Source organism: Phoxinus phoxinus (genome assembly GCF_949152265.1).
Source record: "Phoxinus phoxinus genome assembly, chromosome: 11".
Taxonomy (NCBI): domain Eukaryota; kingdom Metazoa; phylum Chordata; class Actinopteri; order Cypriniformes; family Leuciscidae; genus Phoxinus; species Phoxinus phoxinus.
The window spans coordinates 4,357,683-4,418,630 of NC_136886.1; the positions used below are offsets into that span (position 1 = coordinate 4,357,683).

Here is a 60,948-nt window from a genome sequence, read left to right on the forward strand (position 1 = left end):
GTAAACGAAGCAGGGCTCTTGCTAAAGATTGCGTAATTAACTCAAGACTTTGCATTTTTCGAGAGATAAACAACTTGTCAAGACGGCAGCTGATTTGAATTTCTGTTAAATCGCAATGCACTCAGCATTTGGAAAAGGAAAATAAACAACAGATTAAAAGAAAGAAACAAGGCTGGTTAATTACGTAACCTACTAAACGATTAAAAGTACATTTAAGAAATATTAGTGTTCGTACTTAAGGTTAAGGGTTCATTCAAATCCCGAACGTTGGCACATAACTCATCCTGCACCATTTGTGCAATACAGCCATGAATGACAGTTGTGCTATTTCATTTCCAAGCAATCAGATTTATTTGTGCCTTGTAGGAAATAAAAGATGTGAAAAATTACCCAGAACACCCTAGAAACCACGAGCAACACCATAGCAATGCCCCGTACAACCCTAGCATTGGGGACATGTCTTGCATTGATGAGCACTCATTGTTTTGTTCTGAATATTTTAAGAGAAATACAGAAATGATTCAGAAAATGGTTGCATTTTCTGCTCCAAATGAGACATTCATAGGTTGTTTACCCTAAAAATCAGTATAACGATAGTAAATTAGTTCAATCAAAGAGTTTAGAGTGTTTGATTGAATTTTTGTAATTCTGAATCTTTTTTTTTTTGTAATTCTGAATCTTTTTGTAATTCTTTTTTGGTGAAAAGTTACCCACTTCCCCTTTAACTTGATGAGATGTGATGGCTTCTCTATGAAGTGAATGATTGACATTTGATGCCTTTGTTTGTTTATGCGTATGACAAGTAATCAGATATCTCTTGTGAAAGCAAAAGCACATGAAAAACTGCATTGCACTTACACAACTCAACACGAACAAATCACTCCACAATCGGCCTTCACACCCAAGCCTTCATGCAGCCTCCGTCCGAACTCGATGCTTCTCGCCAAAAGCGAAAACGAAACACTATAAAACACCATTTAGCCCTGTCATGATGTCATCGTCCCTCTACTCATTTTAACTTATCAGCTCTACATTTAATGACTCAGCAGAGGCTGAGAGTGCTTACCTTGGGCCAATAAATTCAAGCAGAGGAGTTTCGAGTTATTTTGATGACCTTGCTCCTTCCTTTTCGCTTTGCTGGGCACCATGCTGCAAACACCAAGCGTTTCAGGCTCCAGGGAGGGCCATGCACCTCTGAACGCTTCTGACCGGAAACTTTATAACAGTGGTGACCTTGGAATCAACCTAATCGTGAAGAAGGACAAGAAAAAATTTAAAAAATAAAATACTAGAGACTGGTTCCCTCACATGGCGTAGTCTATTGGTGATGAACAGGCCGTAGTGAGACCTAGCAGAGAGACAACACTGCCGGAATTTTCCGTCATTTATGAGACAGCGCTTTCCCACAATTTTTTGTCATTTATGAGACAACACTTCCCCACCATTGCTGAAAATTTCCGTAATTTATGAGACAACACTTCAACACCATTGCCGGAATTTTCTGTCATTTATGAAGCAATGCTTCCCGCCATTGCTGTAATTTTCCGTCATTTGTGAGATGTTCCATCCACATATTTTATGCAAATTTTGAGATAAATGCGGCATGAAAACACCAAAATTTCCCAAATGTTCATAAAAAATAAATGCTCACCATAGGTGGATACATGTTTTTTCATCTTACGTAACAATCTTTTATTCAGTAAGAAACTACCAACTACATACACTTAGAATGCACATAAAAAAGTAATGTGACTTTGCAAGTCATGTGACCGAATAATTAACTCGGAAGAAAGTATCACTGGATCAAAATTATGTCACAGGGTCTCAAATTTTACTCTATAGCAATGTTAATAATATGTTAATAATACCTCCTCAGAACACAAACTGCACAGCAATGCCCTGGCAATCATTGGGGTGATGAGGTAAAACATCACTTGCATTTACTTCAGCAAATCTAGTTAGTCGAGGTTGGTTGGTTTGGGCTGCGCCCAATAGTTGGCAAAGATTCTCCCTGGTAAGCAAACATCTTCAGAAAGACTCTTTTTAGTTTTCTGGAGACGGTTCCCCATCATAATTTTTGAACAAACGGAGCAAAGAAAACAAAACGTCAAAAACCACAATTTATTGCCGCTGCCCTTGAAAAGGCTCTCTCTGTTCTGGCCAGCAGCGGCTCAGCGTTTACACTTCTACTTCTTGATGGCCGGATAGTAAGATATCTCTCTGCCATTCTCTACTGAGGAGCCAATTCAGTTCATTTACAAGCTCCTCGCCCCCCGAACCCTGTCTGACATCACTCGCTAGTTGAACTTTACTATACCAATGCGTCGTTTACTCAAGTGTGGCGTTTTATTATCAGAAGTGCTATTAGAGGAGAAAGAAGTCTCCTTGCGGTTTATAGGGCTTGGGTAAGCATTTCAGAAGTTGGTAGAACAAAAATATGGGCATTTGTTATGCAACCACGTGAGAAAAGAAGGAACAGCAAGTTGCCTGAAGGTTTAACTGAGCTATTAAATAACTCTCCATATTGTTAGCAGCCTATTTAGAGGGGCTGCACTCTTGTTTGGGAGTTTAAATTACCATTCAGGGTATGAAATGGGGATCTGGTACTTAAAGGGGGGTATCGAGTAGCTCAAGCCCTCCCGTTATAGCCCCTAAACTGGCCTGCTTGATGTCTTCTCCTCTGGAACGGCATTGTCCCACGTTGGCGTACCGTTAGTGTTGCATTTGGGAGCTGTTTGCTGCCACTGTAAAGAGTCAGATGGGACACTCAATGAAAAACAGGCAGCAGTAATAAAACAGCAACTAAACAAGGAGCCACTGAGTAGCGTCGGCCTCCTACAGCGCTACAGGGAGCAGAGTGCAACTCAGATGCCCACAGCCAAACCAGAGCATGTCTACAAACTGTAAACAGATGCGTGCACATGCATACTGCCTTTAAAAAGGCTGAGAGTGGGCATTGGGATTCTTTAATTGTTTATTCATAACCTGCACTGTAATTTTTTACTCAAAGTTATTGGAGAACATGTTACAAGAGAATATGGTAACACTTTATTTCCACTTTAGACACTTTTACTAACTTTAAGTAACTTTGCAACTACATGTCAACTAACTCTTATTAAAATATTAGTAGACTGTCTGCTTAATATCTGCCAACACTCTGGTAAGTAGATATTAAAGTCAGTAGATATTCTACTGACTTTAAGTAACTTTACAACTTTTCTACTACTATTCTACTAACCCTAACACCCAACCCTAACCTAACAGTCTACTAATACTCTAATGAGAGTTAGTTGACATAGTTGCACAGATATAGTTAGTGTCTAAAGTGGACCATCGAAATCAAGTGACCGAAAATACTATTTCAGTCCATCTACTTTAAAATTTCACATTTACTTGCCATTTCTTTTATCTTTTATTTATTTTATTTATTTTACTGTATTTGTTATTGTACTTGCGATTTGCGGAGTAAAAATGGTTTCAAAGTAAATCCTACACCAGTTTTTTTTCCAAGGTCCCAGTAATGCACTGTAAAAAAAAAAGAAAAGGGGAATACGTACAGTAAAAAAAAAAAAGGCAGCTTGTGGCCAGAAATTCACCATAAAAAATATTGACAATGTTTCCAGAATTACAGGATGCTTGTACATTTTACAACGTAAAACTGTATATTTAATTAAGTGATACAATAAGCCACATATTGAGTTCATCAGACAATGGTCTGTTCATAAAAATGTCCTTTTCTCACATCTAGATGATGCATATGGTCATAAACACAGACAAAACACCATCAACACACATGACACTAATAAAATAATGCAATACACTTTAACTAAATAGAAAATGTAAATTACTGATAATCTAGGAGAAACCAAATTATTTATACAAAATATAATTATGTGTGATGATGTCACAGGGACTAGGGACTGGGAATGTGCTTTTACTGTTGTTCACCATAACTTATATGGTAATTAATGGTTTTAACTTCCATATACCAACAATTTGACAGTAAAATTAAATATAATGCAATGCTAAACCATTTATAATTGTTCACTGTATATGGTAAGGTATCTTACAGTAAACTAAAGGTTTTACTGTAGCATTTTTATAGTATTTGTCTATAAAAAATAAACTACACACATTTTGTACAGTGTAGGAATGATCATATGAAATTTAAAAAATCATAAAAGCCTTTTTCACCTGGCACTACAGTGAAATATCCCTAGCTACAATAACAAACTGTTTTTGCTAAAATACCATAGTAACGGCAATTACTTTTACTACCGTAAAACCTAAATAAATTAACATGGGATATTCTTTAAACAGAGTAAGACACTTTCAGATTCTTTCTGTCATTGTTTAATTTATTTTTTTAGTGACTAATACTGAGTTACCACAGTTTTATTGTAGTAACTATAACTGCAACTGTGGTATTTTGGCAGAAACTATAGTTGCCAAAGTCAATTTTTCTCAGGGAAGGAGTTAAAAAAAAAACCTCTCCCAACCACAGTTTATATAAAAAATGCCACCATACAGTTATTGTTAATACTGTAAAACCACAGTAGATTAATATGGGATGTTCTTGAAACAGTGTGAGTGTCATTGTGTTTAGTTGTTCATGTAAGAGGTTTTTTTTGTAAGTTTTAGCATGGTTTATATAGTAAATATAGACGCGGCTTATCTAATAAATCATATGCTCATTCGATAAGACAATCAAATCGAGACGTTATTAGGCTAAGCCATATTGCGGTAGTAAGTTGAATGATTTATAGAGGCTGATAAATTGTTGAGCGTTTCATTAGCCACACGCCTCTCAACAGCACTTAACTTACACCTCGTGCATTACATGCGCTTTCACAAATAGGCCTGTTATGCTTCGCAATTAGCGCTGAGTGAGTGTTGCACAGCTTCGGGCAACGCGTCAGATCTGGCGGTCTCTCTGAGCCCCTTAAACCCTGTGCAGCGTTTGCCGAGTTGTTATTGTGTTACCAAATACATGAAAGATATGAGGTCAGCGCTGCGTGTTGTGTACAGGGCCCGCAGCCGCTGCCAAGCAAAACACGCGTAGCCGTGCCACCGTTTAGTCCAAGCTAAGCGACGCATGCAAACACGATCCCGCCAGTGCTGTCGAGTCACATTGCTGAGGTTTTCAGCATCTCGGCTTTCAGCACCAAAGTCTGTTAATTGATTCTCTGTAGAGTAATTGTGTGATATACAATTTCGCAGCGAGATGTCGAAGTAATTGGTGGTGTTGGAGCCGCTGTTGGCAGACCATCCTGCTTTCAGGGAAAATTTGTGTGTTCAGAGCGTAAGAGTGAGAGAAAAGCATTTTATGCGTTGAAATACCCTATCATTGTGTCGAAAATTAGCTCACGGCCGCAAAACGAGAGGATGGTGCAATTGGAAGACATTAAAATCACTGTTTACTATTCAAAATGTATTCTTGATTGAACACCCTGGTTTTAAGGGGTGTGCGAGCAGCAATGGCAGGTTAGTGTCTCTCAGATGTGTTGTGTGCTGGTTTTTATTAGGAAGGGCGTTTATGACTTGTCTTTTCACCTAAGCATGACAGGCCGCGAGCCAGGAAACTCTGAACAAATACATCCACCTCTTTGTTTCTATTTAGTGCACAACTGAATAGCAACATGTGTGAGGCTTTAGCGTCTTCACACATACTCTGTATGAGATGGTAAGTTTGGTAAGAGATGGTAAGACAAGATACACCCTAGCAACTAACAGTATAGTAGCCTACAGTAAATGTCAAGTGTGGTTTACTATATTAAGAGTGGGCATTCTAGATGAAAATTTGTTTATTCAGACACAGTCCCAGTCAATATCACTCAATCTGTATTTTTACTTTGTATACACACTACTGTCTAAAAGTTTGGGGTCTGGAAGATTTTTTCTCTCTCTAAGGCTGCATTTCTTTTATAAAAAATACAGTAAAAACAGGAATATTGTGAATAGCATTTAAAATAACTGTTTTCTATTTGAATACATGTTCAAATGTAATGTATTCCTGTGATGCAAATCTGAATTTTCAGCATCATTGGTCATGATCCTTCAGAAATCATTCTAATATGCAGATTTGCTGCTCAAGAAAAATTTCTAATTATTATCATTGCTGCTTCATATCTTTGTGGAAACCTTGATAAAAAAAATTCAGGATTCGGAACAGCAGAACAGCATTTATTTGACATCGAAATCTTTACGTATCGGATAATATGAATCTGACTAAGGTGTCAAAGATCAGAATTGAAAATCAGGAACAATGTTAGAAAATCTAACAATCAGATCGGTGTCAACTTTGAGGGTAAAAATCAAATTTTAACCACATTTATCTGTAATATATCCTGATCTAGTGTGGGTGGATAAGAGGCCAAATGTCACATTCATACCACCTCTAAAAATAATAATACAGCCTGAGTGCCACATAGCTGAGCGATACCCTTATATACTCACTTGGGAAACTGGGTGGACCTAAATGACCTTTGCAGTCAACTGAAACCCATTGCAATCCAAGATTCAACAAGGCATGTTGTGAGTAGCTGTAGTGTCAATACTGCCCCTGCCAAACATCCTCACCATAACTTTGGCCAACCTTACACAGCATGCCGAGTTCCGAGATTTGACTTGTGAGAGAGCGTTGGAATTGTTTGCCAGTGTTTTGCTGTTTATGATGCCCTGGGGCGATTGTTTTGAGAGCTATAAACTAATGCAAATTTAATTTGAAGTCAACCAATTAAAGAAGTATTAGGGTCCGTGCTAACCTTTCTTCACCTCGCGCCAACGGTTCGAGAGGGAATGTAGATTCTTGGCGTTTCTCGACCTCTCCAAGTTTCCTTTTTAGTGCGAAACATTCAAGATAGCCATGATGTTGCTCGCCTCAATCCTACATGACTAAGAACAAAGCTATGCTATTGCTCATGGCTAATTCTCCTCTTGCTCAACTGGTAGAGATACCAATAGCAATACAAATCACTTGCTGGTAAAATGTACATGTTGAATGCTGTATGAAACCAAATGTACAAAATCAATATGAAACCAATTTTTTTGTCCATAATGTCTACCATTAAAAAGTTTGGGGTCAGTTCGATTTTCTTTTTAAAGAAACCAATGCTTTTATTAAGCAAGTGACGGAAAATACACTTATAATTAGGGCTGCATAACGATTAATCGCAACTAATCGATTGCAGAATAAAAGTTTTTGTTTACATCATATAGGCCTATGTGTGTGTACTGTGTAAAATAATTATGTATTTATAAATACACACACATGCATGTATATATAAAAAAAATATTTACATGTTTATATACATTTTTATATTTAAATATAATTTATATTATATATACTTATAAATACTTAATATATAAATAGATTTTTTTCTTAAAATTATACATGCATGTTTGTGTATTTATATATACATAATTATTATACACCGTGCACACACATATACGATGTAAACAAAAACTTTTATTCGGCAAACGATTAGTTGCGATTAATCGTTATGCAGCCCTACTTAAATGTTGCAAATAAATGCTGTTCTTTTTAACTTTCTATTCATCAAAGAATCCTGAAAAATATATTTTCACAGTTTTCACAAAAAAATATTAAGCAACTGCTAAAAATGTTTTCTTGAGCAGTAATATTGTAGTAATAATTCACAATATTACTGTTTTACTGTATTTTTACTGTATTTGATCAAATAAATGCAGCCTTTGTTGTAAGAAAGTGATTAAAAAAATATTACCGACCCCAAACTCATAAATGGTACTGTATTTTCAAATGGAACAGGACATTCAACAGGAATATTCAATAATAATCTGATTTTATCAATTGGGAATGGATTAGATTGTGTAAACTGGTTCTTACTATCAAAAAGAATCCAGGTGCTTATCTCAGGGTTTGAGAAGGCATTCATAAAGTAATTTCAGATGCGAAACAAACTACTGCATTTAGATTTCATTCAAAAAAAAAAAACTTTTATAAAGAAATATGTGCACCAGCAATGAATTTTGCAGAATTAGAAACCAGGAATGTGCATTACAATTAAAAATGTAGGCTAAATCAGGTTTATTTTGTAGACAGTAAAGCATGCCGCTGACCATGCCAAGGTCATGGGTTCAGTTCCCAGGGAATGCATGAATTGTATATTGAACGTATTGTAAGCAACAACATCATTAAGCTGCTCCGACATATGCAATCAATTTTATAATTCGCGAATATCACATATACAACATTACATTTAAAACAGCTTCAGAACAAGTTTATCCAGCTGTAGTTTGTTATGCTAATTTGTTAACACAGCTGTCAAGAACAAGATGTTCAGCGCTAACACTTGTTTGATTGTTTACATCAGCGGTGACAAAAAGAGTCCATTTGAAAGCACTTCTAGAATGAAATCGCCAACCTTTGAACTCAGGAAATCTTTGCTTGTGGGCACACCTCCACCCTACCTCTCTGCGCTGTACCCCACAACTCTTTATGGTGGGGGTTTATTTTTCTAAGTCTAAACTTTGCACACAGGCCAGCTAATTAGGCCCGGGTTTGTTGTTTCACCTCCATCTGTGTCACATGAGTGAAATATAATGATATGTGCTGACCCTTCAACTTCGCATGTGCTGAGTTCTGTAATTTTATGATATGTGCAACTAGACTTAATGGAAAAGGTCACGGTTTTATCTTCAAATTTCATTATCTCAGATGACAAAACATGATTGGTTTGGTATCTTTGTAGTTGATTTTGGCTTCAGTGTGTCTAGATAAAAGCCACATATTTAGACAAGTACTTCAGTCAAGTTAAAAAAAATTGAAGTACACTTAGGACAAGTCAACATTTGTGAAAACGTGATGTTCCCTTAAAGCGGACCAAGCTGTAGCAACAGCCTTTTCATGCTTTTATGGCTTGTAACCGACTGTGGACACCATACAGTATATTTACATATTTCTTAGTTCCTGTGTGGCCTGCAAACCTTATAGCCCAAATGATGCGTCTCTGGGTGATTCAGGAGTTAAATACTGGAGAAAGAAATATATACTTGTATAGGTAATAACATAATATAGAATATATAAGGTTATTAACATGTTTCACCTCACTGAACTCTTTGCATTATTGTGAACGTTTGAGTAATGGACTAATTCTGCAAAGAAAGTGCACACTTGAAGCTTTTGTATTGACATTTGCTGTGCATGATTGGTCAATATTTTCCTTGCCTTGTTTCCAAAACTTGTCGCCAGTCTGTGCTTCATGCCAAATTGACATACTGACAACGCACACACACTTGACACACTTCGACTCTCGCTCACACACACCCCGCACCCACGACGTGCCTAAGCGGGATGGTCGTTGCACATGAACCGGCACTCCTTATTTATAGCTCTCTTTCCCATGGTTTTTCTCACAGGAACGGGAGCAGAGCAGGAATCAAACGTTTCCTCTCCTGTCTTCATCAATCACTCCTTATTAATCCAAACATGCTGGAGAAGGCAGCCCTCGCTTCACTTGAGGAAAAAGGCCCGCTTTGTTTTCTGTTCTCATTGAGTCAAGCCGGGTTTGAAATGAACCCTCTCAAGGAATCAATGGGTTAAGACCATAGACTGTAAAAAAAGATAAGCTAAAACTGTATCTGTGAGAGAAATGTGCATCCAGGTGAGCGATTCACAGAGAAAATTGTACACAAATGATCAGACTTCCCATTTAAAATAAAAATTGCAATAATACGAGTTATGATTGCCTTTAGATGTTATTTCATTTAAAGTTGAGAAGTGTATGAATTGTGTTTTGAGATGTATCATGGAAGCCAATCCTGAGTGAATCATAAAATAGGTCACAATCATGAGAAATAAAGCTGCAAATGTGAAATGTCACAATTTTGAGATATACAAATTCATATTTTGCGATATTAAAGTCACAATGTCAATAAGTAAAGATGCAGATGTGAGAAATAGGCGCAAATGAAAGATTAAATCGCTATTGTGTGAGATACAAAGTCTCTTTGAAGAAATAGTCACATTGCGAGATATGAAGTCACATCTTTGAGAAATCAAGTAATAGGTGCAAGAAATAAAGCCATGAAATAGGAACAAAGATGCAAATGTAAGAAATGAAGTTGCAAATGAAAGATGCAATTATGAGAAATAGTCACAAATGTAAGATTATGTTGCAGAGATATAAAGTCACATTGCGAGATTTAAAGTCGCAAATGCGAGAAATACTCATTAATCAAACAAATACAGTCACAATTATGAGAAATAAAGTCACAAATGCAATGAAAAAGTAAAAAAATATGAGAAATAACAATCATGACAAATAAAGACGTAAAGATCAAGTTGCAATTGTGAGATACAAAGTCGTAATTATAAGGAATAGTTTCAAATGTAAGAAATTAAGTTGCAAATGTGAGAAAAACGCAATTATGAGAAATAAACTCACAAACGTAAGATTAAGTTGCAGTTGTGAGATACAAAGTCACATTTTGAGAAGAAAGTCACATTGTGAGATAGTATCAAGTCGCAATTACGAGAAATAAAGGTTAAAATGTAAGAAATTAAGCCGCAAACGTGTGATTGTCACAACTTGACATTTTGAGATCATCTCAAACAGTATCAAAATCATCACAATTACTTTTATATGTACTGTATATATATATATATATATATATATATATTTATTCTGAAACATAAACCTGCTTCCATTGTTTGCTGACATGACCTTGAGTGAGTGAGTGAATGAAGCACTAATTCTTTCATGATAAACTGTATGTGGTCATAAGTCATAAAAATTACTTTTAGTCTGTGCATAACAGACAAAGAACCAAATATGTTGTACTTACACATGTCACGTCCCGTATGAATTCACCCAACTGCTTGCTTGTTTTTCAGGGATGGGTGACATAGGGATGAACAACATTTAGGCAGTTCCTCAAGAGGCCAGCTATAATACTACCATGTTGTACAGTCCACCTCACCTCCTCCACTGTTTCCTGAAGGCATAAAGGTGAAAGCAGTGAAAGCTAGACAAATATTTCACTGGTAATAACGGTGACATTCTCCTTCCTGAGCTTGGAGTGTAGAAACAGAGGGACTTGTGACATTTAAGTTAAAGCTCCACAGCTATGAGGAAGAACTTCTCGTCTAGCATAAACAGTCATTCGGAAAGCTACGCAAAGACAACTCAAACATTACCTCACCGACTCCCTGCTGTGAAAACATCCCTAGTTCAAAGCGCCGGAGTGTTTTTGGTACTTTTACGTGTGTGCCATACAGAGGGAGGGGGGGCTCTGTGTATTATTTTTCTAAATCGTTCATGCAGAAGGGGCATTACATATTTTTGTGATTTTTGGATGGAGCCAGGCAGGAAGTTGCTTCGATGCCCGGATTACTTTGAACAATTTGTGGACGCAGCAATGCGTAGTCTTGCTTATTTTGTGGCTCGGGAGCTGTGAAGCCAGGTACTTATTCAACATTAATCTTTAGTACAGACTACAGCCAGTCATTAGTCATGTCGACTGATGCGATTTCTCTGTTTAGCAGCCAGTCAGGCGCATGCCACTGTCTGACATCATCAAGCTGTTCACCTGTCGCTGCCAAAGCACTAAACATCTCTCTGCAATGCAGTTCAGAATTAGAGAGGGCCCACAGCTTATGTGAAAAAAACTTACCACAAAAAATACCATGGTATGATTCCCTTTTACTAACTTTTGCTATCATCACTATGAAACCATTTTTTTTTACTTGCTAATAATATATAGAGTATTTATACAATAAACACAAAAAGTACCAAAACTACTATGGAACTACAATTTTGGACAAGTACCATTGTAATATTTTAGTATTACTTTAACCCCCGGTTTCACAGACGAGGCTTAAGCTAGTTTAACTGAAAGCAACTTATATACCTTAAAATATGTCAGTGCCATTGTTTTGTCATAATGCTGCACACCAGTAATGTTTATAAGCCACGTTTATAAAAGCTACTTAAATGTCCTAACTGAACTAATCCTGGCTTAATCCAAGCCCTGTCTGTGAAACTGGGCCTTAGTAACTTTTTAAAATTTGTCTTAGAAAAAAAGAACATTACTGGTGTGCATCTTGAGATAAAACAATGGCACTAACATATTGTAAGATATGTCAATGCAAGTTGCTTTCAGTTAAAACAGCTGAACAATGCATTTTAGTCTGGGGCTAGTTTAAGCCTTATCTGTGAAGGTACCATGTAAATACCATGAAATGTACCATGGTTTTACCATCTGAAATTATTGTATTGTATTGTAAGTGTAGTTAGCTGGCCTGGTCTACTCTAAAACATGATTAAAATATTTGTTACCTGCTTTGACTTTTTTCCACGGTGCGGCTGGTCAAGCAACAAAAGTGGGGTAAGGGGAAAACATAAAATGATTTATTGGATTCTTAGGGGGGAAATTACATAAATTAATTGTTTTTCCAAAGAGGACAATAATGATGTTGGAAAAAAAATGTTGGAAAAGCTTACTTTATGAGGCGTTACTGCCAACAAATGTACAATTACAAAGCCTCACATGGTTCCTCACCCAGCGGAACTATATTCCACAGCGCTGAAATCCACAGCTCTGATTTCCACACGGACCACTTTAAGAGCGGGACAGATTCTTTGACATTGCTGTAAAAGGGGAGGGACAAAAACAAACAGTTACAAAACGTGTTAGAAAGTATCAATCACTGATTCCTGCTTTATAGGTACATTAATACTCTATTATTGTGATTTTAGCAGAACCATGTATCGGCGACCGCTGCAGTCCGCCGTTAGACAGTTATTAAACGCTTCAGCATCGAGAGCTGTCCTCGGAAAGGTAATTTATAGAAACTTATACATACAAGAAGACAGTAACGTCACCTAAGAGGTTTATATTGCGGTCTTTTAAAACGTTGTCTTCATGTACGTTCTAAGACTGACATTATAATGTTGTTTGGAGTTACATCATTATTTTATAACAATGATGAACATCAGTAAGTCTGACCTAACCTGTACTACTGCACCAGACGTAACATTATGCAAATATATATTAACATGCGTAAAATTATAAAAGCACATCTTGTAATGTGCTTTTTTTTTGGACATCTTGTAAATTATTATTGTTATTATCATCAATGCATTGTGCCATAATTCTTTCGAACCTGATTCATATTGCCTACTAGTATGTAATGTTCCAATTTAGAACATTCGCATACATGTACTCCTCTTGATCTGTTGGTTTATCAGTCACATTAAGATAATTAAAGGGATAAGCAGTAGTCTGGTTAATCTTAAACTAGATTGAAAATGGAAAGCACTTGTCAAGATATGTTTGCTTCCTAATCCTAGGTCATTGTACAAGCTGCGTGTCAGTCCAGGGCTGTGGTGGCTTGCCGGATAACAGCGGATGCTTGGGTCCCCAAACTCGCACAATGTCGATTTCTTCACATCACTAGAGAGGTGTGTGTGCCGCCTTTTCCAATCTCACTTGTCCAGTTCTTTCTCAAGCTCAGGAATCCAGTTTCAAATCAGCTAAAGGGATTCATTCTGATCTCTGGAAACATTTTATAAGTAATAGAATCCCAATTCATATCTAGGTGGGATAATAAAACTAAGTACATAATTTTATTACAGTAACAAAAATATAACGAGAGTCACTATTGCGAAAAATGATTTGCACTACAAAAATAAAATGTCCAGAGTTTTATATTTATGGTATGAGATATTTGGTTGTAAAAAATAAAATAATGCAAAACTATGCATTAACTTTTTTTCATTTTATATGGATTCATCAACCAGTCTTAAATCAGCTAAAGTAAACTTGTCTGATTGCAAAAGATTGTCAATTAATATCTAGGTAAGAAAAGACAGCTTACATTAGCTTCTATTCAGATGCATTGTTATAGTGTAAAGTGTTTTTTGACCGACACATTTTACCTGTTCTTGAATCAGTGGTGTCGTGTCATAAACATGAAATACAGTACCAGTCAAACTTTGCACACATATACTGTTTCTTTATTAGTACTATTTATTATCCATATATTGTAATGATAGTTATCAAATCTACAAAATCACACAAATGGAAGTAATATGGGAATGTTGCTAAAAATGTAGACAAATCAAAACTCTGATCATTTTAGCTTTAAAATGTTTATATATAGGCACAGTTTTTCTTTTTCTACACGTTTGACTGCTATATGTTGGCCGTAATCATTTCCTCCCGATATGAGCCCAAAGGGCAGGTGCTGATTAAGTCTACTAAACTTCTACTAGTTTAGCAGTATTCCCAATCATAGCAGTAAAACATAAAGTTGCAGTGAGAAATCCTTTGGGGGAGGTTTTATTGCATCCATAGTGGTGGCTTGAGGGAATTAGCTGAATATTTTCACTGCAATGGCTCCATAAAGTATACCTGGGTTGAGTTGAGATTTACAGGGACATTGTGAAATGCTGATCTTAAACAGGAACAGTTGATGGATTTGTCACTATAATGGCTATTTGTCAATATTAAAAACTAAAAACCTCAAAGATCCTTCAAAATGCAACTTCAGTTGGTCTGTTTTTCCCCAAATACATTTGGTTTTGTATTATTTTGATTTGTCTTCATGCTCTGACTTTGCCAGTTGCCCATGTGTCAATCTCAATGTTTTATATAGCTCTAATGTAAGATGTGTTTCTTCTGTTTCAAGCTGTGTACTGTTAAAGAGACCGCACAGACTACAGAAGAAGAGGTGGGGGCCTTCACTAAACTGATCGAGGCCATGGGCTTCACTGGACCCCTCAAATACAACAAATGGGTAAATAAATCTCATCTAATGTTACTAAACAGTCCTTTTTTTAAATAGTCCCTTTTTGATATTTGATAATTTGTTCACAATCTTTCATCAAAATTGATGTGTGAATTTCACAGAACTTACTAGAGATGCACCGATATTTATCGGACGATTTTTGATCAATTTAAAACCATCAACATATCGGCTATTGCATGAAAATGGCTGATGAAACAAACTGATAGTTATTAACTAACTGTGTGAAGGCACTGAGTTATATACTTCTATTTATTAATGAGATATGTAATAGTCAAATATGAGTTAATAATGTTAATAAAAATCATATTTGATTTCAAAAATAACCTCTGAAAGTTATCATGTTGTCTTTCTTGTATTTTGTTCTTGTTTTTTATCTGACTTTGTGCCTCTTTAATCATGTTGGTCTGTTGAATGATGAATAGATCCAATCCATGTTCTATGAAAATGATTTGATGCAGCAATAAACAAGCTTGTGTACGTTAATCCATGTGTTTTTGAATTTTGCTAATTTAAAACATGATCAAAACAGTAATCTATATTAATGACAAAAGTTTCAATAAGTGAGAACTTATGATAAGTGAGAACTTATCATCCCTAGAACTTACACATGTCCAGGTTATATTTCACGCCAAAATCAACAGAAATATATACACTTTTATTATGCTTAAAGATAAATATTATTAATATTTTTTTGCATTTTTCCCGTATTCTTTTTTTTTTTTTCGCAATCCCAAAAAATTGTGCTTCTATTAGTGGAATGTGGGAAAAATTCCTGATATATTTTTTAGATTGTGAAGTATTTAAATGCTGATGTAATAAAACAAAATTCATTATTTTATTCCAGTTATGAGATAAGATATACAAAATTTATGGATTCACCAAAATGAACATTCTGGCAGATATCGATAATTCTTTATATTCGAAAACCGATAAATTGCCCAATAAATCTAAATCCAAATTTTTGTATAATTTTTAAGAGCCTGATTAAAAAAGTCTCACCATTAAAAACCATGTCGCAAGCACACAATTATAATGTCCTCATTATAATTTAATGTAGTCTGTATGACAGCAGCACATGTTGCACATATTATCATTTTTTGAAGTGATTCAAAATCATCATGGGAACTGTGCGCATCTGAAGTGTCTCAGCTGGAGGAAATAATCCATTATTTATCGACTTAAATATATCGGCCTAATTTTCTTATTGGATCAATAAAGATTAAAAATGAACATATATAGGCCATAGATACTGATATGGTGGCCGATATATCTTGCTTCCCTAGCAAAAATAGGCATATTTTAATGATATATATATATATTTATATATATATACACGAAGCAATCATCAACCAGATTATTTTGCATGTTCAGTTGGATTTAGTAGTTTGCTGGCATCGTCTTTGGTTGCATTTCCCGTTAACCCCTCAAACGACTCGACAGTGAGTGAAGTGGACACTATCAAGTTTTGGTTCTGGAATGATGACTTCATCTCGTACCGCTACCTGTTTTGTGTTTTCAAAAGCAGGGGCCACACTTTGTGAAATTCGAGATGATCTTCCATGTTAGAGTCATCAGCATCACGGCTGTCTAAAACTTCAGCAGTTTCATCATGTTTCATCAGTTTCTGCTTTTGATCACACCGGATTGAGTGGCTTTTTGATCATGTGTGTCACAAATGTCTCTCTTCTTTTGCAGAAAATTAAGATAGCTGCCTTGCGCATGTACACATGCTGTGTAGAAAGAATCAACTATGACGAATTTTTTGAAAGTAAGTATTTTTGGGGCTGAATCTTTTCATTTTTTTTTTACTCAGACTGTATTATGGCCTATGAGTCTTATGTCATGCTCATTTAATTTTTTTAAAGAACTCCTAAACACCCCTCACTTTATCCGAAATGATGAAATGAGCGTAAAGGGTCCTTTTCAACAGCACCTGAAAGATTTATGTGGCACTTTACAGCTGTGTTACGTTGTTTTCTTTAGCTGAGGAAAAAACAGGTGTAAACCCAATAGCGGTTTTGGAATCGGAGCCCAAGTTTGCATTGGTTTGGCTACATGTTGTGTTTTCTTGTTCCCCCTTATAATGCCCTCTTCTCCCTCTCTTTCTCCCAGAGTGCTCTCTCCCCGACACGCTTAACTCCTGGTTCTTGGTGGCACAGCTCCACGTTTGGTGAGTTTTTGGACACAGTTTTTGGTCAGAACTGCGACATTGTGTCATGCAAATTCCAAATCCTTGATTGGTTATTCAAGTCATGAGTTGATTAATATTCATCTATTAGGTGGATTGCAAATGCCGTTTCACAAGACATATTCATTCTGAAGAGCGCAACCATACTTGCAAGCAAAACAAGTTTTTTTTATTGCATTTTATTTTATTTTTGTGTGTGTGTTTGTGCTTTTATGCACTGGTTTTAGTCTTAAAATATTATAATATTTTTTATCCTTTTTTTCCTCTGCAGTTGTTCCTACTTTTTAAGTTAAGTTTCCTATATCCAGTTTTTTTTGTAACTTTCTCTGTTGCCTTGGCTTATTTGATTGTACACTGATTATTTGAGAACGAGACTTATGATTAATGGTGGCGGTTTGGCGCCAACACTTCCAGTTAAAAGCACTTAGTGTTTGCGTGTGCAACCGTGCATTCGCATTGATGACTAACTATGTTTGTGCAGAGAAACATGGACTGAGAAAACACGGTCTGAAATTAGTCAAACTAGCCAGTAGTTAATTCATGCATACACATGCACTCACGCCGCCTTATCATCTACAGTATAAAGCAATTATTTTCAAATATAAAAATGTGTGAAAACAATGCTAAACCAAGTGACAGTATCCATGCCACAGAAAATATTTTTGATTCTTGCCTCAGTTTGTAAAAAAAGAGTTTCTGTGGTAATCAACATCAGGCCACAGATGCTGTCTATTTAACCCAGACGTTTCCTTTCTGCGAGTGTGTTGTCTGGCTCTGAAGTTTCCTGGTTACGCAGATCCTGACACAGGCTCTCAGCTTGTCAGGCTGTCTTGAGTCAGCGTTCTGCTCTGCTCTGACAGGATGTGTCTGGTCCGGATGCGGCAGGAAGGCAGAGCTGGGAAGTACATGTGCCGTTACATCGTCCACTCCATGTGGGAGGATGTGGAGCAGAGGAGCAAGATTATGGGAGTAAGTATATGTGCATTTGATTCAGTTTCAGCCTCTTTTGAAACACTTTGCCATTGGTATTTTGAGTTTGGCCGTCCACAGTAGTGACAGACCGACATCTGTCAGATTGAGTACCAGTTTGAGATTATCGGTGACTGATAATTTGAGTGTATTTTGAAGTGGATATTTAAATTATTCCCTTATATAGATTCACTACCATTCAACATACCGTCATGTGACAATGAAGACAGCTGAAAATTCAGCTTTGCATCACAGGAATAAATTGCATTATTCATATTACAATAGATAAGTTATTTTAAATTGTGATAATATTTCACAATATTACGGTTTATGCTCAACTTTTGATCAACTAATGCAGCCATGGTGTGGCTTCTTTAAAAAAAAAAAAAATAATATTACAGACCCCATTTTGAATGGCAGTGAATGCATTAGATACAAGATAAACTGTAGATGTGCATAAACAACATGTTCATAGTTAATGTGATGAACTGTGGTTCACTTGTGTGAACTTGACAGTACATTCACTAAAAATGACCAAAACACCCGTTGTTGAGAAAAACAAGACTAACTGCCTTGCTAATGTTAGTGAAGAGAAGAGATCCTACATCATTTGTGTTTCCAAATGCCAGTTTGTTTGATATATTTAATGCAATGGCATTCAGACCTTTTTACTTGCCAAATACTGTTTGAAATTTGAGCCTATCAGCACTAGGTCTCATGAATCAAATACTAAGTGCTTTCTGCTTTTTAAACAAAATATATTTTCTTTCACAACTGTTTTAGCATGTGAAATAGCTGATCAGGTCTGTTGTTTGGATATGTTGAAAAATCGTGAAATAATGAGGATATACAGTGAAATACTGCCTGACTCTCTCTCTCACACACACACACACACCCTCAGGCTTTAGGATGTAATTACTATGCTCTACAGACTGTGGAGGCATTTTGAGCCGAGCGCTGTCCAGCGGAGTAGCAAAAGGTGTTTAAATCTCTGCAAGGTCAGTAAAGATGACATGCTTCTGCTGCGCTGAGTGTGTGCATATATGTGTGTGTTTGAGAGGAAGCCAACGCAAGGCGCCTTAGGGGAACTGCTGTCAGAAAGGGTGGGAACAAGACTTCAGCCCAGCTGTGAAAACAAAAATCTCTCTCTCTTTCCCCGCACTTCTCTTTGTTGACCCCCCCCTTCTACCTTCCGTCTTAATCTTAATAGTAGGACTGAGTGTGTGCTATATAGTAGATATATATACTGCATATATAGCACCTAACATATAGCAATGGCCTGGCCTAGATCATGTATTGCATAACCCTGTAAACTAGTTAACATGAACTGATCAAACCAGCTGCGGCTAATCAGTCATCACAACCTTATGGATATGCCAGCGCATGCAAGGGCTGGATGCGAGCCAGCCGTCGACAGAATTTGTTTGACTGTCAGTTAGAGTATTAGCAGTTTTGAGTCGTCGGGCAGTTTATTTATCCGAGGGAACAGCTCTTAGGTTTTATGGCTTAGACTTGAGGATAGAGAAAGCTTTGTTCTTAGTGAAAGGTCTAAACAAAAACTTTACATTTGAATTGTCTACAATAACAACGTTTGCTCCAAGCAAACAAGTTATAATCTGTTGGACTGTTTGCTACATAAATCCCTTGTAAAAGTTATATATATATATATATATATATATATATATATATAAATATATTTATGCACTGTGTATGTAGCCATACCTGTTCAGACACATCTCTGTTGCATTTTGTCTTGCATTTTTATTTAGTGCCCTGCCATTTGTTATTTTTTAAGGGGTTTGTTTGCAATTAATCCTAGGTAGTCAGTAACAATTATATATATATATAAATATATATAAACTGCCATTAGTTTTGTGTTTTACTGTGTACAATTAAATAAAAATGTTCAATTACAATTCTGAAATCATATTGGACAAATAGAAACTCTGATAAGTCGACTAAATATTCAGCAAACTAATTATCAAGTTGATTAACTACTAATATGCAGCTGGTGCAATACGATGAACACAATGTAAATGCAACTTTATTTATAACTGCTTGTCCATCTGTGAAAATGTTGGAATGTAAAGCTTGTTTGTCTTAAAGCAGTGTTTCCCAACTCTTTCGTCCTGGTGTGCCAGAAGTACACTGCACATTTTGTACGTCTTCCTAATCAAACACACCTGATTCAACTCTTCAGCTTCTTAGTAGCGACTCCAAGACCTGAAATGGATGTGTCAGATTAGGGAGACATCCAAAATGTGTGCCGTTGGGGGTTTTGGAAGCACTGTTTTAAAGCAATAGTTCACCCATATATGAAAAATCTCATCATTCCAAACCTGCATGACTTCAATTCTTCTGTGGAGCACAAAAGTAGAGATTTATTTTTATGTGCTGGTTGGCTTTACCCTACAAAAGAATTGGGACTGTGGACTTTTTAAGTATGCAAAAGTTAAAAATGAGCATGAGTAAATGATGACACATGACAGAATTATCATTTTTGAGTGAACCATATCTTTTTTTCATGATTACCATGAGCTGGATTTGAAAATTGACAATAACCTGTTAAGTATACAAGTGTGACAAGACTTTTTAATGTGATTGACCTCTCATCCCATGAAACTGGGCAAGAAGCCTTTATGAGACTTGTGTGAGAGAAAGACGGTGAGCATCGGAGTAAAATAAGTGCACCTAAAAACACTTTAAGTTGTGTGTGTGTGTATTTAATGAACTCAGCACCTCTCTTACGCCATGCTGTGAAATGACTTTTTCCATAATGTCACTTTTCCCCCTCTCCCAGAGCCCATAAATCAAAAATCTCCATTTTCTCACGAGGACTCTTAATATAATCCTCTCGTTTTTCAGGTGTTCTGTTCAGCCAGTAAGATTTTACAAGCTTATTATCAATTTAACATCGGAATTGCAGTGAATATATTAATAATAAGCCTAAAATTTAGGGCCAGATGAAATTTGTGCTCCTAAAATTGCTCCCTAGCTAGGATTGTCAAACTCATTTTATGTCATGAACCAAAATGGCTGGGTTATTTTTTTTTTTTTTGTTAAAACTTGCTATACCCATGTAGAGTCCATAAACTTGTTGTTCTAGTTAATAACATGACATGAGTTATGAGTATAATGAAATGGAGCATGTGGAATGTATTAATTGCATTCATCAGCATCCTTTAGATTTCATATACACACAAAATCGGTAAATAGAGAAAATGAATAACAAAAGAAAATCGGATAAACAAATTTTCCTTTGGTGGATAATTTTTAATGGCTTAAATAAAACCTCTTAAAATGAAAATGAACAATGTAAATAAAAAAAAATATTAAATTGAATATTTTATAAAATATTTTCAATATTGAATTACTTTGAAGCTAAAGCAGCATGTGAGATTTTTGTATTTTTAATGAAATTATTTAGTTTTTCTAGATCAAATGAATTGACATTTTCTGACACACATGACATCCTTTCCTCCAAATATTGCATATAAATATGCGTATATTCCTATAGTTGCAATTGGCTCATAAATGAGCAATTAAATAAACATGCGCATTGCTCGATCATGTCAAACTCTGCTGATCAGAACTCATTCACATATTCTATGAAAGTAAATGTGTATGAAATGGAAAAGGCGTTTGACTTTTGACTTGTCACTTTGCCCAGCAGCTCATTTCCATCATGTGTATGAAGCAGAGGCGGCCTTTGCAATTCAGAGGTCGTTTCAAAGAACTGCGACTGCAATTACTTTATTATCTCTGTTATATTTAACAATGTTATCTCATATTTCACTCTTAATAGTCTATTTATAAACGCATTATAGATCTACCGCTATTTACACATTATATATCTTTAACCAGAACTATTGTTACACAATCACGACCAAAAACAGTATCCACACTCTCAAGAACTTCAGCTAAAATTAAATGATACTTAAAAAAATTGAAGCTAAAACCGCAAGTAGGTGGCAGCAAATCTTTGTCTTAAAGAGTGAGTCATTGAATTATTCAGTCAAGCGATTCGTTCAAAATGGCTATTTCGTTCAGTACTGAAAAATCACTGTGTTCTTCGGAGACGTGCAGTGACTCCTGTGGATTTATTTGGAACAATTTTCGTTGGCAAAATAGAGCAAAAACGGACAATATTCTTTAATCTAAAAATGTAAGTCACCTAATATTATATTCTTGTTTATTGAACTGTAAAATATCACATTTGCAAACATGCTGATATTTGTCTAACATCATTCTTGCTTGTATGGTTTTGCCTTACTATATCGTGTTATATAAAAACAAGAATTCATACAGGGAACATTTTCTGGCCCATATCTTGAATTTTGGGGGCATTTTTAATTCAATTTAGTGTCATTTTTCCCCAAACCCCTGGTGTGTGTGCGTTATGATATCGGGGTGGGGCTATTTTAGCAAAGGCCGCTATTGGTATGACGTTGCCTCCAGTTTTTTGGAGCATGTGTGATTTTGAATGAGATGTGAGGTGGATTGTGGTGCGCATTTTGGCTACAGGTACGTTCGGGTCTGAAGACATTTGACCCCTCAGGCCTGGCAGCGGCCATCGAGTGGCACTGTAGAAAAGTGACCTCATTTTCCATCACAGTCTTTCTCTTACTTGAGTTCTTGTAGGTTCTCCTGCAGAGTAAATTGGCTAACATTACTCATACATTAGCCACAAGGCAACATATACCCTAATTATCGGCTTGTTTATTTTTTTGCTTGTGTTTTTAGTTATACGGTGACCACAGTGACATTCATACTTTTTTTAACTGTAGTTTAAAGTATTAGTTGAGAATGAAAATTCTGTCATCATTTACTCGCCCTTCCAAACCTTGTAAGACTTTCGTTCACAACACAAATGAAGATTATTTGTGAGATTTCTGTCCCTCCGTTGACAGTCTACACAACTACCACTTTTACTTGAGTTTGTAAAGAGATTGTAAAACTAATCCATATGAATTGAGGTGTTCAGTCCAAATTTTCGGAAGAATCACGATTGCTTTATATGACAAAAAAATTTACTTAAGGCTTTTTAAACGCATATGAACATTCATCAACTCACACATCAGATCTGGTCAATGGAAGCTCAAGCTTGTTTTACCATTGAGAACCAGTGAGGTTCATTCTTGATACTTTCCGTGACTAATTTGGCAAAACAGCCTTTATTTATTGGACTGGAAAAAAAGTTTTCTTCTAATGTTGTTTCAAATCTGTATAACTTTCTTTCTTCTGTGGAAAAAAAAAAAAATCATTGTATTATTCATGCAATGAAAGCAATGTTGTTTTGGACCCCAATGTTCTTCAAAATATCTTTAATGCTCCACAGAAGAAAGAAAGTTATTTTGGGGTAAAATATTCCTTTTAAGTTGCTACATAATGAAGTGATAATGGAATAACCCTAACAGCTTGTATTTGCTGTGAACACTGGCTCTGTGAAGACAGGTACATGTGCGTACACTCTGACCTGATGTGGAAGTCGAACCCGAACACGTTATTTTTTAAGCTGTGAAAAATCGTGTGTAATCAGCGCGTCTGGCAGGTCCGTAACAGGTCCATTCTGTTGGATCGGGATACAGTTACAGCGCTGGAAATGGAAGGACCCCCACTCACTCAATCCTCACTACGGTTAGGTTACTTCGCCTAATTGTGCTAAAATACTTGTCATTTGTGCCATGTTAGACCAACCCCCCTTGAACTTTACCTCTACACACACTCTCGAGTGTGCCGGGGCGTGTGTGTGATTCTGGGAGTTTTTCTAAGCCGTAGTAATAACAGTGAAGTGAGATATGACACTAATTTGGCGGTATAGGAGCGAGATTCTGCCTCTCGAGCAGTTTTTGGTCCCTTAGCCTGATTAGTGTGAGGGATTAAATATCCCAGCCTGGTTTTACCGACCTGCGTCACAACATGGGAAAGAAGGATTGAGGGACGAAGATGGATGAACAGGAGAGGAGATCAGGGTGGACACTGGGAGGGAAAAATTAAAGACGGGAAGCAAGTAAGAGGAGAAAATAAACGTACTCAAGTATGCAAAGTAGTGTGTTGCAAGCATGCAGTTCCCATTGTATGTAGGCTACTTGACTAATGTCTTGCTTTAGTAGCTGTGTTTCCATTACTCTACAAATTGCGCAAATTGAAATTGCGAATTGAAAATACGCCCAATGGAAACACGTCAATTTCGCAAAAACTCCCATTTATCGCAAAAAAGTTTTTACGCTCGCATGAGGTGGTTATTCAGGCAATTCGAAAAATAAATATTTCGCAAAACTGCAATGGAAACAGTTTGTGTGCATTTACAGGTCACTTGACGTAGATGACGCGGTGTTTTTGGACCGAATACGATAATTAATTTCATAAAAGACAAAAGAATTACAGGAATACTGGATTCTAAACCTCAAAGAAATGCCACAATCAAGACCTCGAAGCAGATATGAGGGAGAAACACTCACAAGTAAAAGGTTCTTTCCTTGCCATTAATGCTTGGATAACACACACGTCTCCTTTGATTAATAATAATGGCTAGTGCAGTGGCTGAGATGTATATAAACCTACCAACGTCCGTTGCCATGATTTTTGGAATGACTTATCGCACAAGGAAAAAATTACATTTTAGTTGCATAACATCGGTTAATGGAAACGCCGGCATTTCGCACGTTTTTTTGTCGACATTTGGAAAAAAAATTGCAAAAGTTTTGCGCAAATCTGTATTGGAAACACACCTACTGCGGTGGTGAATCCTTACTCAAGCATTGATCCTTTATGACAGTGGTTAACCTAAAGAGAATCGATTCTCTGATTCCGAGGAATCTAGTCTGAAGTTTTGATTCATTCGGGTGATTTGAATCTTTTTTTTTTACTCAGTTTTGATGTGGCTTTGTCAATCAGGGCTTAAAAATAACTATTATTCAGAAATATTATTGATTTAAGTGTACTGACACTAGTGTATCAGAATTGACTAATGACACTGTTGACTTCTGTAGAGCTGCTTTATAGCTGAATTGAATTTGTTTCATAATTGATTCATTTTGCAAAATCATCACTGTTATTACTGTGAAGCGATATGTAGTGTATAAAGCACTTAATAAATAAATGAAACTTGACTTCATTAATTAATCTGGTGACCCTATAGGTTACTTTATTACTCCGTAGTATCGAATATCTGAATCATTCGCTCAGATTCGTTCAAAAAGAGTCTTTTGAATGAATTGTTTTGCCGAGTTCTCTGAAAGTGAAAGAGAACTGCTTAAATTAACGTTCACATGCTTGCGTGGAATGTTTGGGGCTGTAGGCATGAACACAAAGGAGAGCGAGCGTGCAGAGAGGACGGGGAGGGTAGAAGAGTTAAAGCACAGCCAGATGAGATTGATTATTTGCAGGTCTGCGTAATTATGCACAGGTGCTTTTCTGCCCCGTGTGTACACGAACACACACACACACACACACACAGTGACCCGACGCACTCCAAGCATGAAGAAAACCTGACATACAAGACTTAAGAATAAACACACTTGTTTTGAAAATCTCCCCACCCAAAACCTCCCAAGGGTTGGTGAGGTGTCTGTGGCCGTTGTGCGTATGTGTGTTTAGATTCATTTGGAGCGAAGCACCTGGGCCGGCCCCTCGCTTCAGATCCAGTCCTGCTTTTGTTTTCAGGGCGTAAGATTGTTGCATTATCCTCCATATGTTGGATATTTACTGCCAAGGACAATTCCAGCTCTGACACTAAACGTGTAACTTTGATCCCAGAATTAGGCAGAAACACAAATTGCTTCATCACCTGTTAGCGACTAAATGATGCTTCACAAATTATACAAAAATCACTGTGAAGAATCTCCACTCACAATCTTTTGTGTGTGATTGTACTTTTCAGTCGCTGGTTGTTGGATCCGAAATGATCTGGTAAATAGGCTAAATATTTTATTTTATTCGAGTCACTAGTTACCTTTAAGCACCTTAAGTTACCCTTTACTTTGCTTCACAATTTAAACAAAAGTCACAGTAAAGGTTTTATTTTTTTTTATTTTTAATGTGCGCAAGATAAGATGTTATTGTAGTTTTCAGTTACTGGTTTCAGGGTCCAACATCATTTTATTTATTTATTCTATTTTAGTTTTTTTAGTTTTTTTTATTCCCTTTGACTATTATCTAACTTTCTTCAACAGGATTACTTGCCAGTACCCATAATATCAAAATGGGCATATTGTGAATTATGATTAATTGTCCTGGCTAGGTTTTCAGATGGTTACTGGGTACGTCAAATTGGTCTTGAATAACGTGTTTTGCTTCATTGTTTCACTTTGCATTTAAGTGTCTAAATGATGCATTAATATTTTATTTTAGTCTGTCATTGGTTATGGTACATTGATCTGAATATTGTGATTTGCTTCATTGTCTCACTTTATTTTTTATCACAGATTGATGCTATTCATAGAAAAGAGAGCATGAAGGTGTTGACGGAGACGTTCTACGCTGCACTTTTTGGTTATGATGAGGTAAGCTGTTGAACATTATATCAGTACTCATAAGTTTTGCATATTGTAACTTATTCTGACCTAGATCCACCCACTTAGACAGAAAGGTGATATAACTGTCGAGAGTTAACAGTAAAGTTCAGTGCTCATGTGTCTCTACTGTGTGTTTTAGGGAATTCTTTCAGACGATTGCGTTCTTGCGGCGGCGCTGTGGAGGAACATGTTTAACAGACAGTGTGAAGACCCCAGACAGCTCGAGATGATGGTTGAATATGTTCGCAAACAGGTCAGTGTGTGTATCTTTGCGCACGTCTGTGTGTGTGTGAAAGGTCAGAGGCCAGTTCTCTACTCCTGTGCTAACAGAGACATGTTGTATTTACAACACCAGCTTCCCCACACACATAAACACATTCGAGTGCTGCACGTCACCCACTCCGCCACTCAAATCAACTGGCACCGTGTTTTAACAAGTAAACGCCCCCATCTTCTCCACCCCATAATGTGACATTCATTGAGTTGGAGGTCAGCATTTACAGTGTGCTGCTGGTGGAGAGCTTTCCTTTCCTTTTCCCCCCTTCATGAGCCCCTCTTCAGGCTCGACAACATGAATGCTAGAGCCGCACAATGAATCAAAAACATAATCGAGAGTTGATTTTGACAGCTGTGATTGACTAATCATGACGCTCATATTGAGAAACACGCATCTTAAACAATTACTTGTGCCAAATCCTTTGTAATTCAAGGATTTGCCAAGTTTATACAGTCTTCTGCTTGAACCACGTTACATTCATAGACAAGCTGATTCATTGGCGTGGATCTTCGAAAGATTCCTCCAGCACACACCTTACCCTCTGGCGAGAGTGGCGTGACAACACGGATGTAAACACAAACAGGAACTGTTGTCCTACCAGTGTTGTCACGCCAACGTGTGTCAGTAGTTTCCGCTACGCTAACAACAGGCTTTCACATCTGTGAGTCTTGAGTTCTTGACCTGAAATAAAGCAGATTGAACTGTTTTGTTCAAAACAAAACAAAAAAACAGGTAACATTGGTGCATCCCTAATGAATTCACCAGGTTTACGTCCTCCTTTGGACTTTTTCCCAGCATGTTTATCCATCAATACATGATTCTCTGGAATAATGTCCGTGTGAAGACCCCATCGTCCGGTCTCCATCATTCAACAAAACACACAATGAGTGTTCTCCATCACTGCTGAGGCCATGAGCTCATTACAGGTGCGGGCAGGAATTTATTACAAACGAGTGTGTTTGCGCGAGGTGTGTTATACGCGACCGAGCAGGTGCCTGCAGGCATTCTGCGAAAAAGAAAGAAAAACAACAAATAAGCGTCATCCGAGTGTCAGGGGCCTGCTTAGCTCTGGATGGAGGGAGAAGCAGAAGGTGAAACGAAAAGAAAACAGTCACAGGTGCAGCGACTGATGACACAGCGCAGAGAGGGACACCGTCGTCACGGCGACAGCGGCCTCTCCTGATGAAGTCACACGCTGATGCATATGTGCGCCGGTGCTTGACTGCATCGTTATTCAACGCTAATTGCTCTCGACAAACACCCGCTAGCTCTGACATCATTGTGTGTGTATTCGAGTTTTTAAACTCCAGTAGCATTGAGAATGGTCCACTGGCTCATTTAAAGTGTGCCGACTTTTTTCCAAGCTGAGATGTGGATGCGTTTGAGAGTGGAAATGGATTTCGACCCCCCAAAAAATCGGACATTATTTATTTAACCTCATGTCATTCCAAACCTTTATCACTCCTTTTATTTGGTGAAACACAACATTAGATGTTTTGAAATTTTGTTGCATTTTAGGTTACATTTGATCAAAAATACAGTAAAAACTGTAATATTGTGAAATATTTAGCAATTTAAAACGACTGTTTTCTATTTTATTATATTTGAAAATGTAATTTATTCCTGTGTAAATGTAAATCATTCTAATATGATGATTTTCTGCTCAAGAAACATTTCTGATTATTATCAATGTTGAAAATAGGTGTGCTGCTTAATATTTATGAGGAAATTGTCATACATTTATTACCAGGATTCTTGAATAGAATATTCAATAGAATATTAGGAGTAGAATGTTCAAAGTTCATTTGAAATCAGAATCTTTTGTAACATTATAAATGTCTTTACTGTCACTTTTGATCAATTTAATCCATCCTTGCTGAATAAAAGTATTAAAAATGTAATTAAAACGGTAAAATGGTTTAAAAAATGTTTTTAAAGGGATAATTCACCTACAAATTTAAATCCTGTCATCATATACTCGCCCTCATGTTCCAAACCGGTATGAATTTCTTTGTTCTGCTGAACACAAAGGAAGATATTTTGTAATGAGTTCCCATGACGCTGCTCTGGTCCTGCATTCATTAGCACAGCTGTCTTCACTGTAGTCGAGCTTTAATTAGTTTTCCTGCTTTAAACACTAGGAGGTGAATTCATAGGTCTGTCTTTTTACTGCGCTGTTGCAGAAATGATGTAAATTGAGCCTGGATTTGATCAGGCTCGCTGTGAGGTTCTGCCCCTGAGTTTGGATCACGCTTGTATTTCATGAATTCATTGTTGTGGGGCTAGTAGCCACACTTTTCACTATAGTGAAGTACTAACTAGTGTCGATTTAGTTTTTTGTTGATTTATTTAGTTATTTTTGGAAGTCAGTGACACATTTGCTTCGTGTCCGAAGGCAAGCAAAAAAGCCATTGAATATTTTCAATATTGCCTATGAAAATTGATGCAGTTCACACTCCACACAGGCTTTTTACAGTATATTAAATGTATGTGACAACTTGCCCCAGCCAGTCGTTTCTGAAAAAAGAGCCTTTGCCTTCAAACTTGTTGATCAAAACATGCTTCCATTGTATAGTAGCCCAAGTGTCACCTGCAGATAATCCAGATGTTGTTTTCTCCAACACAGATGCAGTTCATCGATGCTCTGGATGGGGAGGACCTGCTTTTAACAGGAGAAGTCAAATGGCGCCCCCTGGTGGAGGAGAATGCCCAGAGCATCCTGAAGGTTCCCAGCCCCACCTACAATGATGCTGGTCTCTAAGAGCTGCCAATCAGGACACGATCTGCCAATCAGGAAGAAGCACTCACCTGATTAGCCACACCCTCTTCCTGTCTGTGTCTTTCTCTCCCTCTTCTTCCCTGACTTTCCTGGCTCACCTTCCCCACTGATTAGTCAGCTTCTCATGTCAACACAGTGTTGGGAACACGACAAACAAACGCGCAAACACACACACACATTTGTTCTCACGTGTATTGAGAGTAATAAGGACTCATCAGAATGGTTTTGCACTCTCCTTTTCTAAATCTAGAGTATTCTTGTATTTATATGTGTCTTTACATTTGTTGCAATATTTATAGGAATATTTCCTGGCTCTTTCACTGTATCTCTCCTCAGCGTTTACAGTGCCGTTTTTTTTTTTTTTTTACTCTCAATTTGTTGGAGGAAAATGTTTTTAGTGTGTGTGAATGTGAGTGTATTTTTTATTATTTTTTGTCAGGGTCGTCCACCAATAAAAGCGCTTCTCGAGTAATGACCTCACAGGAATTTCACTCTGTGTCTATTTCTGTTTCATTCCAATCATTTCTTGCTTTTTTTGAACACCTTTGGAATTTATCTGTTTGTCTTGCTGGTTGTGTTCAGACGTGAGTGAGTGAGTGAGTGAGTGAGTGAGTGAGTGAGTGAGTGAGTGAGTGAGTGAGTGAGTGAGTGAGTGAGTGAGTGAGTGAGTGAGAGAGAGTGAGAGAGTGAGAGAGTGAGTGTGTGAGTGAGTAAGAGAGTGAGTGAGTGAGTGAGTGAGTGAGTGAGTGAGTGAGTGAGTGAGTGAGTGAGTGTGTCAGTCAGTGAGTGTGTGAGAGAGTGAGTGAGTGTGTCAGTCAGTGAGTGTGTGAGTGAGTGAGAGAGTGAGTGAGTGTGTCAGTCAGTGAGTGAGTGAGTGAGTGAGTGAGTGAGTGAGTGTGTCAGTCAGTGAGTGAGTGAGTGAGTGAGAGAGAGAGTGAGTGAGTGTGTCAGTCAGTCAGTGAGTGTGTGAGTGAGTGAGTGAGTGTGTCAGTCAGTGAGTGAGTGAGTGAGTGTGTCAGTCAGTGAGTGAGTGAGTGAGTGAGTGAGAGAGAGAGTGAGTGAGTGTGTCAGTCAGTCAGTGAGTGTGTGAGTGAGTGAGAGAGTGAGTGAGTGTGTGAGTGAGTGAGTGAGTGAGTGAGTGAGTGAGTGAGTGAGTGAGTGAGTGAGTGAGTGAGTGAGTGAGTGAGTGAGTGAGCTCACACCAGTAATGCCGATAATAGTTCTCATCACTACAAGGATCTTTAAAGCTCAAACAGCATTCATGTTTGTACAGTGTGACAGAACAAATATAAGTGCTTCCAAACAAAATATATGAAATGCATTTCCTGCCTTTAAATTCTCAGGAACGTTTTTCCTCAAAGACTTCCAATTGACATTGTCATTGATATTGTTAAAACCTGTTTTTGAATCCAGGATATTCCTTTAAACAGAAAATCCTTTATTCACTGGAGATGCTTTCCCCCAATGAGACAACAGAGGGCGCTAAAATTAGCCCAAAAGTCTGCTGTGCTGTAGTGCTGTCTTCACCAGTTCAGTGAAGTTTAGAGGGATTATATAAACCTTCATGCTAATGTGGAAAATCCTCATCTTCCCATATTTCTCCAGAACTCATAAGCTACTGTTCTGATCAGTGTTTGCAGATCTTCAGTCGGTCAAGAGTGTTGACAGATGAGTGTGTCATCATCATGTATCGTGCTTGACAAATCCATCAAACTTATATTGTACAAGCTTGTGTTTGTAACATCTATCTATCTGTCTGTCTGTCTATGTCTATCTATCGAATCTGTCTGTCTGTCTTCCTGTCTGTCTGTCTATCTATCTGTCTGTCTAATCTACCTATCTGTCTGTCTGTCTTCCTGTCTGTCTGTCTATCTATCTGTCTGTCTAATCTACCTATCTGTCTGTCTGTCTTCCTGTCTGTCTGTCTCTATCTGTCTGTCTGTCTCTTGTCTAATCTACCTATCTGTCTGTCTGTCTCTGTCTAATCTACCTATCTGTCTGTCTGTCTTCCTGTCTGTCTGTCTCTATCTATCTGTCTGTCTTCCTGTCTGTCTGTCTTCCTGTGTGTCTGTCTCTATCTATCTGTCTGTCTGTCTCTTGTCTAATCTACCTATCTGTCTGTCTGTCTTCCTGTATGTCTATCTATCTGTCTGTCTGTCTGTCTCTGTCTAATCTACCTATCTGTCTGTCTTCCTGTCTGTCTGTCTGTCTGTCTGTCTCTGTCTAATCTACCTATATATCTGTCTGTCTTCCTGTCTGTCTATCTACCTATCTGTCTGTCTGTCTCTGTCTAATCTACCTATCTGTCTGTCTTCCTGTCTGTCTGTCTGTCTACCTATCCGTCTGTCTGTCTCTGTCTAATCTACCTATCTGTCTTCCTGTCTGTCTGCCTGTCTCTGTCTCTATCTATCTGTCTGTCTGTCTCTTGTCTAATCTACCTATCTGTCTGTCTGTCTCTGTCTAATCTACCTATCTATCTGTCTGTCTTCCTGTATGTCTATCTATCTGTCTGTCTGTCTCTGTCTAATCTACCTATCTGTCTGTCTTCCTGTCTGTCTGTCTGTCTACCTGTCTGTCTACCTATCTGTCTGTCTGTCTCTGTCTAATCTGTCTGTCTGTCTCTGTTTAATCTACCTATCTGTCTGTCTGTCTTCCTTCCTGTTTGTCTGTCTGTCTACCTATCTATCTTTCTGTCTGTCTTCCTGTCTGTCTATCTATCTGTCTGTCTGTCTCTGTCTAATCTACCTATCTGTCTGTCTATCTATCTGTCTGTCTGTCTTCCTGTCTGTCTATCTATCTACCTGTCTGTCTAATCTACCTATCTGTCTGTCTGTCTTCCTGTCTGTCTATCTACCTGTCTGTCTAATCTACCTATCTATCTGTCTGTCGATCTACCTGTCTGTCTAATCTACCTATCTATCTGTCTGTCTATCTGTGTCAAATCGATTAATCGCAATTAATCACAAGTTTGTGTGTGTGTGTATACAGATATATATACAGATATACATATAAAAGATAGATATACACAGTCATATATATATATATATATTATATGACTGTGTGTATATCTATCTGTTCTATTGTATCATGTGCTTGACAAATCCATCATACTTGTATTGTACAAGCTTGTGTTTGTAACTTCTATCTCTCTCTATGTCTATCTAATCTTTCTGTCTGTCTTTCTGTCTATGTCTATCTATCTGTCTGTCTTTCTGTGTCAAATCGATTAATCGCAATTAATCACATCTATCATAAGTTTGTTTACATAATATTTGTCTATGTAAACATGAATCCAGTTTTCAAAGTTCCAGGTGTCCAGTGTGTCTGGATATACTAGGCTTAGTGTTTCAAAGGTAGATCATGTTGAAGTTTCTGCTGGTAAAAGCGATGAGTCAGTGGAGGGTGATAAACACAAGGATGTTGTTCATCGTCTCTGACCCTGTCGTCCTGCTCACATGATGCTCTGTCACTCTTCTGTTGCCTGAGGTTTGCTCAGTCTTTTGTGTGCTGAGCTCAGCTTTAGTGTTTGCTAACAAACGCCATTAAGTCTATTTAGATGGAATCCATACTGATTTCCTTATTGCTTCTGTTTTCTCACAACTGTATAAACACATGTGGCTGCTGTTGTGTGATCTGAGGAGCATGACAGGCCAAAGACAGGTGAGTTACATGCAGTTTAACAAGATTATTCTCGGTGCTGTCATTCCCTGACAAGCCTTCTCTTAATCACCAAACATCCAGTTGTACATCCAGTTTGTACTAAGTTGTTGTTTTGACGCACAACGCTTTCACGTAAGGAAGTGGTTTAGAATTATTTGGTATTTCTCTTTCTTCTAAATGCACAACAGAAATGCCCTACTTGTTGCGTGGTAGGCCTGCAATGGGGTTTTCTTAGTGTCATTAGTGGGTTTGTTAAGGTGCTATTAATATCACCATCAGGCCAAGGTTTTATTCAGAAAGGGTTTAATGGATGTCTTAACAAAATAAAATAGAGAATTTCTGTCAAATATCAAACTAAAAGCTTGTATATAGCTACCGTAGTTTTATTTTTACTACATAATTTTGTTCTAAATTTGAATAATTGTATTCGTTTTATTATTACATCTTAGTTTTTTTTTGTCATTTTATTTAATACTACTATTCAAAGCAAGGTTTTTTTTAAAGAAAGTTATTATATTCAGCAAGGTGGCATTACATTGGTCAAAAGTGACAGTAAAACGTTTGTTAAAAAAGGTTTATATTTCAAATAAATACTGTTCTTTTGAACTTTAAAGGCACACCGTGGTCACTTTTGGCCACTAGGGGCGCTAGACCTGTAACTTTCACGTCGAGCGCCCCTAGAGGCCACAAGCGCCGCAGCACTTTCGCAAAAGTCAAGAAGACATTCACGATCCCTCTCGCATTTTCTCTTTTTTTGCCTCCCCAGAAGCAGTTTTAAACTTTTTCCTTGCCTCAGCCATGGCCAGGAGTCGAGCAGGCGGAAAAATAGTAGCAAAAGCGTTAGATCCTTGAGCATATCAGAGCTTGTGGTCACGTGACGGTCGTAAAGTGATTCGTTCTCCAGGCATTCTCCAGGTCACATGACCTGGCCAAAGACGGTGCGTCTTCTCCAAACTTACACAGGCGGTATTTCCAAGGGGGTAATCCATCCGCCGGAAACTGAAGCCTCCGCGGGAGCCGCCATTGTAGCAGAACTTCACCTGCTGTTAGCATTCCATTGACTCCCATTCATTTTTGCGTCACTTTGACAGCGAATAACTTTACATCTGAACAGTGTTGTTTTTGGCAGCCCTTTTAGTTTTAGTCTTAGTCTTAGTCTTTTTGACGAAAATGCTTTTTAGTTTTAGTCACATTTTAGTCACTTATAAACTTGATAGTTTTAGTCAAGTTTTAGTCGACGAAAACGCAAAAAGGTTTTAGTCAAGTTTTAGTCGACGAAAACACAAGGTTTTAGTCAATTTTAGTAAAAAAAAAAGAAAGAAAAAAAAGTAGTCTTTAATAAATTAATTTAGGTTAAAAAGTATTGGAAATGGGCTTAGGTTTGACAGGTTGCAGCAAGTTGCAATTCATAAAACAACAGTTAACCTTAAAACCTTTGCATAATAAACTAGACTTTCTGAATAATTCGATTGGTTGGGTCCTTACATGCGCTTCGTGAGGCACACTAGCACACACACGCAAGGTCTCTCGCTCCCTTTCTCTGGCTGTGCGCGCGCTACACATGCGCGCTCTTGCTCGCTCTATCTAGATTCCGAGAGATTCAGATTTGCGGGCAATTCTGAAATTATTGTACATTATGGGATTTTTTTCATTATTGATCGTACATCGTACAACAACGATTAGAATGCGGCATTGCTGATACTTTTTTTTTTAGCTCAAAACAGACCGATTTCACGCAAAATAGGCAGAAATTACATTGTGAACGTCAGACTTATAATCATTTTCGTTCCATCTCGTCTCGTCAACGAAAACTCGAAAACGTCTCGTCATGTTTTAGTCACCTTAGAGCCATTTTTAGCTAGTCATCGTAACGTTATCGTCATAAAAAAAAGGTGCGTCAACGAAATAATTGCGTTATCGTCATCGTTGACGAAAACAACATTGCATCTGAAGCGTCCAAAGACTCCATTTGTCCATTATTTATTTCTAAAGAAACTCGACAATGTATAAAAGGCTCCATTACTTTGTATCTTACGTTATGACTTCGTAGAAGCTGTTTTTGTTAAAAAAATAGGCTAACGATTGCGTCATACCCACGCGACTCTCTGTCGCACTGTAGAGAAATTACCGTATAGACTGGTGGAGAAGCTCGCAAGCAATCGGGGGGACGTGGAGGCATAAAGTCAAGGGAGAAGCCCATAGAGATTCATAAAGTTGCTCCTGCTGCTAGCTCATTGACAACTAATAATCACGCTCTCCGTCTCTGAGAGATTCGGAAGGGAATGATTCAGATTTCTCTCGGCACAGCGACTAGAAGACTCGCGTCACATCTACGTCGTCAAGCTCAGTTTGAGTCTGCGCAGTTCGCCTGGCGATCAGGAAGTGAGTGCTTCAAATGGGCTTCACTTTTCTCCGTTGAAATCTATGGGGTCGCTGTGTCCATCTTGTCTATGGGTATTTCAAGAGGGAACGAAAATATTACCAGCACATCCATTTTCAACATTTTACATTTTTTTACGGTTTTATCCAAAGCGACTTACATTGCATTTCAAGGTACACATTCTTATTAGTTCTTGCTTTCCTAGGAATCGAACCCATGACCTTGGCGTTGCAAGAGCCAATGCTCTACTGTTTGAGCTACAGGAAAGCTGTTAATTAAGAATGTTTAGTTCTACTCAGTAGTTCAGTGCACAATTTTAAACAAGAAATAAACTATTGTGCTTCCTATATGAAATTTTTAGCATCTGTTGATGAGCCAGAACAGAATGTCACAAATTGTTTTCAGTCGTGTTTGAACAATGTGGTCATTCAACTTCCCTGGTAATCCTCTCGGCAGCCATGAAGCATGTTAGCAGCTTTACTTGTGTGTTTCACAGAGCTGAGAAAGTGCACAGAAGAGCATCAGCAAGACTCTGCATGCAAGCGCTCCTGTTTTTACATGAATGATTTGCTGTAGGTGTATTCTCCAAATGCCATCTCGCTGTGGGAAGAGAGGTTTGAGCTCTGAAGCTTCCCAAGCAAAAGTGACCGGTTACACCCATCTAACACGCTGCCAGTCTCTGGATGTGATGTGCAATCTGATTGGCTGCTGCTGATTTGAATCAAAACAAAATGTGCTGTTGTTGCACAACCTGTTTTTGGATTAACGCTTTACACTGAAAAAAAATATCACTTTTTTTTTAAATTGCTAGTAATTATCACACAAAAAATGCAAAGAAATGGCAAGCATGTTAATATCGAAGTAGACTTTTGCAGAGCACATTGAGTCATTGAGTTAGAGCAAAATCTGGCATTCGAGTCATTAATATTAAGGTGTTCGTAAAATTTGCACATTGTTTTGTTGCTGAAGTGTGATTGCATTAAAGTTGTATTGCATAACAGGGATTTAATGAATGAGAAAAGTCTGTGGTGCTGTTAAACTCAGATACTGTGTGTCCTTAAAGAATTTGAATACTTGAGCATCATTTGAAAATGCCTGATTGTCTTTGTGTTCGATAACATCAGCTATTTTCATAACTGCAGCTTTTCCTGTTACAAGGCTCTTTTCTGACTGGTGGAGTAGGTTTACGAAACACTTCATGTCGGCATTGCTGTCACCTTTTATTGTGCCTGTAGTTTGATATCTGCGTGTGCTGAAGCAATAATATTAATAGATGATTTGTTGATTGAAGGAACAGTTCAGAGGGTTATTATTATTGCTTCATCACAGATTCATCAAGCCCCAAATTTGCGAAATTTCCAAGTTAAAATATGTTTTTATATCGGTAACTATTTAAAGCTTTTATGTAATGCATTATAAAGTTGTATATTCATAAACAAAGTGGGTATAATGCATTATATATTTTCATAAATAATTGTAACCTCTTAAAATGCTTTATATAGGCCTACTTTCTAAATGTGTAACAATGAATGGATAAGTATTATGTTTTCATGAGATCATATGATGCATTACAAGGCATAATTAATGCATTAAAACACTTTTAGAATGCATTGTACATAGTGTTCCCATATAATCTTATAATTTGTATATTTCATTTTATTTTGATCAGTATTTTTTTTTTTTTATATATATATATATATATATACAGTATCAACCCAATTTTGGGTCAAATATGGACAAACCCAAACGTTGGGTTAAAAATGGAATTTAAAAATGTAACCCAACGGCTGGGTTTGTCCATATTTGACCCAAAACTGGGTTGAAACAACCCAGCGTTTTTTATAACCCCCAAAATATTTTTGTGAAATGCTTTGTTTGAATGTGTTCTTATATAATATAAATGCCATTTGAAAGTAATGTGATATTTTGTATCAAATACAATGACATTTCAACTTTTTAAGTGTGTCTTACTTTTGGGCTCACACTGTGTGTTGCATGTGAAATGGTTTTTAAAGGGTTGATAAAGCTAGTGTAGTATCTTCGAACGCGGTGTCCTTATTTCAACGGTCTGCCTGTATTTATGTTTGTGTTTGTTGACCTGATAATGAAGGTTGTGTGTGTGGTTGAGCAAGACTGGTGTGTTTGAATGTTGGTGAGATAAAGCGCTTCCTGAGATGACCTTTCCTCGGCTGCACTCGAAGGACCTTTGAATCTGATTTATGGTGGATCACTCACGCTTACTTCTCTGAAGCCAATGTGTTACGGGGCAAAAAACTGCTTGGCTCGTGGTGTTTTATGGTAAGTGCTCCACATGATCGGCTCTTCTTACTAATAGCAAACAGTTGAGTTTTTCAATTTAGTAGCATGTTTCACTTAGACGTGAAAAGCAGAATTATAAATGGTCACTTTATTTCATTAGCCCACTTTAGACACTATACGTAACTTAGCTACATGCCAACTAACTCTCATTAGAGTATTAATAGATTAAATGCTTAATATCTGCTAACACTTTATTTTGATGCTCCCAACAGACATTCAACTGACTGTAAGTAACTTTGTTAGTACATGTCAACTTATTCTTCTAACCCGAACACTAGCCTAACAGTTTACCAATACTCTAAATGAGAGTTAGTTGACATGTTGCAAAGTTATAGTTAGAATGTCTATAGTGGACGATGTCTAAACTATCAAAATATCTAAAATATGGACTAAATAAGATTTAAACTTAAATAGTAAGATTGAAAATAAAACTGTGGCCATGTTGTATGCCTATTAATTTTTTTCCTTGTTTTGGTTTTACTAAAACAATGGAATGATTTATGTTGTGCAAACAAATTAATAGGCTATTGTGCACACGATTTACTTCAAAAATGAGTTGTTCATTTTTATCCACGATATACTGTGCATATTTTCAGCTTTGCGAAAATTCAGCTTTGCGTCACAGGAATAAATTACATTTTACAATATATTCAAATAGAAAAGTTATTTTAAATTGTAATAATATTTCACAACATTACTGCTTTTTTCTGTAATTTTAATCAAATAAATCTAGCCATGGTGAGCAGAAGAGACTTCTTCTTAAAAAACTCTTACTAGCCCAAACGTTTGAACAGTAAAGTGTACATGCAAATAAAGTTGAGCTTGGTTGTCAGAGGGAACATAATGAGCAGGTGCGTCTCCTCAGACCTGTTTTATACAGGATCCCGCTGAAACTAGTGAGACGTGTACTTGCTCTTGCTGAAGGCTGTTTTCTGCCATTAGGTTTCAACATCAAAATGAGAAGTGTGATCGTCCGTCATGATTGATTAAGTCAAATTCCTTGAACACAAAGACATATAACAAAAAAAATATCTGCAGCAGATTGAATGTAAATGTGTTATTTAACCAATGTTAAAGTAAATATATATAGGTGGTGAACCAAGACGAGAATTATTAGTTCATATTTTAGTATCAGATTTTGTTTTAATGCTAAAATGAACATTGTTCAAAAAAGTGGTGTTTGCCTGTGAAAAACTCACAATGTTCTGGTTGTTGTCCAGACGTTGCTATGTGTTTGCAATGGTGTTCTGGGTGGTTAGTAGTGTTAAGTAGAGCAATAATACTAATGCTTGATCAAATTCAAATATGTTTAAGCAGACATAGTTCACTGCAGGATCCTGTGGAGTGGAATGAAAACTCTCTGGAGATGCACAGTGTCAATTTTCCTGTTGACACAGTTGAAGCTTTTATCGTGTGAAGTAGGCATGAGCATCTGGACAAACCGGCTTTGACTGTTCTCAAGAGATGATGTGGTTATTGTGGCATCTGAACATATAATGCACTCATGTCTCGTGATAGTGTGAGTGATAAGAGATTTCATTCATTATTGTTAACCTTGGTTTATAGATTTACGGCATTGTTCAATAAATTGACACTGATAAGCGCTGTTAGGTATGACAAAAATAATATGCTTATATAATGTGATTTGCTGCCATGTGTTGGTTCTGTTGAATTTCGGAGTAACATACCTTGTTGTCATTTTGGGATTCTAGACATGTTCCACGGAAAGAGCAAACCGGTCAGGATCTGGTTTCATGGACACGCTGGCCAAATCAAGAAGATCTTTTTGCAATTGCAATCGTTGGATTTCAACTTTGTTGATGTGATTCATTTTTTTTTTTTTTTTAAAGGATAGATTTTGTGGGGTATTATGTCCAGTGGGACCATTTAAAGATTTAAAATTCCATTTAAAATGGGAAATAAACAGAGTTTGGGGATTTTGGACTTTTTAAACCATCGAAAAAACAATATGATGCATATCATGCATATTACTATTGCGATTTGGACCCAATCTAGAGTATTGCCTAATATATTTTAGAATGTAATTTATGTGATACAAAGCTGAATTTTCAGTATCATTAATCCGGTCTTCAGTGTCACATGATCCTTCAGAAATCATTCCAATATGATGATTTGCTGCTCAAGCAACATTTCTGAATATTATCAATGTTCATATTTTTGTGGAAATTGTTGTTGAATAGAAAGTTCAACAGAACAACCTTTATTTGAAACAGAAATCTATTGTAACATTCTAAATGTCACGGTCTTTGACTCTTATTTTAATACTCTGCTCTGCTTCCTTTAGTTCTTGTTCTCCTGATCTCTTTAGTTTCGGTTTCTGATCATGTCCCTGTAGTTACGCATAATCAGCTGTGTTTTATTTAGCTCATTGTTATCTCGTATGCTCCCTGTTCAGCTCAGTCCTCTGTCAGTTAATGTCTTTTTGTAATGGGTTTATCTCCTGCATTCATGATTAAAGTCAACTTTGAATATATTCCTATTTCGTGTGTGTTACGACAACAGACCGTTACACAAAGGCCCCGTTTACACGTACATGGCTATTTTGAAAAACAGAGACATTTCCCTTCGTTAGTGCCCTTCGGTTACACGCAAACGGAGAATTTGCCTCTGAAAACGATTCTTTCTAAAAACTCCGGCCAGAGTGGAGATTTTGGAAAGCTTAAGGTAGCCTTAATGTCACTTTTGATCAATTTAAAGAATCCTTGCTGAATAAAATTACTAATTTATTTCTAAAATAAAACAAATTTAATTTAAATGAATCACTCACCTTGTTATTTTGATAATATAATTTGTAATAAATTATTTTAGGTTAAATAAACTCACTTTTTAATCTAATTTTGTGTTGAACTCACAATAGGGCAATATTTTCCTGGCTGAACACTTCTCTTGTATTCATGAGCAAAAATTCAAATGTTGCCCTTCATCATGATCAAAGCATGCACAGATAGTCCAGTGTACTGTTGCACATTACAGTGAAACCATTTTTTGAGATCCACGTGACTCATGACAAAGATTGTGCCATGCGGTGTGTCCACAATGTGCTAACAGACATCTCATGATATGACAGCAACAGTCAAAAATGATTTCTTTATAAAACAACTGCAGATTAATCTGTAGTCATATGCACAGATTCTCTGTACTTTTCGATGTACAAGCATCTGAGATGTATTTTTATAATCTACAGCTGATACTCGAAAAATTTGAGTATTGTGCAAAAATTCATTTATTTCAGTAATGCAACTTAAAAGATGACCCTATTAAACGTAAAATGTATAACTCATTTTGATGATTATGTCTTACAGCTTGTGAAAACCCTAAATTCAAAATTAGAATTATGTGAAAAGGTTTTCATAAGCTGTAAGCCATAATCATCAAAATTATAACAAATAAAGGCTTGAAATATCTCACTTTGCATGTAATGAGTCTATATATTAGTTTTTACTTTTACCTTTAAAAACAACCTTTTAAGTTGAATTACTGAAATAAAAGAAAAACTTTTTGCACCATATTAAAAATGTTCGAGTTTCACCTGTATAAAGTTGTCTATGAATGTTTTGTATGACTTTAAACCGCTTCATCTGAGAGTTTGAATATATTATTCAGTACTTTGAACAAAGGAAATGCTGTTTGGATGTTGGCTTGTGTCTGTTTCCCTTTTATATGTCATGGAAAAGTTATGATTCATGCAGGCGGCCGAGCCTCAGGGTGGCTACTTCGAAAGACAGGAAGACCCAAAAATATCTCGCTGTTGGACAATGGAGACAAAAGACAACAACCGGTGTCGTTTAGAAGGCATTCGAGAAGTATAATACAACATGTATACAGTTTGTCCAGTGTTTGCACTCATAAAGGTTGCACATTTGCTTAAGACAGCTAGTCAGGAGCCTGCAAAGACCTGTCCTTCAAGTATGTTCATTTGTGCTCATCTCTGCATGCACTTATGTAAATGAACATCCTCTATATTTACCATTCAAATGATGCCTCACAAACATAACCGCCATATCAGGGAGATCACATGATGTAGTTTTTGTCCCAAACTGTTGTCCAGATTAAAGAACTCTGTCAAAAGTCGATTATATATCAAGCAGTCAAGAGTATAATGGTATGTACTGAAGTAATGCAATTCACATTTAAATCAATTATAAAGTTTGTCAAACATAACTTTTTCATTGACGTTCTGTCAAATAGATTTGAGGTTTCAGTTTCGGTCCTTGTTGCTAATGTCTGTATTTCATGTTTTGGAAGAAAATAAAATCAAAAGGCCCTTATTGTATCTTGTATATTGAGACTTTTTGCTAAGGCAATTAGTATCACTTGCTGTTAACTTATATTCTATCTAACATAACAACTCATTATACTGTACAGTGTGTGGATACTATCTACAGTAATGCAATCTACAGTCATTCATTTTACTCTACCCACAGTGTGATGAACGCCAAGTTGAGTACAATAGATTGTGTATCGCTTGCTTTCTTGTGGCAAGCCATCTTTACATTTTTCTTTACAAATAACTAGTATCTGTAACACTGAGACATGGCTTCTGTGATATTTTCATATTTATCTGCAAATGTATTTTAAGGTAATTAAAGCAACAGTTTTTCAATAAAGGAAGAATATATAAAAGTATGGTATTTTAGGTAAAGGTCACATCTGCTTTTGAGGCGAAACTGGCACAATAATTAACATGACAATAAACAGCCGGCTGACTTCTCCATTCGTTGACTTGACATGGTGAGATTCAGATGGTAAAAATCATATTAAGTTAGGAGTTCACTTAGATATAATCACCATATTTATGATGAAACCATCATATTTATTAATCTTATATATAAATATGAATCATATCATACTATAAAATATCATGTATTGTTACTACTGTAAATCTATATTAATTTATAATGGGATCTGCTTCAATGCTTTCAGAATCTTTGTATCTCTTCATTTTTTTAAATATATTTTTATTTTAAATCATTTTAATGACAGTATACTTATTGTACTTTTATTTCTCAAAATAAACTGAAAATAGTACACACTTTGCTAAAGTGGTTGTTTTGAACAAGTATTAACTTATAATAGACATTATTCAAAACATATTATTTAACCTAAAGTATTTGTATAAATAATATGTACCTTTTGCCTGGAGCCTGGTTTTACCCGGGGTAAAAGGCCCACCTTGCCTCATACATTTATATGATTTTTAAACACACAAAATCTGTTCAATACATACATCAATACATCAATGTTCAATACAAAATATATTTTTTTCAGCAATCATATATGGGAGTAGTGAAAAGTAGAACATTTTTCATAAGCTGTGCCTTTAGCCCCGTTGTACCTTATATGTTGAAACGGCCTGCCATAGTTTTCTTTCCATGTGACGTCAGAGGAGGTGGAGCATCTGATTGGACAGGGCAGCCGCAGGTGAGCGCGCAGGTGGAGCGCAGCGTTGAGTTTTCCAGTAGCTCACAACAATACGCGGAGAGGCCTCTGGGGATAACGCACTCCAACTACCATGACATAAAACAAGGTCAGCTTTGGAATACACCAGTTTTAATAACCGAATGCTTTCTTGAACTTTTGTAAACCCCAGATTAGTTGGAGAAACATAAGTCGTGGAAATTATGAGTTCCGAGGCTTTCCGTACGACCACGAACCCTGCGCGTAAAGGGAAGCTCGCCACCAGAGTGGATGATGTGAAGAACCCCTGGAGACACGGATCAGCGCTCGAGCTCAGCCACAATGAAGCCGCGCGGCTCGCCACCGACGCGCTGTTGGAACAGGGCGAGAAGGAGTACAAAAAAGTCTTGCACGACGAAAGAGAACTGAGCTTTCTGTCCTCGCTGGAAATACGTTATATCACCGAAAATGTGGACAAAAGTAACGGCGCGGACAGTGGGACTAATGGAGTGGACATGGAGGAATTAGACACTGTGTCGGAGCTCACTTCAGGGACTTATTTCCCCATGATGTCCGACGATGAGCCTCCAATGTTGGAGTTGGGCTGGCCAGAGCTTCCCAACCGATCTGGACCCACTGAAGCGAAGATATACTTTCAGAGGGACAAGTCGCAAAATGTCAAAGATCTCATTCGATCACTTATAAGTAAAGCCAAGAAGGTAAGAACAACATAAACCCATAGAAAAAGGTACAAAACATTGTTAGAACGCCATTTCCATACTTGTGGTTTATATGTTTTCCATGTAACTTGCATTTCTTTGCGTGTGACGTCACACGTAAACAAGATAGCCTACTTTTTAAATCAGCTTTCAGTTTACATGTGGAATTTGTTCAAATTTTACGTTCCACATAATGTGCTTCAGGAATAATTAGACTGACTCTGACCCCCCAAAACGTATTTTTGCTACACATAAACATGTATGAATGTTATCGGTTTAAAATAAATGTTAATTTGTATTGCAAGACAGCACAAGCAGACATTAACTAAATATTAAACCAAAAAAAAAATTGAAAACACCACTGTTTGAATGAACTTTAATAAATCCACTGAAAATCACCTTAACAGCAGTGAAATTAAAACCATGCCTCATGAAAGTTTATTCTGAGAAAACCGTGTAACATAGTTTGATGTTTTCTTTATCTAAATGGAGGAAACATTCAGACATGTATAAGTGTGACTTAAAGCGATAGTTCACCCAAAAATGAAAAGTATGTCATAATTTACTCACCCTTATGTTGTTCCAAACCGGTATGAGTTTTGTTTCTTCTGTTGAACACAAAAGAAGATATTTTAAAGAATGTAGTTATAACCGAACAGTTGACGGTTGCCATTGACTTCCATGGTAGGAAAACGAATACTATGTAAGTCATCAACTGTCTTGTTCAACATTCCAACATTCTTCAAAATATCTTATTTTGTGTTCAACAGAAAAACAAAACTCATACAGGTTTTTAACAACATGAGGGTGAGTAGGCTAAATGATGATAGAATATTCATTTTTGGGTGTACTATCTCTTTAAATGCCCAAATGTTTTTGAATGTCATTGTTTGTGAATTTAGGTGATATAACTACTGGAGAATTTGTAATTGCATAAAAATTATTACATTAAACATTATGAGCAACTTGACTGTTAAATTGCTTGATCATTATCATTAAAATAGTTATCAGAGAAAACACCTCAAGATCAGCGATGTACATTTACAGATCGTGGTTTATTGTAACGCATATTTTCTTTGCAACACAGGTCATCGCAGTAGTCATGGATATTTTTACAGACGTGGACCTGTTCTGTGATTTAGTGGAGGCCTCCAACAAGCGCAGGGTTCCTGTATATGTTCTGCTGGACGAGAAGAACCTCTCTCATTTCTTGAACATGTGCTCTGAGCTAGACATCCAGAATTCACACTTGAGTGTAAGTCAAACACTGACGCGCTCATAGAAAATGCATTTAGTGTGGTTATTATCCCTGCACATAATAAGAAGTTTTCTATGAGATGGGTGTTCTCAGTTTTATGAATACATCTGTCAGTCAACAGAATAACATAAGTATTATGTAAGTTGCCCCCATTAGGTCATTCCAATAAAAAGCTAAATAATTTGTTGTTTCAAAAGCATTTTTGTCAAAACAAAACAGCTTTTATTCAACTTTATTCATTTATTATTCTTAACATACACTACGACTGTTCAAATGGAATATTGTGAAATAATATTACAATTTAAAATAACTGTTTTCTATTTGAATATATTCAAATGATTGATTCAAAGCTGAATTTCAGCATCATTACTCCAGTCTTCAGTGTCACATGATCCTTTAGAAATCATTCAAATATAATGATTTGCTGCTCAAGAAACATTTCAGATAATTGTCAATGTTGAAAACAGTTGTGTAATTTTTTTCAGGATTCTTTGATAAATAGAAAGTTCAGAAGTACAGCATTTATTTGAAATAGAAAGCTTTTGTAACATTAAACGTCTTTACTGTCACTTTTGATCAATTTAATGCATTCTTGCTGAATAAAAGTATTAATTTATTTTTCTTTAATATTAATGTAATATTTTCTGACCCCAAACAGTAGTATAATGTTACAAAAGCTTTCTATTTCAGATCAATTTTCTTTTGAACTTTCCATTCATCAAAGAATCCTGAAAAAATTTGTACGCAGCTGTTTTCAACATTGACAATAATAATAAATTATTAATATTACACAATATTACTGTTTTTACAATATTTTTTTATCAAATAAATGCAACCTTGGGAACATTAAAAACATTTAAAAAACGTAAAAACAGTTTTATAAAAATCTTTCCGATCCCAAGCTTTGAACGGCAGTGTAGGTGAACCAGAACTCAAATTCAAATTTTATGCAAAATATACCCATGTTTTTTAATCAACTGATTATTTAACATGTATGTAATGCTGCTTTTTTTTATTCTTTTTTTTTATTCAGAATATGCGTATAAGAAGTGTATGTGGAGACACGTACTGCACCAAAAGTGGGAAGAAATTCACAGGTCAGGTTCAAGAGAAATTCATGATCATTGACGGTGAGGAAGTCATAGCTGGATCCTATAGGTATGTTAATCACGTCATATGTGTTTGTCCAAGCATTGTGTAATATAGTTTAAAAAATGCATTATATAATCATATCTTTCACCAAATATCATAATTGCTACAGTGATATTTACAACTGTAAGACTTAGTCGTTTAATGAAATCCTTTAAATGATGGCGCTTTAAGAATCATTTTGTTTAAATGTTTCTTTGATGACAGTGGTGACTAATACCACGTTTTACCACAGTGGTAAAAATGTTAATCTACAGGTGAAACTTGAAAAAGTTGGTGCAAAAGTTCATTTATTTCAGTAATTCAACTTAAAAGGTGAAACTAATATATTATATAGACTCATTACATGCAAAGTGAGATATTTCAAGCCTTTATTTGTTATAATTTGATGATTATGAAAACATTTTGAAAACCTTTTCACAATATTCTAATTTCATAAGCTCTGAGCCATAATCATCAAAATTATAACAAATAAAGGCTTGAAATATCTCACTTTGCATGGAATGAGTCTATATAATATATTAGTTTCACCTTTTAAGTTGAATTGCTGAAATAAATGAACTTTTGCACCATATTCTAATTTTTTGAGTTTCATCTGTATAAAGGGCTGTACCAGTGATTTGATATAAGATACAATAATTAACAGCAAAAATCTTTCTAAGCTGGTAGTTCAGCACATGTCAGCGTGCGACATGCTACTCTAACATACAGGTTAGCAGGTACAGCATGTCACAGCACGAGGTTTGAAAGCCAACTATGCAAGAAGCAACTCGAAAATTTTTCACAGGAGGAATTCAGTTGCATTGAATTATTCACGTTGAAATACCCATCAGTCCAGGCTTATCTCATTTCAGTCATATCACTCTGTATTATGTAAAGCATTTAAGCGCATGGCCGCATTCTGGCAGGGAGATGACGGGACGTGCACCTCATGTGCTTGAGCAGCTTAGCAATGAAAACATGATGATTCTGCATTTCTCCGGCACAGTGTTAGCATTGGCATTAGCCATCAGCTTCCAAGCCTCAGTGGCTAATTTGGTGGATTTATTTTAGTGAGAATTATGAATTACAAAGGCAATATGTTGTTTTTACAAAAAATATTTGGGAGCTGAGACCCAACAAGAGATCTCAGTCTTGCATGGATTATGTCTAGATGGCTAATCTGCTCCTCAGTTATGATGATTAGGAATTATTAAAAGGAATGAGTTTGTGTAGGAGTTGTCTTGTTATGTCAGGGTTAGTGCGACTGATAGCGGGCTGTGTATAACTTTGCGTGTTATTAGTGTGGATAGTGGGTGAGGCCACACTCATGTGTTAAAGGCTTTGCTCACATAATAGCCAACAGGGAGTTTTGTTTGAATAGAAGTACATACAGTTTAAAGGGAAATTGCTTGCAAACATAGTTCTGTGAAACGAACGATTTAGGAGTTTTAGAACTTTTGTAACGGAGAAATAATTAACCGAGATTGCATGCATGCTGTCTTTTGTGCTCTTTTAACCTACAAACCGGAAAAGACTGCGATGATCTAATGTAATGCTTATCACATGCTCTTTTATGTCAGTATCATGTAAGACATTTGAGTAATGCCACAAACAGATGGTCAGCTTGAACGCAGTTAAACACTTGTTAGCATAAGTCACCTGAACCATCCATAAAACTGTAATTGAGGATTCAGTTTGAACCTTTTCACCCAGGCTGGGTAGAATCTTTGGACCTCATTTTATGAAACCCAAGCAGAACAAGTTTCTGTGTGAATTACAAAAGCATTCAGTGCGAAAACAATTTTCTTAACAACTTTATGGAAATTAATTCTGCTCATGTTTCATGAATGAATCCCTTTGTGTTGGTGGTACGTTTGTTTTTTAGTCTAATGTTCTATAAAATGTGCATTTGTTTCAAGAACAATTTCTTATGCTCTTTTTTCCCCTCTAGTTTTACATGGCTTTCCGCTCAGGTCCATAGCAACATGCTAATGCACTTCTCCGGCCAAGTTACAGACTGCTTTGATCGGGAATTCCGCTGCATGTATGCAGATTCCCAAATAATAGACCGTTTCCACAATCCAGATGACGACGAGCTGCCCGCTTACTCTTACAACATGCCGGTCCCAAACTTTGGGTTGGACGTCCTCGCAAACTACGGCAGCAAGGAGCGCGTGTATTCTGAGAACTCCAGTAGCCAATCCAGTGGTAGCGTTTCCAGCATCAAAGCTGCTCCTCCAGGCATGAAACATGTTTACAAAGTCACGCATGACAAGAAGAACCCGGACAACTTGCAAAAGACTCCTGACAGGAAAGGAGTCACGAGTTCAGTGCTTCAAATGCCACCGGAAAACCGAAGAGGTTCTCTTAACGACAACCGCCAAAGTCCGGCGGTTGAACGCCCTTCCTTAGTCCAGTCCTCTGGAGCAGAATGGGGCAAAGTCGGAGCCGCAGAATACCTACGCACAAACATTGCCGGACAGACATCCAAAATCCAGTCTTTAGGTCTTTACGGTTCTCCAAAACCTCCATCACCAACTCAACAATCTCCACCCGACAGCAGGATTTCCCCAAAACATCGACTCCCCGCCCCTTTCCTCAGCAAGTTCACTGATTTGTTCACCACAAAGGACAAGGACTCTCACGTCCTCCAGAAGAAACCTTCTCATTCTCCGTTTGGCGGGCCAGATCTCTCTCAGAACGAACCAGAGAGTAAGCAAGTTCCTCCTCCACCAGGACCCATGCCAGCGGAGTGGATTGCCCCAGAGAAAGGGCTACATCGGCGGGACGAGAAACGCATGACGTTAGGTCACAGCAAATTGGACCTTGTCAACCATTACAACAAGTTGAACAAATCCAAGCAGGTATATAGTCGCTTTGAGCTAAAGAACAACATGCCTCGTTAATGCTGGGCCTGATTGATCATCTTTCTTGGAGTGAGATTGTTGCTCCTTTTGTACACAAGACTAAAAAAATCAACCAGGAGTGAAAGGTGAGATGTGTGTTTTGAGTGAATTTGTATTTTTAATGAAAATGAAGTACTTTATACTAATGCTGCTTTCAAGTTCTTCTGGGAAGTTCCTATAAATTGTAATCGCGACATGAAGTGATTTTGGTCATAATAAACTGTATGCAATGGGGAATTGCAGATCTTTCTTGAAGTCAAGAAGCTGTAGAGCTAGAGCAACAGCAGAACAGCATGAAGGGTAAATCAATTGCATGTTTACATAAAAAAATGATATTAACTAAACTTATGTATATTATTCATTCAATATACATTTACACTCACATATTTATACACATATATATTTCAAGTTTTTTTAAGTGATTTATGAAGGCCAAGTATAATAACATACTCAGAATTTGTCCTCTGCTGTGTAAATGCATTTAAATGTATGCACGCACACTCACACACACACACACACACATATATGTGTGTATATACGTGTGTGTGTGTGTATGTACGTGTATATAATTGCCCCTAGAAGGTCGTATAGGATCAATGAATGAAAGAATATCAAAATATATATATATTTATAGATAATTAGATAATTTATATATATATAATCCAGGTTCAAATTTAATACCAAGTTTTTTTTTTTTTTGGTTTTTCTTTAATTCACATGCCCCTATTTCAGACAGTCTGGGCTTAAAGAAAAGCTTCCCGACTGATGATTATGACATTGTTGTGGTGCTCATGTTGTAAATATGATCCTCCTTACATGATTTGAAGGCAGCGTTAGTACTTTGTACCAGTACATTGTACTTTTAGTGTTTGTGCTGTATATGAAACCTAGTGTATATGAACCATTGCTTCATAGGGCATTTTTGTACTCTTGATGTTTTTCTATCCGCCACTTTAGCTGGCAACGCAGATGGTGTTGATTTAAATGTAGCCACTCTGTCTGACACTTAAGTATTACCCTTGGATAGCATCATTCAGGAGGTTACACGTGTAGTCTTCCAAATGTTCTTGTGTTTTTACCTAAAATGTGATTCTTTTGTCACTTAAGACATGCATTTAGAGACTCTGAAATGCACTTTGGGTAATGTTGCAATTAGCTGCTTAACAATAAAGTACTGTATTACTTCAATGAAGCCTATAGTATAGACTCACTGCATCTCACAGTGGTCTCTGATGCAATAGAAGCTAATTGCAAGGAAAACGTGATTTACATTATTATTATTATTTTATTAAAACATGTTAGCTTTTCCACCTTTTGATACTTTTGCTAAGTCTTTGCAACAGCCTACATTGAATGCCATATTGCGTTTGATGGATTTGTTGTCACTTAATATAAGCATCTTTGACTCAAATCTATAGATAACCTCCAATTCAATCTTAATCTACAAGCTTTTTATCAGACAAGTAGGAGATACTGTGAATAGGTGAGTTTGAAAAGAAGATTCACTCTTCAGATGTTCTAGTGTCCTTGTGGAACTGATTCAGAATCGGCTCTGATCACCAGATACCTTCATACAGAGAAGAAGTGGTTGAGAAACCTGAGATCTAGAGTAAAGGTACAAAAGCTTGTAAAGTAGTGCTGATCCAAGGTCAGATTTTACCGTTCATATCCACAACACGTATGCATAAATATGAGATCGATAGGAGCAGATCCTTAGCCTTTTCCAGTTGAATATGTTTAAACATGAGTGCTAACTTTTTCTACACAAGCCAATAACTGCCGATTCTGACTTGAAATGTATTTCCAAGGCCTTACACATACTAGTGCATTCTTAGCAATGTAGTTAGTGCCTAATAGTTTTTCATTGTAAACATTTATTATTCTTTGCTCACCTTGGCTTTTTGTCTTGGTAGTGACTTTTTTTATGTGTTGTTTGCATTTTTATGTACATATGAAAATCAAATCTTATAAAATGTGATCTATTAACATAACTGTTTTGGGGAGTGTGTAACATACTTTTATAACTGCAGATCTTCACATGTAATCTGTTCTTTTCCAACAGTGTTACCAAAGACTACCATAAATCAATAAAGTTTATGTTTCTCTTTTTTCAAACCAGATTTTGTACGCATATAACAAACATCATTCCAAATATGTATTTTAAAAAGGCAAAAATGTCAAATGTTTTGAAATCATATAGGCTAAATCAGTTACTGATTAAAAATGATAGCGATGCCAACTACTCTTTTCAGTCATGGCAAGTACGTGACACAATTCAGTTCGGTGAATTTTTTCGTTCACAAAATGTTTCTTTAGTAAATTGCATTTTAATGTCTTCACTCAATAGTGTTTACAGAATTTTAAAAAACTGCTTTTTATTAGTTGCATTAAGTGCAAATAAATTTTTAAGCTTAATACTATCACCTTAATTGGAATCCTTGTTGTTTTGTGGCTGGCAACAACCACCCAGAACACCCTAGCAACACCCTATTAACCACCCAGAATACCCTAGCAAAACCCTATCAACCACACAGAACACTCTAGCAACATCCTAGCAACCACCCAGAACATCCTAACAACATTTAAATCAACCACCCAGAACACCCTAGCAACCACCCAGAACACTCTGGCAACACCCTATTAACCACCCAGAATACCCTAACAAAACCCTATCAACCACACAGAACACTCTAGCAACCACCCAAAACATCCTAGCAACACCATATCAACCACCCAGAACACTCTAGCAACATCCTAGCAACCACCCAGAACATCCTAGCAACATTTAATCAACCACCCAGAACATCCTAGCAACCACCCAGAACACTCTGGCAACACCCGATCAACCACCCAGAACACTCTAGCAACATCCTAGCAACCATCCAGAACACTCTAGCAACACCCTATCAACCACCCAGAACACTCTAGCAACATCCTAGCAACAATCCAGAACACTCTAGCAACACCCTATCAACCACCCAGAACACTCTAGCAACATCCTAGCAACCATCCAGAACACTCTAGCAACACCCTATCAACCACCCAGAACACTCTAGCAACATCCTAGCAACCATCCAGAACACTCTAGCAACACCCTATCAACCACCCAGAACACTCTAGCAACATCCTAGCAACCACCCAGAACATCCTAGCAACATCTTATCAACCACCCAGAACAACTGCCTAGTAGCAACCACATTGCCACAGCAAGCACTCATATTTTCTTCAGATGTCTGTTTTTCATTGCTTTTTTTATTAGTTGCTTTCAGTGTAAATTGATGTTTAAAGGCCCATTCAGATAACTATACTATTAGCTATTAGATATTGTTCTGTTTATTCTATGCGCATGCTTTGTCACTTTAAATGCTTGAGGATGGATTCTGGTGGATTCTGATTGGCAGCTGGAAAAAATCTTTCTAAAAAGGATATTTCTCGGTGACGTTATTGTTATAACTGTGATGTGAAGTGTGAACTCTTTATTATTATCTTTATAGTCCTTGGTGTGAACGTACAAAGCCCCTAAAGGCAAACGTTCTGCGAGAGAACGCAAAGTTTCTCAGAGGAACTCGTGACATTTTGCAAGAGAACGCAAAAACATTGACTTCTTACTTTTCCTCTCTGTCACTATTCCGCTGGACGGAAGCCAGTGGTTATTACAAAGCTATAAATATGCACAGCAGTGCTTCAGGGGGCCTTTATTAACCCCCTGGAGTCATATGGATTACTTTTATGATGGATGGGTGAGCTTTTTGGACCTTCAAAAACTCTATTCACTTCCATTATAAAGTTTGGAAGAGCCAGAATATTTTTAAATATGACTCTGATCATAGGCTAGCTTGAGGTTGAGTAAATAATGGGATAATTTAAACATTTTTAATTTTGGGGCAAACTAACCCTTTGAGTCTGATACTATCACCCTAAATGACATCCTTAATGTTTTTGGTAGAAAATGCTGCTATTTATCTAAAAAAAGATATTCCCCTTAATATTCTGCTTTTTTAATTAACTTGAATTTCTTTAGTAACTGCTTTTTCAAAAGGGTTACTTTACTATAATTTTGATTTAGTTTAATTTTAAATACTATTTTTAGTAATATATGTTACTAATAATATATTTTTTTCAGTAAGTAGTTACTATTTTCAGTGTCTTGTGGTTCGGCAAGCAACATCATCAGCGCTGCGTAGTACGTGGAAGTCCTTGCTTGACCAGAACGTCCACATTCCTAACACACGTAACACACACTGAATACAGTAGTGCAGTTTTCCACACCATTCTCTATAGAAACAATTAGTGTTTACAATCCACGTTCTCATCGTGACCATCATCGTCACGATGGATTGTAAACACGAATTGTTTCTATAGAGGATCGTGTGGAAAACTGCATCGTGACCATCAGGTGATGTAATCATCACCTGTCATCAGGTTTTATGAAATCTCACCTGCTGTAGATCATCTTCCGGTGTTACTGTAAACCATTAGACCACATTACAAGTCAGTTAATGGCAGTTTTATATAATCATAGGGTGTAATTATAACTCATTGCTTCAGAAAGACGTCTAGACGTGCGTGTGTGTGTGTGTGTGTGTGTGTGTGTGTGTGTGTGTGTGTGTGTGTGTGTGTGTGTGTGTGTGTGTGTGTGTGTGTGTGTGTGTGTGTGTGTGTGTGTGTGTGTGTGTGTGTGTGTGTGTGTGTGTGTGTGTGTGTGTGTTTGGCGAGGCTGTGAACTGTTTTATGATGGTTTGTCGGCTCATCCAGCTTGTAGGCTCCAAATGCAAGTTTTGTTTTTCTTTTCAATATAGTGGTCGCATAAAGCATCTAGACATTTAAAACCATCAAAACCTTGTATTGAAACCATTTTTGGTTCCCCAACGAAGCTTTCATTAAACAGTTCTACTCTAAAGATCTAAAGAATCTTTTCCCACTATACATAACCTTTTGTGCAATGGAAAGTTTCCATACATGTTACAGGTTCTCTGGAGTTTAGTCGGTTTGAGATGTCTAAGTAGGTCTTGTTTCCACAGAAGTGTGCAGGGTGGACTGGATTTGCATGCTTCAAACTGCTGACCTGCTTTGCTGTCTGTTAGAGAGTAACTTTACCCTCATGGTCTTGTTTCAGCTACGGCCCACATCATTAACCATTCTCAAAGTCAAAGAGACGAAGATGTGTGTAGTGTTACAGCAAACCTCTAACCGGTAACTTACCCGAAAGGACTTTATTGTGTGAATGATGTGGTACAGTAAAATCAAATAGGTTTTAACCGCATAAATATGATCGCATACTGTTAGGTATTCTGTGTTTAGTCAGTTTGCGTTGTGGACGTTTCCTTGTGAAAATGTTCCTGTTATGAAAAGTTTTTCACAGCCTAGGGGACTTGCAATTTCCCAGGAAAACAGCTCGGCCGTTCTCTGTTGATCAAACAATACCTAATTTGAGTCAGCATGACATCAGATTTGAGCCTATTTACTTTCTAATTCGTTTTCCATTTATTGTGAGCGACTTCTAAAGAACTACATTTCTTCATAATCTGTAATCAAAATAAATAATTGCTCTTCCCCTGAAGTGATTTTTGTTTTCTGCTGAACTCACTTTGGCCACATGGGCTTCTGGATAATGATCCAATCAATAAAATGGATAATGGATGTTTTTAAATGCATTTAATGGATGAATTTAATTGTATTTGCATGGATAAATTGAAGTCCTGTCGTACATTATCTTTGCCTGTTATATTTCTCTCTGAAATACGCCAAGTCACGGAAGTAAAGTCGGTTGCACAAGCAATTGATGTTGACATAAATATAAAGGAAACAAAAGTAGGAAGAGGCATATTTTTATCCATTGCAGTAGAGGAATAGATCATGAAAAGCGGACATTTCAGACCTGAATGTGAGTTTGCATGAGGATGCATAATATTTAGTCCCAGGAATCAGGCCATGTTTATTTGAGCCTCCGCCTGCTGGACACTAAAATGGTCATCATAGTAGTGGCTGAAGATCAAGGTCATGGTTAAAAGCAACTCGATGCATCCCAACAGTAACACTTTTTAAGATTATTTTGCTACTTGTTATTATTGCCATAACCTGCATTACAATAGTGTTAAGTTAACTATAAAGCTGAAGTGTGTGATTTCTCTAACTTAAGTGTCACCAAAATTTTAGAAATGATGATTTTCCCTTTTCCATTGGTCAGACCAACAGAAAGCCCCGCCCCAATCGCACGCTATTGGTGGAGCCCCTTAAAAAATCAGGGAACTATTGGAAAGTTTTCAGATAATCTGCATTATTAAATAACTACACTGAATAGCTCTTTAATGTCACGATTATTAATCATCATCTTATTGTTGTTATTCGATCTTATCGCAGTTATTTGAGCTGACTGTAACAACTGTACAGTGTAGATTTCGATTGCATTTTGACATTCGAATAAGGGAATTCTAGTTGTTTAAAGAAATGCCGTTAAATGTGCAATATTGTGTTTCCTTTTCCGGTGAAAGAATAAAGAATATAAAGAAAGAAAGATACACTGTTATAAAGTGTGCAAAGATATTTATGTGAAATGAAGGTTTGTGGGTTTAATCAAACTACATTATATTATTTCATAGCATTAAAGAAAATCATAGGGGCCTATTTAAAATGATATTATGATAATTATGACATTAATCTTCAGCACAAAATACATGATAGTAACAGGTAGGGCTGTAAACGATTAATCGTGATTAATCGAATCCAAAATAAAAGTTTGTGTTTACATAATATATGCGTGTGTATTGTGTATAATTATTTTGTATATATAAAAATACACACACATGCATGTATTTTTGAGAAATATTTGCAGTTATATACTGCATATATATTTTTATATGATTTATATTATATATAGGCCTAAATTTAACTATTTTATAAATAAATAACACATTTTTCTTAAATATATGCATGCATGTGTGTGTATTTATATATACAAAATAATTATATACACACACATATATTATTTAACTTGGTTATGATGAAAAAGAAAATGGTTTTAGAAGTTAAGCAGTTTGATGAACTATCATGCAATAATCTGCAATGACTAATCATTTTACAGTGACACCAGGACCGTTTATTATAGTAAATATATTGTAATTTGTTCACTTGTTCATTTTCACATGAACTTTCCATGAAGACCCATGATGTTCCGGTTTGACCTTTCAATTGTTAGATTCACCCAAAAGAATAAACTCAAAGGCCTGTATGAATACTGGAAATAAGCTTTTTGTGAGTGTAGATGGACTGGTTTCAATCTGCTGGTTCACGGTTTTGTTGTGTAAAGCCACCAGTGCATCACACCAAGCCACGTAGGTTGTGTGTTGAAAGGTGTTTTGTTATTTGCTTTCTTTGCCAAACCTCCTCCCTTTCTTACTCGGAACAGTACATTATTTCTCAGTGGGTCACAACAAATACATTTACTCTATTTTAGGCTGGATTTCCTTACTACCACACACAAAGGTTTCAAACACGAAGGTGACTGACATTTTCATTGAGAGACTGACGTTGGTATTTTCAATATGCAGTATAAAGTTACTGCCAGTAGTTTAAATGTAAAAATGAAAGCAATCATTGCTTTTACATCATCGCTTTTTAAGGTTGCTACATATTTTATTCTGCATTTTACTTCAACAGCTTTAAAGAAAATAACAACAATATCTACTTTGTCCTTATAACCGAACCCACAGCTTTCCGTACATTTAGAACATCATTTTTTGTTTAATTTTCTTGTTGTTATTTTTTTAATCTCATTCAAAAGTTTGGACCCCGAAATAATGAATGAAGTAAATTAATAAAAAAGAAATACCGGTAATACACTTAAAATGAAATGCGTGTTTTTAAAGTCTTTAAACCCCTTTGATCTCATTAAACCTAAAATATAAATGTAATATTTATACTAAATATTAAGTGCTTTTAATCTCTTGACTTGTAGTGCATATAAACATGTTTTTGTCTTGATGCTTCCTTCCAGTATTGACTAGCGTCAATGACAAAGGCCTTTTTTTTTTCCACGGCTCCTCTTTAACAAACATCAAAGCCTCAGGAGACAGAGTGAGTCAAAGCTTGCCATTTTCCCCAGTCGGCCACATTCACTTCCCTGATATACTGGTTACAGTCTGTGCGCTCCAAAAGGTGTCTGAGAGCTTTGAAGTGCAACTGGGATAATGTTTTGTTTTTTTGCGGCCTTATACAAAAAAATGTGATGCGATATGGACCGAGTTGATGACATTTTAAGGTGTTTTTTAGCTGAAGTATGTGGCTGAGCCTGTTGGCTGAAAGAGTGCCAAATATCTGTGTTTGAACAGTGCCTGAGAGAGAGCTGATCAGTCCTCAGCAAACTGTAGAGCAAGAGCTGGTACACTATGAGACTGTTCATTCAGTTATGCCTCATAACTGCCAAGATGATTCATTCGTTCTGACAATAAATGTTCTGTCATGTTCCAACACTTTTATTTTATTTGAATAGTACACAGGGATATTTGACTCACATTGGATGGGTACTTTGTCCTCATCCTTAAGAAGTTCAAATCCATTTTTTGTGTGTGTGTGACTCTCTAGTAGAGGAGTGAATCTCATAAAATCTGTAAGGTTACCTGGTCATTTCAACCCAAAATCAAAAGAAAAGTATATATATATATATATGTATTGTAGTGTTGTAATGTGACAAACAATGTTTAACCCTTAAATGCATAAATGTTTCACCAGTCATTATTACATATTCAGGTCTTTAGCGACCTGGATCTAGTTCTATCACAGAGAAATCTCTAACCACCAAAATTGCAATCAGAATCAATATCAAAATCAATATTTTGATAGCCGACAGCTTCTTCATCATATCCACCATCAAGTGACAGCGACACTAATATTTGATTTCGTACAGTACTTGCTCTGCAGTTAATCTGATGATACTTGTGTAGGCTATTCTTTTGTTTTATGCCTCGGATTTCCTGCGGTAATTATTAGTCACGCCATCATTGTGTATCATTGTCATATTGAGGAATAAAGGTGAATTTCACTTATTGAGTCATCAGAGATTCAATTATTGTTGTGCAGAAAAATATACTGATACTATTACATAGGCTACCTTTGGTCACTAACACTGTAAAAATGATTTTCATTATTTGTAATCACAACTTTTTTTCCTTTGTCAAATCAACTTAATAATTAATGTAGTTCAGATAACATATTATTTTGAGTTTCTATTGATTAAACCAATCTCCTTCATTGTATTAACTCAACTGTTTAATTTCAATGAACTCACATTTTTAAGGCAACCAGGTAACTTACTTTTTTAAGTTAAACCAACAATATTTTTTTTACAGTGTGAGCCTATATACTTTTTACAAAAAGAAAACAGGCATAATTTTATAAAATAGCTAAATTATTGTTATATTGTTTATAATGAATAGATTGAGGAATAGCCTACTATGAAGATAAATGTCTAACTTTAAAAAAAAATGAATGAAGGCGAGGTAGTGAATGACATCTCAGGTGGATAAAGACCCGAGGTATGCATTTAAGGGTTAAATGGTTGACTTTTTGTATAATCATGGGTGTAGAATATGCAGGGGATGTTGCAACAATATAAAGGCCTATATAATGCAATGCTAATTGACATAATTGTCTTATTACAGTGTTGAAACTATAAAATATATGGTCTTCCTTATTCTGTGATAAAAAATGGAAAAAGTCTTTGTAATGGTATAAACCAATAATAAAACTGTAATTAGGAAAATATATGTACAAAATTACATATTAACAAATTTTTGGTTATTGTTCAGAAGTGTATTTGACAAAGGTCACAAAATATCATAATATTCTATTTATACCATGGATTGGAACTGTGTTGTACTGCCTTTAATGTTGCAATAAAGCTGCAGAAATACATTATGATAATGACAATTTTGAGGATAATATCATGGAAATAATGGAAATAAAAAATATATATAGCAGGCTATATATATTGAGGTTGGTGTGAAATATGAGCCGGATGTGTTGTTGTGTGATTCACCCAGAGAGATATATGGCAGTTAGAGGTTTACTTTAGATAATGTCCACAGGCTCTGTGTAATCTGTGCTGAGAGCTGGAAACTGTCGAGGTGCGGCTGAAACTGACGTTCCGGCATGTTTCACTTTTAAACCTATGTCAGCGTTTGTTGTGGCTGAATCCATGACATCCAGAATGAGAAATACGTTATAGATTAACTCGGATGCATTTAATGCCATAAAAATCTAAATTGTTTCCACTTGAGTCTGTTTTGTATAGGCTATGCGTTGACATTTAGGCCTATAACCGCTTAAAACAGAGGTGGCACTGTTGCCTTATGGAAAAGTGACTGAATTGGTTCAGAATAATTAGTCAGGTCTTATTTAGCAATATTGAATAGCTCTCTGTAAGTTATACCTTAACAACAACAACAACAACAAAAGTATTTATGACTAAATCGTCACGGCTGCATTGTCATACACCAAAATAGGGTCTTATCTCTGTTCAATGATAAATGTCTTGAAGTAGGCTACTTAAAAGTTCGTCACTTTTAATTAAAAAACATTTTTAAATTAATTTTTAATTGGTCTATACAAAAGCTTTGAATGTTGTCACGCCTACATTTGCCATCATGCATGTCTCACTGTTCACTGAGGACAGCAGTTTACCGGGTTACAGGGACCTCTGCTGGTCAAACATGTATATTCTGGTGATAATTGCATCCAGAATCAGAATCAGAAAGAGCTTTATTGCTAAGTGTGCCTGCACACAGAAGGGATTTACCTTTGTGTGGAAAGTTCCAGTACACACATTTAAATATAACAAGGGCATCAAACTGTTCAGGAGGGAAATATCCTGTGGGAAGAAACTGTTCCTGCGCTTATGCCTGGTTCAGATTACACGATTTTAGCCCGATTTTGGCACGATTCGTTTGACGCAGGGTGTCGTGGGGATTCGTAAACGACAACGGGCGTCGGGACGCAAGATTTGATCGTTTCATCTCGTATAGTGTGTCATAGTGGGCGACAACCTACGTCGCGTCTGCGATGCTTCACGACATCACGACAAAAAGACTAGCATGTTTGATTTTTTTTCGGTCCTCCACGACGAGAGTGAGTGAGTGAGCGAGCGAGACAGAGTGTGTGCTAGTGAGTGTGTGTGCTAGGGTGACCACCTGGCTATATTGCTCTGTTGCAGGTCAGACCTGATTTCGCGGGACACGAGGGAGATAACTTACTATTATTATAGGTGAATAAATATTGATTTTATATTAACGTTAGATGTCTTTGCTAGCTTTATAAAAATGTTAGTCTATGACGGCGCTGACCGGCGCTGTGAACGTCACTAATAGCCTAATATAAAACTCATTTTAACAGCACGGGTCTATTCAATCTAAATAATTAAGTGAAAATAATAATCCAATCGCTAAAAAGCACATTTCCAAATAAACACAAATTCCATTAGGAAAGACTACAGATTAAATGCGTTCTTACCGGATTCAGTAGCCTATTTTTGTGTCTTTTCCATGCGTGATGGTGAAACTTCGGTGGCTACACAGCAATCTCCTTTTTTAGGGTCACCTGTAACTGGTTTTAACCATGTATATATTTTTTTCTCCCATTCCT

At 36.7% G+C, this 60,948-nt stretch overlaps 2 protein-coding genes and 1 long non-coding RNA gene across 3 annotated transcripts; all 3 read left to right on the plus strand.

The window, feature by feature from the left end:
- The first annotated feature begins 12,536 nt into the window (after positions 1 to 12,536).
- uqcc1 (ubiquinol-cytochrome c reductase complex assembly factor 1) lies at positions 12,537 to 30,098 on the plus strand. The gene is made up of 9 exons (XM_079628491.1): positions 12,537 to 12,822; positions 13,335 to 13,445; positions 14,675 to 14,782; positions 16,490 to 16,562; positions 16,907 to 16,964; positions 17,843 to 17,951; positions 26,378 to 26,455; positions 26,607 to 26,720; positions 29,371 to 30,098. Exons 1-9 carry the CDS (start codon positions 12,748 to 12,750, stop codon positions 29,503 to 29,505), a joined length of 861 nt encoding a protein of 286 aa, XP_079484617.1. The 5' UTR covers positions 12,537 to 12,747; the 3' UTR covers positions 29,506 to 30,098.
- A 7,629-nt stretch (positions 30,099 to 37,727) lies between these two features.
- On the plus strand, positions 37,728 to 42,538 carry LOC307007503. Its single transcript, XR_013799632.1, has 3 exons — positions 37,728 to 37,861; positions 39,200 to 39,401; positions 39,595 to 42,538. It is a non-coding gene; the product is annotated as an uncharacterized lncRNA (long non-coding RNA).
- Positions 42,539 to 43,275: 737 nt separating this feature from the next.
- fam83c (family with sequence similarity 83 member C) lies at positions 43,276 to 49,655 on the plus strand. Its single transcript, XM_079629601.1, has 4 exons — positions 43,276 to 44,019; positions 45,107 to 45,274; positions 46,311 to 46,435; positions 48,360 to 49,655. The coding sequence occupies exons 1-4, from the start codon at positions 43,525 to 43,527 to the stop codon at positions 49,312 to 49,314; spliced, it is 1,743 nt and encodes a 580-aa protein (XP_079485727.1). The 5' UTR covers positions 43,276 to 43,524; the 3' UTR covers positions 49,315 to 49,655.
- Positions 49,656 to 60,948: the final 11,293 nt, after the last annotated feature.

Excerpts from the sequence above, each read along its gene's own strand:
- uqcc1 (XM_079628491.1), top strand. The coding sequence starts at position 12,748 with ATGTATCGGCGACCGCTGCAGTCCGCCGTTAGACAGTTATTAAACGCT. Across the intron at positions 12,823-13,334 it reads CGAGAGCTGTCCTCGGAAAG|GTCATTGTACAAGCTGCGTG; the intron begins GTAATTTATAGA and ends TCCTAATCCTAG. Across the intron at positions 16,563-16,906 it reads CTATGACGAATTTTTTGAAA|AGTGCTCTCTCCCCGACACG; the intron begins GTAAGTATTTTT and ends TCTTTCTCCCAG.
- fam83c (XM_079629601.1), top strand. The coding sequence starts at position 43,525 with ATGAGTTCCGAGGCTTTCCGTACGACCACGAACCCTGCGCGTAAAGGG. Across the intron at positions 44,020-45,106 it reads TTATAAGTAAAGCCAAGAAG|GTCATCGCAGTAGTCATGGA; the intron begins GTAAGAACAACA and ends TTTGCAACACAG. Across the intron at positions 45,275-46,310 it reads TCCAGAATTCACACTTGAGT|AATATGCGTATAAGAAGTGT; the intron begins GTAAGTCAAACA and ends TTTTTTATTCAG.